General features: G+C 35.7%; 9 protein-coding genes and 3 long non-coding RNA genes across 16 annotated transcripts in view; 5 read left to right on the plus strand and 7 right to left on the minus strand.

The window, feature by feature from the left end:
- Positions 1 to 573: 573 nt before the first annotated feature.
- Positions 574 to 4,036, plus strand: LOC130741188 (putative indole-3-acetic acid-amido synthetase GH3.9). The gene is made up of 5 exons (XM_057594008.1): positions 574 to 770; positions 1,196 to 1,533; positions 1,786 to 1,887; positions 1,985 to 2,808; positions 3,294 to 4,036. The coding sequence occupies exons 1-5, from the start codon at positions 642 to 644 to the stop codon at positions 3,854 to 3,856; spliced, it is 1,956 nt and encodes a 651-aa protein (XP_057449991.1). The 5' UTR covers positions 574 to 641; the 3' UTR covers positions 3,857 to 4,036.
- A 677-nt stretch (positions 4,037 to 4,713) lies between these two features.
- Positions 4,714 to 7,644, plus strand: LOC130737308 (putative indole-3-acetic acid-amido synthetase GH3.9). Its single transcript, XM_057589059.1, has 4 exons — positions 4,714 to 5,022; positions 5,106 to 5,213; positions 5,454 to 6,045; positions 6,712 to 7,644. The coding sequence occupies exons 1-4, from the start codon at positions 4,714 to 4,716 to the stop codon at positions 7,281 to 7,283; spliced, it is 1,581 nt and encodes a 526-aa protein (XP_057445042.1). The 3' UTR covers positions 7,284 to 7,644.
- A 307-nt stretch (positions 7,645 to 7,951) lies between these two features.
- Positions 7,952 to 9,399, minus strand: LOC130741190 (uncharacterized). Its single transcript, XR_009020339.1, has 3 exons — positions 8,707 to 9,399; positions 8,428 to 8,502; positions 7,952 to 8,310 (listed from the first exon to the last, which is right to left on the minus strand). It is a non-coding gene; the product is annotated as an uncharacterized LOC130741190 (long non-coding RNA).
- A 167-nt stretch (positions 9,400 to 9,566) lies between these two features.
- LOC130741189 (phosphoglycerate mutase-like protein AT74H) lies at positions 9,567 to 12,267 on the minus strand. The gene is made up of 5 exons (XM_057594009.1): positions 11,345 to 12,267; positions 10,467 to 10,586; positions 10,154 to 10,367; positions 9,979 to 10,059; positions 9,567 to 9,888 (listed from the first exon to the last, which is right to left on the minus strand). Exons 1-5 carry the CDS (start codon positions 11,817 to 11,819, stop codon positions 9,783 to 9,785), a joined length of 996 nt encoding a protein of 331 aa, XP_057449992.1. The 5' UTR covers positions 11,820 to 12,267; the 3' UTR covers positions 9,567 to 9,782.
- A 10,252-nt stretch (positions 12,268 to 22,519) lies between these two features.
- LOC130741191 (homeobox protein BEL1 homolog) lies at positions 22,520 to 27,108 on the plus strand. Of its 2 annotated transcripts, XM_057594010.1 has the most exons (5): positions 22,520 to 23,076; positions 23,329 to 24,573; positions 24,954 to 25,336; positions 25,826 to 25,886; positions 26,102 to 27,108. In XM_057594010.1, the coding sequence occupies exons 2-5, from the start codon at positions 23,599 to 23,601 to the stop codon at positions 26,726 to 26,728; spliced, it is 2,046 nt and encodes a 681-aa protein (XP_057449993.1). In that variant the 5' UTR covers positions 22,520 to 23,076; positions 23,329 to 23,598; the 3' UTR covers positions 26,729 to 27,108. The 2 variants fall into 2 exon arrangements, with proteins under 2 accessions (XP_057449993.1, XP_057449994.1); XM_057594011.1 differs by lacking the exon at positions 22,520 to 23,076 and having other exon boundaries at positions 23,186 to 24,573.
- A 2,304-nt stretch (positions 27,109 to 29,412) lies between these two features.
- Positions 29,413 to 32,292, minus strand: LOC130741193 (uncharacterized). 2 transcript variants are annotated; one of them, XR_009020340.1, is made up of 5 exons: positions 31,816 to 32,292; positions 31,680 to 31,738; positions 31,286 to 31,442; positions 30,732 to 30,824; positions 29,413 to 29,714 (listed from the first exon to the last, which is right to left on the minus strand). It is a non-coding gene; the product is annotated as an uncharacterized LOC130741193 (long non-coding RNA). The 2 variants fall into 2 exon arrangements; XR_009020341.1 differs by having other exon boundaries at positions 29,439 to 29,714; positions 31,286 to 31,367; positions 31,816 to 32,289.
- A 9,884-nt stretch (positions 32,293 to 42,176) lies between these two features.
- LOC130741194 (uncharacterized) lies at positions 42,177 to 46,178 on the minus strand. The gene is made up of 3 exons (XM_057594012.1): positions 45,074 to 46,178; positions 42,906 to 43,448; positions 42,177 to 42,512 (listed from the first exon to the last, which is right to left on the minus strand). Exons 1-3 carry the CDS (start codon positions 45,932 to 45,934, stop codon positions 42,411 to 42,413), a joined length of 1,506 nt encoding a protein of 501 aa, XP_057449995.1. The 5' UTR covers positions 45,935 to 46,178; the 3' UTR covers positions 42,177 to 42,410.
- A 9,706-nt stretch (positions 46,179 to 55,884) lies between these two features.
- LOC130741195 (uncharacterized) lies at positions 55,885 to 58,978 on the minus strand. Its single transcript, XR_009020342.1, has 3 exons — positions 57,744 to 58,978; positions 57,335 to 57,392; positions 55,885 to 56,693 (listed from the first exon to the last, which is right to left on the minus strand). It is a non-coding gene; the product is annotated as an uncharacterized LOC130741195 (long non-coding RNA).
- Positions 58,979 to 61,673: 2,695 nt separating this feature from the next.
- LOC130741196 (uncharacterized) lies at positions 61,674 to 63,616 on the plus strand. Of its 2 annotated transcripts, none has more exons than XM_057594013.1 (6): positions 61,674 to 62,421; positions 62,505 to 62,619; positions 62,731 to 62,812; positions 62,889 to 62,940; positions 63,057 to 63,111; positions 63,210 to 63,616. In XM_057594013.1, exons 1-6 carry the CDS (start codon positions 62,059 to 62,061, stop codon positions 63,386 to 63,388), a joined length of 846 nt encoding a protein of 281 aa, XP_057449996.1. In that variant the 5' UTR covers positions 61,674 to 62,058; the 3' UTR covers positions 63,389 to 63,616. The 2 variants fall into 2 exon arrangements, with proteins under 2 accessions (XP_057449996.1, XP_057449998.1); XM_057594015.1 differs by having other exon boundaries at positions 62,892 to 62,940.
- LOC130741197 (uncharacterized) lies at positions 63,131 to 64,015 on the minus strand. Its single transcript, XM_057594016.1, has 2 exons — positions 63,733 to 64,015; positions 63,131 to 63,578 (listed from the first exon to the last, which is right to left on the minus strand). Exons 1-2 carry the CDS (start codon positions 63,998 to 64,000, stop codon positions 63,424 to 63,426), a joined length of 423 nt encoding a protein of 140 aa, XP_057449999.1. The 5' UTR covers positions 64,001 to 64,015; the 3' UTR covers positions 63,131 to 63,423.
- A 2,806-nt stretch (positions 64,016 to 66,821) lies between these two features.
- Positions 66,822 to 67,655, plus strand: LOC130741199 (protein SPIRAL1-like 5). Its single transcript, XM_057594019.1, has 2 exons — positions 66,822 to 67,090; positions 67,232 to 67,655. The coding sequence occupies exons 1-2, from the start codon at positions 66,869 to 66,871 to the stop codon at positions 67,304 to 67,306; spliced, it is 297 nt and encodes a 98-aa protein (XP_057450002.1). The 5' UTR covers positions 66,822 to 66,868; the 3' UTR covers positions 67,307 to 67,655.
- Positions 67,656 to 68,138: 483 nt separating this feature from the next.
- The window catches only part of LOC130741198 (mitogen-activated protein kinase homolog MMK2-like), a 2,535-nt gene continuing 1,350 nt past the window's right edge, over positions 68,139 to 69,323 (minus strand). Inside the window, exons 4-6 of one of the 2 annotated variants that reach the window (XM_057594017.1) lie at positions 69,257 to 69,323; positions 68,757 to 68,940; positions 68,139 to 68,651 (exon numbers count right to left, since the gene is read on the minus strand). The exon at positions 69,257 to 69,323 is cut by the window's right edge and continues 266 nt beyond it. In XM_057594017.1, the coding sequence (XP_057450000.1) occupies positions 68,479 to 68,651; positions 68,757 to 68,940; positions 69,257 to 69,323 (424 nt within the window). In that variant the 3' untranslated portion in view covers positions 68,139 to 68,478. Of the gene's footprint in view, positions 68,652 to 68,756; positions 68,941 to 69,256 lie in introns of those variants that run through there. The other variant, XM_057594018.1, reaches the window with a different exon arrangement.

Genomic DNA, 69,323 nt, shown 5'->3' on the forward strand with positions numbered 1-69,323 from the left:
TTGTCCCTCGGGCCAACCCGGTCCCGTCCTACATAGACCTGTCCTAAATTGGACCCGCATAATGTCGGGTTGCTTCGGGTCTAGGGACATGTTAGGGTCTGTGAATTGGCCCGATCAACATTTAGAGCCGGGTTAGGGTTAACCAAAACCCGTCCCAACCCGTCTCTTGTACACCCCTACTAACAATTACGTGACCTAAGACTTTTCCAGCAACACCTAATCACTTACGGTGTCAAACCACAGCATGTTTATCTTCATCTGACACGTATCTCACTCTTATGGTTCGTCAGTTGTTTCCCATACTAGAAAACAAGAAACACTTTCGTGTTGAATAATATTGAGTTAACAATGCATTTCCATCTCAAGAAATAAGTGATAGGATACGTGATGTGATAAAAAATGTAAGATAGAGTTTGGAAAAAATAATGAAAGATTACTATGAAAAATAAAATAAATGTGAATGAATCATTACTCATTTTCTCTTTCATGGAAAAGAACCCAACCCATACTATTTAATTTGCTAAAAATTTCTGTGTCCATCTGGAGTTTTTCTGGGCAAATAAGCAAAGCAAATTAAGAACAAAGAATCCATCACAATTATGAAGAGACACAATGCCTAGCAGCAACATTAATCGGAAATAATGTCTCAAATATGGAAGAGTCTACCACCTTATTTCTACAGGACTAAAGCCAATATCTACAAGGAAACACGAGTTAGAATCGTACGTGCGGGGTCATTGATGCATCTCTCTCTGCTTTTTTCTTGCACGGTAAGATGTTCTGCTTATTTTTGGATACTAGTGGAGTATGAATTGACAAAGTATCTTTTTCTTTGTGAACAAATTGAACAAGTAATTGTAAATTTTACATATTTAGTATTTTTTTTAATCATTAATTCATGACTCTGTGTGATTGTTTTAGTGGTTTTCTATTGGTGCTCGATCAATAAAGTTTGACACACAAAAAAGATGAAATTCATTTCATGCTTTTTAATCATTTCTGTTTTTAAACATAACGTATTGTAATTGTTTACATAATTACATTCATAGATAATAGGCTTGTTTTTCCGATGGAGAAAAAAAATAGATAATGGGCTTAAATATGTTATATATCTATATATATGTGGGTACGAGGCTTTTCAAACCATGGAAAAGTAATTAGTTTGTGAGTTCTGTTACACTTTTGTCTCTTGTAGTTCTCTTTTTCAGTCTTTCTTTTCGTGAGCATCATGGACGGAAAGAAATTGGAGTACAAAGGTGAGGAAGCACTGAATGAGATTGAGAGGTTGACAAAGAATAGTGCTGAAATTCAGGAAAGCCTTTTAAAACAGATATTAAGTCAGAACAAGGAAACTGAGTATTTGAGTAAGTATATGAAGAAGGGAGATCATGTAACTGATGACGTCATAGCAGAGTTTAAGCTTCATGTTCCAGTTATAAGTTATGAAGAGATCTTGCCATATATCCAGAGAATTACAAATGGGGAAGATTTTTCTCTCATTACTGCTCAACCAATAACAGAGATGTTATGCAGGTACAGCTAGCTAGTGTGTGTGTATATATATATATATATATATATATATATATATATATATATTCATTGCTCACTCGCTTGTGTTTGTATTAATTGAGTGTATTTGTTGAGAAGTTTCACATTAAATAGAAATTTATAAACTAAATAAGTGTTTGTAAAAGTTAGAACAACCTTAACTCTAACTAGTTTTTGGGTAGAGTTATACGTAGCTCAAATTCTAACACTCTCAAATCATTTGGTATATATGTACAGTTCAGGAACATCAGGTGGAGAGCCTAAAATGGTGCCATCAACTGCTGAATATCTTGATCGTCGTACCTTCATGTACAATCTTATCACGGCAATCATGAATAAGTTAATATTAATCATGCTCTTAGTTAATTTCATTGATTTAAATAAACATTTCAATCTTACCATGATCATGAATTAACTTGATCATCTTCAACTTCAGATATGTTCCTGGTCTTGACAAGGGCAAGGCAATGTATCTCAACTTTGTAAGGACAGAAATGCCCCCAACTCCTTGTGGCTTACCGGTTAGGACTGCATTGACAAGCTACTACAAGAGCAAGCACTTCCTGTGCCGCGCATGTGAGCCTTGGAATGATTTCACAAGCCCTGACCAAACCATTCTATGTGATGACATAAACCAAAGCATGTATTGCCAGCTTCTAGCTGGTTTGGTTAACCGCCACAATGTCCTAAGGCTTAGTACTGCATATGCCTCTGCATTTCTCAGAGCGATCTCCTTCCTTGAAAATAACTGGATGAGCCTCTGTGAGGACATGCGCAGTGGAAAGCTCAGTTCCTTTGTCACAGACCCTGGTTGTCGCGCCGGCATGTCCACGGTGCTTTCGTCCCCTGTCCCACATCTTGCAGATGAGATCGCTGAAATTTGTAGCCAAAAGTGTTGGAAGGGGATTCTCTGTCAGCTTTGGCCTAAGGCCAAGTACATAGAAACAGTGATCACTGGCTCCATGGCTCAATATGTTCCTACACTGCAGTATTACAGTGATGAGAAATTGCCTTTGGTTTGCACTAGGTATTCTTCTTCTGAGTGTCACTTTGGGATCAACATAAAACCTTTGAGTGACCCTGCTGATGTTGCTTTTACATTGTTGCCTAACATGGGTTACTTTGAGTTCCTTCCTATTGGACATAATGAGACACTAATGATGGACTTTGAGGAGGAGCATGTTCCTAATGACAAGCTCGTAGATTTGGGGAATGTCAAGCTTGGTTGCTTTTATGAGATTGTGGTCACAACCTTTGCTGGTAAATTTTTAATCAGGAAAATGTTAGTTAAACATATGTATAGTGTAACTGCATCTTATACATAGATTTTGCGACCGTTTTATGTTTTAAAATAATCACATCACATCTACATATGTTAATAACAAAACGCTGAAAATATTCATAGGGGTTTGAAATCACCACAAGTTGCACATATGAAAAGTACGATTAGAGGTGATTTCAAACTCAAAATAACACTTAAAAAAGTTGCATTTTGGCCGTTCAATTGGGTATTGTTTATATTGTTGTCCAATCAAAAACTCAACTAGCCACTATTTCAATATTTTATTAATGTGATTACCTTTTTAACTTCTCATTTTTAACTTCTCATTTTCAGTCCACGTGCCATGTTGTAATTTTGAGTAAGGTTTATTCCAGTAACATAACCCATTTATTATTATAGTGATATTCATTTACCAATTTATTTTCTTCCTCTAACTTTACAATATTGTGTTCCCAATGATCAGGGCTATACCGATACCGTGTTGGTGATGTACTTCAAGTGGTTGGGTTTTACAATAAAGCTCCACAATTTAGATTCATTTGTAGGAAAAATGTTGTGATCAGCATTGACCATGACAAAACTAGTGAAGAGGATTTGCATAAGAGTGTCACTGCTGCCAATAAATTGTTAGAGTCTCATGATGCTCTACTAGTGGAATACACTAGTTACTCTGATACTTCTTCATTGCCAGGACACTACGTATTGTACTGGGAAATTCTGTATTACGGTTCAAAAATAGAGTCACTTGATACAAATATTATTAAAGAATGTTGCATTGCGGTTGAAGAGCAACTAAACTATGTATATTGGCATTTGCGCAATGACGGGTCAATAGGACCACTTGAGATACGTGTGGTGGAGGCAGGAACATTTGATGCATTGATGGATTTCTTCATTAGCCAAGGGGCTTCAATTGGTCAATACAAAACACCAAGGTGCATTAAATCTAATAAAGCACTCAACTTGCTCGACTCCAAAGTTACTGCTTCCTTTTTCAGTCCTAGAGATCCCCAAAGAAGGATATAAGAAGGTGTGTTAAGTTAAAAAGGTTGATTAAGGTGTTGTTTGGAAGAATTTACTTGAGTTTATTTTATAACATATACACTTATGCAAGTGTTGTTCCTATTTGTAAGTTGTTTAATTTTGAGCTTATTTTCATAAGTTGATCAAATTGATCTATGAATAAAAGTTTATGATTACCTATAACTTATTTTGAATTTTTAGCTTATTTCAATAAGTTTTCAAATAAGTTTATGAATAAGCGTTTATGCGATAAACATTTAATTAAGTTATTTACTCAAATACACTTATAAGAGTATATATGTCACGTATTAAAACAATAATAATGTGATGCAAGTGGGCCTTCCACTCCAAAAACACGTACAAGGCCCAAGAGGAAACCCAAAAAGCCACTAGGGTCTTTTCTTATTATTACAAAATTGGGCCAACCTTAAGTGGGCTTGTTAGTTGCAATTTCTTTTCCCTAAAGTCTGAAGGCAGACCCATGTTGGGCTCTCACTATCAGATCCAAGTAATTTCTTTATATTGTACTAGTCTTTTAGAATTATCGCTACTCCAAGTATGAATAGTGACCCCCCTTTTGTCACCCAATCTCAGATGATGCAGTTGGACGAGAATATTCCCCCTTTCACTTTAGAGGAGGGTCATGACCAAGCTGAAAGAGCTTCGAGCTCTTCTAACACCCAAGGTGAAGCCCTTCCCCCCTGGAAGGAGCCATAGTAGATCTGCAAGTAGACGAGGACCATTCCCTGGACCTGGCAAAGAGGACCCTCATAGGGAAGGTCCTGACTGATAAACCCATCAACAAGAATTCCCTGAAGACGGTGATCGCTAAAGCTTGGAACGCTCAATCAGAGATCCAGATGACAGATATGGGCATTAATGGCCTTCTCTTCACCTTCCCTGACGAGGATAAAGCAAGGAAAGTCCTCGAGGATGGACCTTGGAGCGTTATGGGTAGCATTCTGAGCTTACAACCATGGGAGCCCCAAAAATCTGTGTTCGAAGTGAAGTTCAATCTGATTCCGTTTTGGGTTCAGATCCATGGGGTACCCCTGGATGTTATGAATGTTAAAAACGTATCAAAAATCGCAAGCCTCATTGGAGAGATCCTACTGGTGGAGAACCCCCTGGTGGAAGGAAAGCTTCTTAGAACCTTTTTCAGGGTTAAAGTATTAGTCAATACCTCTCTCCCTCTCTCAACAGGGTTCTGGGTCCCTAGAAAGCATTTGAACAAGGTGTGGGTCTTTCTCAGATACGAAAAGCTTCAGGGTTTTTGTTACAACTATGGCCTAATCGGACACGAGCAAAGGTTATGCAAGGTGCCAAGAGCTACGACCTCTTTCAACCCGTCTCTCCCCCGGTACACTCAGACTCTGGGAGTCACTTCTGCTAGATCTCTTGCCTCCATAGTGGTGGAGAGGAAGCAGGGCCAGAGGAGCAACCCACCTTCAGAGCCTACATGGCAGGATGATAGAAACAAGCCTGAAAGCTCTCAACCTAGTGCGGAGCTTAGATATTGGAAGAAGAAGCTTGGCCCTAAAGAAACCATGCCTACTCACTTTGAGGCCCCCCAAAAGGAGAAAGCTCCTGAAACTGGTAGAGGGAACAAAGAAAGGTAAGGCTTGGTTCTTTCTTTGCCTATGCACTTCTCAAAGCCATTTCCTTTCTTGAAAATAACTGGCAGAGCTTGTGTGAGGACATACGCAGTGGAAAGCTGAGTTCCTTCATAACAGACACAAGTTGCCGCTCAGGCATGTCTACTGTGCTTTCATCCCCTGGCCCATGTCTTGCAGATGAAATCACTAAAATTTGCAGCCAAAATTCTTGGAAGGGAGTTCTCTGTCATCTTTGGCCAAAGGCCAAGTACATAGAAACAGTGATCACTGGGTCCATGGCTCAATATGTTCCTTCTCTGCAGTTTTACAGTGATGGGAAATTGCCTTTGGCTTGTCTCTGGTATGCTTCCACTGAGTGTTACTTTGGGATCAACATAAAACCTTTAAGTGACCCAGCTGATGTTGCTTTCACAGTGTTGCCAAACATGGGTTACTTTGAGTTCCTTCCTCTTGGAGATAACGGGACACTATTGATGAACTTTGAGGATCAGGAGCATGTACCCAATGACAAGCTCGTGAATTTGGAGAATGTCAAGCATGGTTACTTTTATGAGATTGTGATCACTACCTTTGCTGGTAAGTTTCCAATTAATTCAGGCATGAAAGAATTTAATAGACTTCTTTTGCTATCATCTATGTGTTTGTCTTAGAATTCAAAAGGAACATTTGGGCATCAAAGAATCAGGATCCTCTCATGCAGTGATGGATCAAAAAATTTAAAGTTGTTGGGCCAATATGTACTCACACTTATACAGAAACATGTAATGTTAGAGTATAAAATTTTAGCGAGAGCAATTAATATATGTTACATATGTAATGTTCAGTTTTATAAAACACCTGTGAGAGATTAGTACATAATGTAGTGTTCAATGATTATAAAAAACTCGTGGGGGCAAGTGCTCCAATACAATGTGAATGGCTCCATCTCTTCTCTCTTATGAAAATTCTCATGTTGAAATTTTGTATCGATCTCTTTATTCTCATTTATGCCTTAAATATGTATAGGTGAGACTCTTAAAATGTTTTATGAAAAGAGACATAGATACAAAATTTCAACACCAGAGAACATTAAATAATTTTCACATGAGAGAATCATAATTCTGCACCAAATATTTGATGTATCTTGGAAGCAATTTTATTCTTGCTATCAGTCTATCTATCATGGGCAGCAATTTTAGAATAATGATATTCGTTTATGCAATTTTTCCCTCTCTTTTCACAATACTATGTTCCAATGTGTAGGGCTATACCGATACCGTGTTGGTGATGTACTTCAAGTGGTGGGATTTTACCACAAAACTCCACAATTTCGATTCATTTGTAGGAAAAATGTTGTAATCAGCATTGATTGTGACAAGACCACGGAGGAGGATTTGCACAAGAGCGTCACTGTTGCCAAGAAGTTGTTAGAGCCTTGTGATGCTCTCCTAGTGGAGTACACAAGTTACCCTGATACTTCTTTGATACCAGGACACTACGTTTTGTTTTGGGAAATACTATATTGCGGTTCAAAGATGGAGTCAAGGCCCCCACTTGATACAAATATTCTTCAAGAATGTTGCATTACGGTTGAAGAGCATCTAGACACCATATACAGACGCTTACGCAATAAAGGGGTAATAGGACCACTTGAGATACGTGTAGTGGAGACAGGAACATTTGAAGCATTGATGGACTTGTTCATTAACCAAGGGACTTCAATCAGTCAGTACAAAATACAAAGGTGTATTAAGTCAGATAAAGCACTCAAGCTGCTGAACTCCAAAGTTACTACTTCCTTTTACAGTCCTAGACTTCCCAAAATGGGATTTTAGAAGGTGTGTTAAGTTATTGTTTTCTCTTGGTGGCAAAATCTTGAGTCTATAAACTTTTTGAAAGCTATCAACTTAACAGGTTTTGATTCATTGGTGGTGGTTTTATTGCTGGATTTTGCTTTTATCCTTTACTGTTGTAATCTCGGTGGAGTTTGAATTGTTGTAGTCAAGGTGTTTTATTATTTAGGTGGGATCTGGTTAGAACTCTATCTTATCTGAGAGAGATGTTCTCAGAATCTATCTACAAAATCACTTCATGTTTTAAAAAATAAAATAAAATAATCGTGAAAGTTTTGTTTTTTTTAGCACATCTGAAAGATAAACTACAGCCCTCCAGGGTTGATCCCTAGACCTCACCCTCCCTAACTCATGTCCACCCGCTATTATACAATTTTAAAGGAAACATCTCGCTTAAGCGAGATTTAAGCTCGCTCAAGCTAGTGTCCAATCGAGCATATTGGAAGTGAGATCTTGGCTCAATGTTTGCTCATTCTAAGCCAAAACCCGAGAAGAAGTGTTTAAAGTCTTAAGAACTCGCTCAAGCAAGGTTGAAGTTCGCTCAAGCGAAATTGTGAATTTGAAGTTTCCTACGTGTGAAGAAAGGTCTTGGTTGTAAGCCGGCAGAAACACATATATACTTTCCAGTGTTCAAGCTCTGGATACCATGTTGAAAACCTAGATCTAATACTGAGAGATCTGAAAATTATTGTATTATACGTTATTAGGTAAAAGCTTACTGTTGCAGGTACAAGACTTTCCTTATATATAAAGGAGAGGAGGCTTGCACAACAAGTTGTTACTTCAACAAACTAACACTAACATGGGTCTAATCTAGTGTAGCCAAGAGCACAAGAGTCCTATGTACTCATGCTCTCTAATACACGAAAACCACAACCAGAGCGGTATAGCCATAACGCAGACTTACTTGATGACATGACTAAGATCTTCAGGATTTTTCCTTACATGCAAAGTGCAGCGACCATCTAGAGCTTCCCATCATTAGTGATCATTCATGATGGTATTGAACCTAAAAAAAAGATTCCCAATATCACTGGCTTATAATACAATGAATTCAAAATGTATAATGGCATTGTCTTTTGATTTGCCTCAAATAAAGGGGAGGGAAAGAGGAAGTAGAAAAAACCTGAAGAGGCTCATTTTGATGAGTGGTGCCAAGCATCTCATTCACTAGTACGGTAGTACCATGTTCCACTGCATGCTGTTATTAAGGGGAGAAGAAACCAAAATAAGATATCAACTAATACCTACAAATGATATGGTAAATGGATATTACATGAAGTGATAGCCAAGAGAGTCATGTTTAGGAGGCAACAGCAATGTTGAGTGAGTAGGGACCAGAAAAACAGTGGACATTGATTCAGTCATTTGATCAAACATTAGATAGGCAACAAAAATGGCTTACCATCTCTGAGATCGATCTTCGTCGATGACCCTGCTTCCGGTAATAAAGATCTCTCGCGAATTCCAGTGGGATGGATTTCCAGGCCCTATCCTCTCTTGACAATCGCTCTCCAAGAGGACGACAACACGCCACAATAGTATCAACGAGAGGATGGTGGCAATTCAGACAGGGTAGAGGGTGGCAACGGCTCAGGGAGGGATAATGTGTCTTTAGTTTGGTGTCATGAATGAATGATATTTTTTTGACAAAAGAAAAAGGCCTCTTCTAAAACAAAGTTTATTGCCCGTGAAAAAAGAAATCAAAAGTTTATTGTTTCTATCAATAACTCAAGTGGGGATGTAGCTCAGATGGTAGAGCGCTCGAGGTACGGGGATCGATACCCCGCATCTCCACTTTCTTTTTTGACGAGAAACAGAGAACGCACGCTTTATCTATCCTTTCTGCAAGATTGATAAAATTCAAAACTCCTTGTTTAAGTGTTCATTATCAGATCAGCCTTGATTTCATTTTTGCATTTCATTAAAATGACAATGGGTGCAATGTTCTAATTTTATGCGCCTACCAATTTGATCAATACCCTTTCTTTTCATTTTTCAAATTAGAGTTTAACCAGAAACAGATAATGCTCTATCCTCTCTGGTTTGTTGTTAGATTACTGAGACATGAGTTTGGGGTGAAATGAGGGCTCTGAGTAGTGAGCAAAGTTGGTCGTTCAATTGGCTATGTAATGGAAGGTGTTACCATGGTTGATGATGCTCAAGCATGGAGATAATAAACCAAATCTTGGGGAACGGGCCAAAAAGATTTTCTACCTAACTAGCTTAGTAGCATTTATTAAAAAATCTGCCCAATTAGGAAGCTAACCAAACCATTCCTATGAAATTGTAACCATATAATTGAAGAGTTAAACAGCCAGCAGCTGATAAAGGAACTTTATGCTGTATTAGTACAAAAAAAAAATTGCTATATCTTTTTACACTAGTTATGCTACGAAAGAAAAAGTGTACACTTCACTGTTCTAACTTCTAAGGTAACTGAGAAATATGCTGCTCTGGGAGGTTGCTAAAAATTCCCCATCACCCTTCATTTTGATATATGCTTGCTTCTTCATTGAGATGGGGAAAGAAGGAATTCACCATTGGACAATCGTAATTCAGATCAGCAGGCCTTGCATGTTTATGCCTTGAAACACCAAATGTATATATAGCAATGAGAACTTCAGATCTATGTAGGCAAAAATAGGACGAATAAGAATAGGATCATAATTCTTACCACTCCTGTTCAATCAGCATTTCATCAGTCAACCCAAATCGTCTTAGCTCTTGTTCGTCATGATGCATCAGTAAGCTATACCTGTTTGTTTAACCTTACTACATTTAGTCTTTTAGATTTCCATAACAGATGATGAAAGATAACTTTAGAAGAAAGGGTAAATTATAATTAGTACCTTCCACCATAACCCTTTTCCATGACTAGCATTTCTGCGTTTCTCAAGTTGTGAAGACCTTCAAACTGTTCCACCGTCCACTTGTACCATCTCATGAGAAAAACTCTAAGCGTTAGACCGTGCGAAACGATGACCAAGTTTATGTCCATTTTCTCCTCCCCAGGTGGTTGATACCGTCCAATATTAATATCTGCTCTAAGTGTTTCTCTGAATCCTGAAAATCAGATATCAACTTCTGCATGCTGCATCAATGTTTTCTTATACTCCACTCATCACTTTTAATTCAATATGATTCCCAGATGAAGCTTATTACCTGTGATTCTATCATACACATCAGCTGCGGATTCTCCATCTGGAAACCGGTAAAAGAAACGGCCATAAAGCTGGCGTGCTGCTTTTTCCACTCGCATCTTCTCTCTGTTCTGAAAATTCCCTTTTTGTTCACACATAGCGCAAAAAATTAGTGAACTTGAATTGCTGAAACATTACAAGAAACTAATGTTTGGATACATGATTTGCACATTATGCAATGCACTTTTAGTCAGTTCATTCAATTTGATTTCACTATTTCATCAGAAACTCATAAGCTTCTGCCCATAAGTAAAATCATTCTCACCATAGACCTAAGCACACTATGAGAGACTAAGTACATGTTGGAATTTTCTTTTAGGGCAAATCGATTATGGCTAGAAGTTTATAAGAGTAGTTTCTGAGTGTCAAAATTGATCCTATTGAAATAAATAAAAATTATCCAAACATGTTATAAGACTAACAGTTTTTAATGAGAAGTGATTCTATTCTATTTCACCGTTGAAACAAACATCCCACATTAAGTGCGTGTTTGGATCAACTTTGTCATAATCGAGTTTGAATAAAATTGATTATAGTAAAAATTTGTTAAAACTTAAAAGTGAAGTAATTTCGGTTTATATGAATTTATGAAAAAATGTGTTTTTTATGCATAACATTGTGAAATCAAGTTGAAAAGTCTCATAATTGATTCTGCTTAACACAAAGCTACTCTCTAATTTTTAGCAGAATTGGTTTTGGGACTTAATATCAATTTTCAAAAATCATGACTACAAACATTTGTAACATTTATATTTTCACTCAAAATTGATATTTCTAGAATTGATTCTGAGTACCCAAAGGCATATTACTAGGATAAACTTTGAATGAGTGAGTGAATACCGAAATCTTGTTCTCGAATGCGAGGCTCTTCTCTGAAACCAGCAATTCTTGAGCGATCAAATGGCCGAGCAAGGCTCTTCAATGTCTCAAGGGCCCTTCTGTAAGGGGAAACATAGAAGTAAAGTTGCCAATTGTGGTCCTCAGCATCTTCCTCGATCATCTTCTTGATCCTGTATCCACATTCCTCTGCTTGGGCCTTACCTCTGTCAGTGAGACCAATCTTGGGATCAGGGACCCTCGTGTACACGGTCTCATCCACGTTCCCTTCGCTCTCTCCATGCCTCACCAGGATAATCCTTCGCGGCCTGGGAGGGTTCAGCAGAGGATTCTTCTCTGGGAATCTGGAGGCACCATTGTTGGTTAGTCTGATAGGGTCTGTTTGGTTGTGACAGCATTGGATAAATTTATGGCGTTTTTGTTGAGATACTGGGAGAGATGGGGATAGGGACATGGATGATAACACTAACACTGCCATACAACACTAGCTAACACAGATCTTTTTGTCTTCAAAATTCTTCATAACGTCTTTCCTTTTTATTTAACTGTGATTCTTCTACTTCAACTCCATGAAGATATATGATTTTTGCGGTGGAGATGAATCCGTAGTCCTCTGCTATTATCATGAATGATTGATGATAACAAGTGGCGACTGGTCCTTATTGATTGATTAAGCCCCTCATCCTCATGTAATATCAAATGGCAAGTGCTAGTGGGTCCTACTTGCTATCACTTTTTGGAAGAGAAATATCACACCTGTTTGCTATCAAGTCCAATGAGTTTGGTTGTTCACCCTCGTTGTTCCGGTGCATTGTATCAAGATTTGCTGCGTAGGAATAGCATCTATCTTGATGTTTTGTACTTTTCCAGTTTGGAGCCTTCAGTGTATTTGATCATTAGACCAAAATGCATAGCTTAGCTGCAGAACTGGATGGGATAAGCATGAATGGTCTTTATAATACTTGGAAATAAAAGAGGAAGAGGTTCATTAGAGTGTCACTATCGATGGAGATTCTTTGTATTGGTACACAAACCATTTTATATCAGCCATAATGAGCAGATGAACAGACCAAGTCAAAGTAGTTGGTGCTGGATATTATAGCAGTAACATTGGCCTGGTCTAGCCCGGCCCAAAAATATTTCAATCCAATACGGGCTTTCTTACGATGGGCTGTGCCGGTCCTATGGCCCGCACATTTATTTGTTTTCACTTATTTCATATTTTTATTAAATCTTACCATATTAAAAAATAGTTAAAGGAAATTAGAAAAATAAATACTCGTTACTCCTTCATATTCATTATCTTAATTTCATGTGTAGAAAAATATTTATTTTATTTATTTATCTATGGGCCAATTATTCTATTTTAAATTATCCCTCACTCTAAAGAGTGGATAAAGCCCTATGAGAATTCAAGGTTAGATTATAACTGCATAGTCAGTTTATCTAATTCATTTATGAAAAAATGAAGTAAAGTCTTGTACACCACTGGAGTAAACAAATTTTTTCATGAGGTATGCATGATGCTATTTAGATTAAATCATGTAGTTATCATCATATTTTATTTCCAGTACAAAAAATGGTCGATTGCCTTGAAAAGTCAATTTTGTTGAGTGTATAAAATAACTATTCAATTCGTTTATTTTTTTCATTTATTATGCTGCTATTTCGTCAAATAATCATGAGATGAAGTTACTATCTGTGACATAAGCTAGCAGTTTATTTGGTTTTATCATTTGTTTTGACTTGATTCCTGGCTGTGAGTGCTGGCTCATGTTCCGTCGGAGTGAGGAAATAAACACTCCCTCACAACTTGCACCCAGAATACATAATTACGTATACCTCCGCTAACAAACAACTAATTAAGCAAGGAAAATTCAAACACTGGTCATCATTAATATAGTCATTCTGTGACATTAGTCTAATGAAAGGAAATATATTAATGATAGTATAAGAGTAGAACCCTTGTAATTGTAGTAGACAAGTGAGCAACCATTTCTTCTCAAAAGTCTAACAACGTGTTCACATATGGTTCAAAATTAATTTGAGATTGACTAACGCAGTTATGAATTAAACTCCATATGCTTAAAAATGTGTAAATTAGATTTTGATATATAAATTAACCAGCTTTTCAACCAAACAATGTCAAAAGAAAATGTGTTTTTTCACGTTTTCTTCTGTAAATCATTTAAAATATGACATATATGATGATTATATTAGAAATATAATATAAAATCATTCAAAATAACTAACTCAATAGTTTAATTATAATTTGTTCTTGACATGGTACCCATAAGATCGAGCATCTACCTATGAATTTAAGCATTGTCAAGGTGCATGTGCATTTTGTGCATATGTTTTGGCATTTAAGATATCACAAAAAAAAAAATCTTCACACCTCATTTTTGAGGTGGAGAAAGAGAAAGATAGAAAAAAAAATGAGAGAGAAAGTAAAAATGTGATTTGATTGATAGAGAAAGTAAAGAAAGTATTAGAACACGTGTCTCACGTGTTTCACACTCTAATTTAAGTTAGTTAGATGGTTAGAGTGTTAGTTAGTCAGTTAGTAGTGTTAAACTGATTCTGTTAGAGTAATCTTCTTTACATTAGTGTTTGTATATATACTTTATTCATTGAATGAAATAGATGAGAAATTCATTTCTTCCAATTCATCGATCTGTTATGGTATCAGAAGTATTTCCACAAAGACGGTTAGATCCATCGATCGGTTAGTTACGGTGGTTACCACCGTCGCTTGCCAATCTTCTACGGTGTTAGCTCTTTTCTCGCCGTCGTCACCGCTTCGCCGGCGATTGCTCTGTTTGGCGTTTGCTTCGGCGTTTTGCTTTCTGCTTTTTCTTTGTCTTCAAGCTTCTTCAACCATGGTAGATAATGGTGCGAATCCTTTCTACCTTCATCCCTCTGATAATCCAGGGATCTCACTCGTTTCACAAGTTCTCACTGGCGACAATTACCGCTCATGGAGCAGAGCCATGCGTATGGCTTTGACTGCCAAGAACAAGTTAGGGTTTGTTGATGGTTCAATTCCTGTTCCAGACGAATTGGATCCTCTTTTCCACTCCTGGAAACGCAACAACAGCATTGTTGCTTCTTGGATCGTCAATTCGGTTTCCAAGGAATTGGCATCAAGTGTCATCTATTCTACCTCTGCACCTGCGATATGGAATGATCTGTATGAGCGATTCAAGCAGAACAACGGACCGCGTGTTTTTCAGTTGAAACGCGATCTCCTTGGTCTGCAACAAGGCGATTTATCGGTTTCTCAGTACTTTACCAAGCTGAAATCGCTATGGGAAGAACTTCTTGAGCATCGTCCTGCTCACTCTTGCAACTGTGGTGGTGTTCAACCTTTGCTTGATTATCTTCATGGTGACTATGTTATGGCTTTCCTCATGGGATTAAACGACTCCTACTCTCAAGTTCGTGGCCAGATTCTGCTTATGGATCCTCTTCCTACCATCAATTGTGTTTTCTCTCTGATCCAGCAAGAGGAGAAGCAGCGACAGATTGGTAATTCTTCTTCAATTGATTCTCCTGCTAGTGTGGCTTATGCTGTTCAAGCCAATTCACCTGCATCTGCATCTGCATCTGCATCCGGCAGCCACAAATCCCAATCTGGTGGCGCTGACTCAAAGACCAGATATCACAAGAAGGATCGTCCTACATGCTCTTACTGTGGCATACTAGGTCACACCAAGGACAAGTGTTATCGTATCATTGGCTATCCTCCACATTACAAGAAGAACAAATCTGTTTCTGCTGTTAATAATGTGACCACTGCTTCTGAGGATTCTTCCAGCTCTTCTGTGTCTTTTACAACTGAGCAGTATCAAGTGCTACTGAAGATGTTGCAAACACAAATTTCACAAGCACAAACTCCAGATACTGATGGTAAGGTTCCAGATTTTGTTTTTCCCACAATTTCTCCATCATTAACTCTTCCTGCACAACATACTTGGATCTTCGATTCGGGTGCTTCATCTCATATAACTAGTAGTCTTACTTGTTTTCAAACCTATAAATTCCTGAACAATAAAACTGTGTTGCTCCCTAACAACACTAGGGTTCCAGTTTTAGCCATTGGTGATGTTGTTTTGTCTCCTCTATTGACTCTTAAGAATGTACTTTTCATGTCAATATTATCTCAGTAAGCTGTTTGTTAAGATCAACTGATTTGTCTGTCGTCTTAACTGCTTCTACTTTTGAAATCCAGGATCTCCTACAATCGAAGATGATTGGCAGGGGTGAAATGGAACAAGGTCTTTACCTTTACAAGTCAGACTCTGCTGCTCAGAAGTCTGATTTATCATTGTCAAAAACATTTTCTAGTTTGGTTTCCCTTTCTGCAAATAATGTACAGATTCCTTTGAAATCTGATTTACCTCCTTTGCATTCCTTTACAAATGTATCTTCTGTTTTTTCTGATTCAAAGCATGTAATCAATACAGTTTCTGAATCTAATAAAATGGCTACTCTTTGGCACAATAGAATGGGTCATTTATCTGATAAAGTGCTCAAACTTTTGGGAACTTCTATTTCTTTTACTGTGCCCGAAACGTTTTCTACTTCTTGCTGTGAAATTTGTCCTTTGTCTAAATTGAGAAGGCTTTCTTTTCCTTCTAACAATCATATGTCTTCTTCCATTTTTGATTTAATTCATTGTGATGTCTGGGGACCCTACCATGTTACCACACATGATGGCATGAGGTTTTTCCTCACAATCGTGGATGATTGCAGCCGGTTTACTTGGGTTTATTTCTTACATGCTAAGTCAGAAGCTCCTAAGTGCATTCAGTTTTTCTTTCAATTTGTCAAGACACAATTTGGACTGTCAATCAAGAAAATCAGAACAGATAATGCACCGGAGTTGTCTTTGGCACATTTCCTCCAAGAACAAGGAACACAGCATCAATTTAGCTGTCCATATAGACCACAGCAGAACTCAGTAGTTGAAAGAAAACACCAGCATCTTCTCAATGTGGCAAGGTCATTAATGTTCCAGTCCAAATTACCATTGGTATTTTGGGGGGAATGCATTTCAACAGCAGCATACTTGGTAAATAGAACACCTTCTTTGCTTCTCAGCTCCAAGACACCTTATGAGAAGCTTTATGGTACATTACCAGATTATGATCAAATCAGGACTTTTGGTTGTCTTGTGTATGTGTCCACTCACTTACATGAGAGAACCAAGTTCTCTCCAAGAGCTTACCCTGCAGTTTTCATGGGTTACCCTTCTGGTTATAAGGGTTACAAAGTCTACAGTTTGACCACAAGGAAGTTTACTATTTCTAGAGATGTTAAGTTCCAGGAGGATACATTTCCTTTTGCAGCATTGCCTGGCTCTCCTTCCTATATTTCACTTTTTCCAGAGGTCGTACTGCCCATTCCTGCAGCTGATACTGGAGCAGAACCACCAGTACCTCATGATCCTCCACAGCCAGAACAAGTTTTGCAACCAGAACACGGTCCAATAGTTCCTTCTAGTTCTGCACAACAGTCACAACAGCAGCCTTTGAGGAGATCATCTCGGGTGTCTAGGTTACCTTCTCATTTACAGGATTATGCCTTGACAGTAGCATATCCAATTCAGAATCATGTCACTTATGACAACTTGTCTTCCTCATATCTTGCTTATGTCAATCAAGTCTCGGCCATTTATGAGCCCCAATACTATCATCAAGTTGTCAAATTTCCAGAATGGAGGAAAGCTATGACAGAGGAAATATCTGCTATGGAGTCTAACAATACTTGGACTATTGTGCCACTTCCCTCACACAAGCAAGCTGTTGGTTGCCGATGGATTTATAAGGTTAAATATAACTCTGATGGTTCAGTGGAGAGATACAAGGCCCGATTAGTGGCCAAAGGCTTCACACAACAACCAGGGATAGATTTTATTGACACATTCAGTCCAGTTGCAAAGCTCACAACTGTACGGGTTTTGCTCACTGTTGCTTCCATTAGAGGTTGGAATCTCATTCAGTTGGACATCAACAATGCTTTCTTAAATGGCGATCTCTTTGAAGAAGTCTACATGACACTCCCTCTAGGCTATCCGAAGCAATCTGGAAATATGGCTTGTAAATTGAACAAGTCTCTCTATGGATTGCGGCAGGCCTCAAGACAATGGTTTTGCAAATTCTCTTCTGCTTTGAAGCACTATGGTTTTAAGCAATCTACTAGTGACTACTCACTTTTTAGCAAAGGAACCGGTTCTTCCTTGGTCATCCTTTTGGTTTATGTCGATGATATCATTCTTGCTGAACCAGATTCAAAGATATTGCAAGAAGTTCAAGCACACTTAGCACAGACTTTCAAGTTGAAGGTTCTGGGAGACATGAAATATTTTCTGGGTCTTGAAATAGCAAAATCCAAAAGAGGAATTCTGCTGACACAAAGGAAGTACACTCTTCAACTACTCGAAGATACAGGGAACATGGCATGTAAGCCACAACTTCTGCCCATGGATCCCAATCTCAAATTGAACTCTACAGATGGGGATTCACTCACAGATGTGACTCTCTACAGAAGACTCATTGGCAGGCTCATGTATCTTACCATTTCTCCCCCTGATATCACCTACGCAGTCCACAAACTAAGTCAATATATGTCAAAGCCCAGGACTCCTCATCTACAAGCTGTGTATCATATCATTCATTACTTAAAAGGCAGTCCCGGTCAAGGTCTTCTGTTTTCTTCTTCTTCCAGCCTTCGTCTCACAGCTTTCTCTGATGCAGACTGGGGAGGCTGTTTGGACACAAGACGATCAACAACAGGCTATATGGTGTTCATTGGTGATTCTTTGATTTCTTGGAAATCAAAGAAGCAACCAACAGTTGCTCGTTCTTCTGCTGAGGCAGAATATCGAGCTTTGGCCACTGTGACTTCTGAATTGCTTTGGTTGAGACAACTATTAAATGTGTTTGAAGTTTCAGTTCCTTCAGTGATGCTCTTTTCTGACAATGTCTCAGCCATTGCCTTGGCCACCAATCCGACAGCTCATGAAAGATCAAAGCATGTTGACATCGATGTTCATTTTATCCGCGAGCATGTCACTTCTGGTTTTTTGGTCTTGAATCATGTTCCTTCTTCACAACAGTTAGCGGATTGTCTCACCAAGCCTATCACAGGATCCCGCTTCAAGGAACACATGGTCAAGTTGGGTGTTATAGACATATACCTCCCTACTTGAGGGGGAGTATTAGAACACGTGTCTCACGTGTTTCACACTCTAATTTAAGTTAGTTAGATGGTTAGAGTGTTAGTTAGTCAGTTAGTAGTGTTAAACTGATTCTGTTAGAGTAATCTTCTTTACATTAGTGTTTGTATATATACTTTATTCATTGAATGAAATAGATGAGAAATTCATTTCTTCCAATTCATCGATCTGTTAATAGGTGATTTGATTGATAGAAAAAAGAGAAATAGATAGAAATGAATGTGGAAAAGAAGTGGAGAGATGTGTATATATCATAACTCATCACAAAAATGATTTTAGGTATCCAAGCTGCTAATGGATAAACTAAAATTTCCATATTTAAATTTAATGAAAATTTGGAAAATATGAATTTGACATGTTAAGTTTAATATGAATCCAGATTGAGTTTAACGAAAATTAAAAACATATAAGAAGTATATAAGTTTTTAAAATTTATGCATCTAAAACCTCTTTATTGATGATTACTAATCTGATTAAATCAATCCAGTCCATAAACGATCATATATAGGTGGAGAAAATATAGTATTAGTGATTTAGTGTATATTTTAAGTTGATGCATGTCACCTCCTCATATGGATATATATTTTATATATAAACCAATTTCCAGTCGATGCATGACATAATGAATACGCTTGTTTGTGATTGAATTTTTTTATGATGGGGGGACAAAGAAGAGTATTATCGTTTTTGTTAATGATAAAAGCAACATAGTTTAGTAGGTGGGTGAATTTGCAAAAGTAGTCCCTAGCTAGCTCCTTGGTGCATGTAATCTTCTGAAACCGAGAGACGGTTGATTCTCTTCGATCTCTAGCTATAGCTAATTCAAAAAGCTGCAGGATTTTCGCTTTGGCGCTGCGTCCCACACCTTCCTCTGTTTCATAACAGTTACCCTATCGTAGGAATAGGATGGTCCTAAGTCCTAACCATAAAAATAAGTAAATTAATTAAGGCAAATTTTATATGGAAATATATTATATGAAATTGGACCACTCTATATATAGTTGGTAGCTAGCAAGGTTATATAGGCTGGTGGAGTCGCATGTAGTTACAAGTTTCAAACATGTTCAAAAATGTGGGTGCTGTTAATGAAGTATCAGACCTTGTACAGGCTCTTTACACGCACACAATCCCCTGCCATTTGTGGAGTACCTAATTGACCCTCCTCTCATGCATGCCCATCACTTCGTTTCCTTCTTGGTAATTTCAAAACAACTCTTCATTCATTTGTGTGTGTTGACAATGTTGTGTAACTTTTTTCTCATAGGACAGGATAATACATTACATGTACTGAGTCTGAGAGATACACAGAGAGAGAGAGACAGGAAGGGATTGAGTGGTTAAGGTACTGTCAATTGTAGTTATGAAGCTCTCACTAAAAGTATAACAATATATTATGTGTTTGAATAATACTTGGGTGCAGTGTGAATAAACTCATTTTAATTTATAAAAGAATTTCATTAACTTTTTAATTTTAAAATAAGTGTTCACATCTATTCACATAAAAAATCTCAATTCAAAGTGAAAGTCTGTGGGGACTAATAAAAGCCAACACGTGGATTTTTATTTTTTAATGAAAGACAAGAATACTGTATAAACGTGTGAGATGACAAGAAAAATAAAAAGTAAGAAAAGGTAAAAAAAAGTTAAAAAAAAAAGTTAATTTTGTTCTCTTTTTACAATTACACGTCTAACGTGAGGAAAGAATTATATGAGAATTAAAAGTGGATTATAATTATAAGAGTAAAATACACTCACCCCACTCAAGATTTGTGAGAATAACACTTAGCTCCATTCTTATCCAAAATATGCACTCCACCCCAATAATAATCTCACAATTACACTTAACTCAATTCTTCTCTAAATTCTACACTCCACCCCACCCCCTTTAACATCATCTAAAAGATGCTAACGGAATATTCTTTTAACTCAAAATTAATTAATTTAAATATAAATACATTACATTATCTTCCAAGTTCCAACTAAATAATAAATATACTTTAAAAAAAAAAAGTAGCACGAGATAATCATTGCTCATTCAAGTAAATAAATCATTGTTATTTGGAGGGCAGCACAGATGATTTACAATAAAGCATGTTCTGACCTTCTTGGTGTAATTCCAAATTCATAGAACTAGAACATTTCTTAAACGAGAACAACTTATGTTTTACTTCTTCCGGATCTGAGTTACGTAACTTCCAGCTAAGTTTGAAATCATCCTCTTCAAGGCAACAACATTTTCCATCACAAATTTAGCAAAACTTAACTCAATGTCAGAACCATCAAAACTCAAAAACTTTACCACTAAGTTTACTAAAAAAATTTGTCAATAAGTTTACTAAACTTTCAAAATATAATTGTGTTATGACGATGTGTGACTATCTTAGTTATTAGGTTGTATAGCACTTAAGCACATGACATTTTAAGTTCTAAAATATAAGTTGTTTAAGGTTATACACAGGTATTAAGAACTCATTATTTGATAAATATTTTGACTGAAATACTCCATATTTAAATTTGAGTTATATTAGAGAGAGAAATATTTTGACCATAATAAACATGAAGTTTAATTATTATTTTTTATTTGGAGGTATTTAAAATATTTTATAAATATTTAGAATATTTACAAAATTATAGTACAATTATTATTTGGTTAGAGGATAAAGTAATTTATTTATCATTTATATTTTAATTAATTAATTTGAGTTAAAGGAATATTCCGTTAGCATCTTTTGGATGGGGTTAAAGGGGTGGGGTGGAGTGAAGATTTCAGAGAAGAATTGAGCTAATTGTAATTATAAGATTATTATTGGGGTGAAGTGTATATTTTAGATAAAAATGGAGTTAAGTGTTATTCTCACAAACTTTGAGGGGGTGAGTGTATTTTACTCTAATTATAATTGAAGAAAAAGAAAAAAGCGTGATGCAGTAAACTGGATGGACAATAATATTGCATCGCATTGATTGAGTGCGTAGGTCCAAGAGCAGCATGATCAGAAGAAAAGTACAAAGCTGGGTGAGAAGAGAAGAGAAAAAGGTAAAGTGACGTCATTTTGGTTTGCAAATGGAACGGAGAGGAGGGAAATTTGGCAAGCGGCGGAGAAAGCTACACCCATTGGCATTGGACCACTTGCTTTTTAACAGACAAAATACACATTTATACCTCTCTCTCTTCCCCTCCCCCACTCTCATCATTCGCGCGTGCATGTCTTGATTTTACTAAGTGTTAATCGAATAAAATTACTCGCACATTTAAAAGATAAACAATGGTACAAACACTTTTATAAATAGAATGACTCACTTTTTAGTTTCTAATGGGTGTATATAGGGTGATATCCAACACTTATTTCCGGAAACAGGCAAGGATGCATTAAGATGGCCATGACGTCAAGCGTCCTCACAAAAATTTTGAAGTTAATGAAAAACATATGTATAAAAGTGTTAATCTTCATCCCAAATGTTTTATTTGTGTGCCCTCATTAAATTTTTATATTTTAACATTATATGATTATATATGTATATGTGTATATATTATCCCTACAACTATTTGTCTGAATCAGTCACTGGTTGAGAATTAAGCTGTTAAAAGTAAATATTAATGTACGTTTAGTAAATGGCTAATTATAGTTTGATGAAGGAGAAATCCTAGTCCTCTCCGGTGTGATGCATGTGCAGCAGTGTTTTAATTGGTCCCTAATAAATCATTTAAGTTATTTATGTATTTTTATTGATCCAAGCTTTTGATGGAGAGGAGTTTAGATTTAGAAGAAGGAAATGCGCGTGAAATGGGAGAAGCTAGCATATTTTGGATCGATGATGAATAAATAAAAAAGAAAGAAAGAAAGAAAAGATGCGGTCCCAACCCATGCAATACAATGCAGTGGCATACATAATAGAGAGATAGAGAGGGTGGAGAGAGTACTGCTTCATTACACTACACACCACAATTAATAACAATTAGATGGGTAACCATTGGACCACCTCATCTCAATATCTTCAGGACCTTGTTTTAGCAACATTTACAGGCCAAGCATCATATCTCTCTCTCCTCACTCACAACAGTTCGTTTCCAGATTACAGAGCAGATCTGGTTGCTGCTACTAGAATTTAATCATTTTATTTCGGGGGAGAGAACCAGGCTGGCCCACCAAACAGACTTCATCTGAAAAAAGTCCCCAAAACACTCCTACTTACGATCACTTCCTTCTCGGGATTCGTTAGTTTCCCTACAAAGATCCTCTTCATCGATCTACTACTATTTTCTATTTAATTTACTTTATCAAATCCCCATAACTCGTGAATATTGCTGCTTAGCAATAAACAAATTCATGAGCGTGCCAACATTTTTATATCAAATTTTTTCATAAAATTAAAGTGCTTGCTAGCTAGTAGCAACTCATGTGGCGGCTAGCTTGTAGTACATGTAGCAGGCAAACCAAGATCGATTCACTAGTACTTTCTGTTGCTGATCATGGTCCTTCATGTAGTAGAGAAGGTCTGTTTCTTCAATTTAATATTCCTTTCTGACAATGCTTTTTTTATATTCAATTATTTGCATTCAATTTAAAATAAATATTACTTTTTTAATATAGCCTTGTAGGTATTTTTTTATTGGAAGGTGAGAAATAATTGAGGAAATTTCTCCCTTGAATTTATTTTTTGGTGTGTGCAGGAAGTCTATTTTGGTTGTATTTATATTTATATATCTGTCTCTGCATTGACCCACTTCTCTGCTTGCTCTCTGCAGCTACATAGAGAGTGAAAGAAAGAGAAAGCCATTATATCAATGATGAACATGGCAATTGCATGAAGTAGTCATCATCATAACCCCTATCTGGTCTTCTATTTCTGTTCAAGTATTTCTCATCTTAATTTCTCTTCCTAGGTTGGTTGTCACACTTTTTGTGCTGGCTTATTAAAAGAACTTCAACTCTAAGAAAAGAGAAACAAGAACCTCCCACTTACCACCACCATCGTCGCCGCCACCAACCACCACCGTGAGTATCAGTTTTCATATATGTCTCGACAACTCTGTGAAGAAAAAGCAAGGGACATGGTGTCATCTACTGGATTCTGTTACTCAGATCATGTTCAACCAGGTAACCAAACGATGCAAAACCATCTGGCGAACCAGATCCATGGCTTTGTTTCTGATCCGGAGATGTACAACCTCACCACCGGCATGGAAATGATAGGGTTTCACAAGAATCTTCTTCATCAGCAGCAGCAACAACAGAGTGATCATCAGAACAATAATAGCGCTGTATGGAAAAGTTTCTTCGCCAAACCCGGTACTCCTCCTTCTTCTTCCAAGAACATGAACGAGTCCTGCAGTAATTTCTATGAACACCATGGATACAGTACTAACAACAAAGCACCAGATTTCACATCAGGGGTTTCTGAAACAAGCACTACTAGTGAGAATCTAATCATGGGAGCTCATGATTCATGGCAAGATGAGAATCATCGATTGATGGTGGATGATTCTTCTTTGAGGTCTGTTTTCCCTTACCATGAAGGAAACAACAACAAAAGGCCTAGTCAAGGACTTTCACTCTCTCTCAACTCAACCAACCCTTCCAGAATCGGTTTGCAATCTTTTGAGCTGAGACAGACAAGCCAAAGTACAGCTGGTTTCACTTCCCCAAGTTCTGATTCTTCCAGGGAGGGGTATTTTGCAAAATCAACAATTTCTCAGCAACAACAGATGCTATTGCAAGAAGATCAGTATTTGAGTTCCAAAGCTGCAAATATTTACCATGGACATTTCTTGCTCAAGAACTCAAGGTACTTGGAACCAGCACAAGAGATTCTGAACGAGTTTTGCAGTCTAGACATAAAGCAAAACCATGTGTTAAACCAAAAGTCTCAAAAGAACAAGGAGTGGGAAGAGGACAATGGTGGTGGATCCTCAAAGAAGCCCTCTCTTACCTCTCTAGAGTTTTCTGAACTGCAAAAGAGAAAGACCAAGCTGCTTGCTATGCTTGAAGAGGTATATACATGGTTTTTTTAACATCTTATGTAGTTTGCAAGTAAATAGCTTTATCCAAAATATGGAAAAGGTGTGTGAATAAGTAAATAAAACCATATATAGATAGATGTCTTTAATTCACTCCAAGTGAATTAGTATAGTATCTATTAACTTTTGGTTGGTGTGGTTCATGGGATTGGATTGTGATTAATTCTTGAACTAATTGAGCATCCACTATGGGCCCTTTCATTAATAACCGCTTCTTGACAATTGATGCTTTTGTTTTCTTGGCAAGGTACATCATGCTTTCATTTTGTTTTCCATGGTGGGCTGTAACTTTCAAAGTGAACAGGATCCATGTGTTAATTAATTAACTTTGTTTGTTGTTTGCATTTCCTAAGGTTGATAGAAGATACAGGCACTACCGCAACCAGATGAAGGCGGTGGTTTCCTCATTTGAAGCCGTGGTCGGCAACGGGGCAGCTACGGTGTACTCAGCCTTAGCATTGAAGGCCATGTCAAGGCACTTCAGGTGTTTGAAGGATGGGATATTGAGTCAGTTATTGGTCACGAGGAAAACATTGGGAGAGAAAGATCCTGTTGCACCGGGTACAACAAGAGGTGAAACGCCAAGGCTCAAAGTCATTGACCAAGCACTGAGACAGCAAAGGGCGTTTCAGCAAATGAACATGATGGAAACTCATCCATGGAGACCACAACGGGGCCTTCCAGAACGTTCCGTTTCAGTTCTTCGCGCTTGGCTCTTTGAGCATTTTCTTCACCCGTACGTGAAAATCTCTCTCTTAAAATTACTTCACCCTTTTTATTATTCTTCTGTTATTGCTATCTAGCTAGATATGTATGCATGTATGTGGAAGTCCTAATATAAGTAACCTACAAAGTAGATTTCGTGAAAGAATCAATGTTACTCTCCAAAATAAAGAAAAAGAGAACAACTAACTGCAAGTTGTTGGTGGCGTAATTAGTTGTTTCTATTGTGTGGAATCTCAACCATATTTATGCTTTGCAAAAAATTGAAATGGTACATTTTGGTTGTTTCTTTCCATCACTATTCAGATTCCATATTTACCACTCCTGTTTTGTCATATTATTTTCTCATTCATTAATTACATTTTTAATTAATATTGTGTTTAATTACTTTGCTCCTCTCTCCATTTTAGGAGCTAATTAATACTAATTTGAAGGCTAGATTCTTGATTAGTTTATTGATCATTTTATGTTTTTATTGATCATTTTATGTGAACTCTTGCAGGTACCCAAGCGATGTTGATAAACATATTTTAGCCCGCCAAACTGGTCTCTCCAGAAGTCAGGCACGTCCCTATTTTGATTAATTTCACATAAAATTTTATATTCGTTGAATAAATTAAGCACTCATTAGGTACATAATTTAGTCACACACATTGAATACTATTAAAATTCAAAGCATATCATTTTAGGATCTACTCTTATATTCTAATAACATTATTATATGTTTCAATTTCACGTGAAAATTGAGAACCACGTTTGTATGTTTGAAATTAAGCAGGTTTCAAATTGGTTTATCAATGCAAGGGTGAGGCTTTGGAAGCCAATGGTGGAAGAAATGTACTTGGAGGAGGTGAAGGAGCGAGAAAACAACATGGCTTCCTCGGAGGGTGCTAATACCGACCCTGAAGATGTTCATCACAACCCGCCTCATTCATCGGAGGATCAAAAACCAACGCCGGAACACCTCGTTGGAATTGACTCCGAGTGCGCCTCCTCCATCATCAACAACAATAACCAAGAACACAAAAATGAATTACCAGATAAGCACATGATTCATCAGCAAGAACAATGCTTTGGCTCGGTGGAGCTTGACTTTTCATCTTACACTCCGCACCATTCATCAGGCATGGTTTCTTACAATGATGAGAACGGGAGCCAGCAGAGTAATTTCAACGGTGGTGGTCGCAGTGGTGGTGTGTCTTTGACACTAGGGTTGCAACAACATGGAGGAAGTGGAGTGAGTTTGGCGTTTCCGCCACCAACTCATCAAAGCTCGCTGTTCTACTCAAGGGACCAAATTGAAGATTGTCAACCGGTTCAGTACTCTCTCTTGGATGGTGAAGGACAAAATTTACCATACAGGAATTTGATGGGGGCACAACTACTCCATGATTTGGCAGGATAGAAAGCTAGCTAGGAAAGATCATGATCTTCTTAATTAAGATGGGTAAGTAAATGCATTTTGGAAATCATTTAGAAGTAAATTTAAAATTAAAATCAATTCGTAGGAGAAGTCTCTTCTATGAGTAGTATCTGCTGGCTAGATGCCATAATTGATTATGAAAAATTAGATAATGATCCAAATATGCTACAATTCAGTATGATTGGTTACATTTACCAAGGTAGGTAGGAAATTAAATATATACGAACAATATAATGTTTCCATACATAAAAGCTACACTTGGGTTCTAAAAGGTATAGTTTAAACATGTGTATTCATGTCATGCCTATATTTTGGGATTGGAATTATCAGGTAATTGATTGATGCAAGATTGATATTATGCAGATTTTGCTAATTTGTCTAATAATCTACCATTCATGACATATAGATTATTTTGGTAGGGGCTTACATGACTGAGCTAATTAGAGCCAAGTGACAAATAAAATTCCTTTGTTAATTAGGGTTGAATATATTAATTAATTTGTAGTTTGTTGTGGAAAGAAAAGAATATTGCAAAAGGACAATAATATATATTTGGCTGTACAGTTTTTGTCGGATGCAAAGAAGAACAAAAATTACAATAAATATCAAAGAAAATTAGGTTTGGTTGTGGTCCCTAATTCACCCTCATAAAGACAACATCTCCTGCCGATAAGAATTGGCTGCTTTATGATTTGCTAACTTTTGTTATTGGTTTATCTGTGTGCCCCTTCCTTTTCGCCAAGGCAAGAGATACCTTTTAATAAGGTTAGTATTAGAGGTGCTAGGCCCCATTTAATTACCCATAAAAAATAAAAAATAAGAAAATAACACATCCGAAAACCTATGACTTCATATATGCTCTTGATGGAATGCAACTTGTATGCTAAAAGATGATGAACATAATCGCACCGCGCGATCTCATTCTTCTCTCTCAATTTTTTCAATTCTATCTCGATCTCTTTCTTCCTCTTTTGATCTCTTTTGTGTGCCTATCTCTTCCAATTTTTCTAGGGTTTTGAGATTGTGGAAGTTGATTTAATTTAGTGGTTGTGGCCGATGATTTTGGAGTGTGAAGGAGGACAAGATCTATGATTTGAGAATGCTTTAATTTTTATCTTGTATAATAATTTTGGGTTTATGAAGGAGGGAGGGCTTGAGAGCGAGGGGGCAATTGCCCCACGTAATTCTCATAAATTATTTGCGCAAATAATATACTACTAATGTATTACATTTCTGTTTGCATAAAAAAATCAATGTAAACAATAGCCCCCTCCTGCCCCCACAGTGACTCGCACACACACACATATATATATATAATCTAAAGGCTGTAAATCATTCTCATCTTTCAAACATAAGAGAGGCACAAGAGAGGCTTTCTCATATGTCTTATTTCCTAAATTGACTTATAACTAGTTTACCCGTGCAACGCACGGAGAATATGACTATTGTATTTATTACATCAATTAATCCTTTGATTATTAAAAATATAATAAAGAACAAATGAAATAGAATAGTCTGAAATGATGAGCAAAGTTGACAAAAACTCTTATATTGAAACCTTTGTTGCAAAGATTGAAATTCGTGTACCGTATGATAGCTCAAGTGGTAGGAGCTGTTGGCATATGGGTTGGGTAGGGTTCGGGGATCGATTCCTAACGGGTGCAATTTATCTTTCCGATGTATCAAAAAAATAGATTGAAATTCGTACAATTCAATAACTAATAAAAAGATTGCTTAACCAAATCTCAAATTATGCAAAACATATCAGGGGATGGTTTAATGATGGCTAAAAAACAATAGCTGATTTAATCTACAGTGAAAAAAGAGAAAAGATTATTTATGAACGTGATTATATGAGTTCATTTTCACACAGTAAAATAAACTAAGTATGATCTAGATCAACAGAAAATGGTTTCACGTTCTTCATGAACATGAAGTCATTAGCACAAAGCACATATATAAGAAACTAACAAAGATAACCATTTAATAGAATAACTCCACAACACAAATGAAATACCACAGACCACGTGAAATCTTACATAATTTTTATGTATATTTACTCCTAAAATCATTAGAAAAACTATGAACAATTTACTTAAATCATATATGAAATGTTATTTTCTTATTATCTTTGATATTAAAGCATTTCCATGCTACAATGTTCTTTCTCGTAGGAGGTTTTTGCCTTGTAATTTGAACAAAATAAAAGAAAAATAGACTATATTGTTATGTAGAACATTTTTAATATGAAGTTACATTGTAAAACAGTGACATCTTATTAAAATTTATTTTTCTGTTAATTTCACATGAATTTTCATGTAAAATGTTCCTCTTGCGGGAACTCTTAACCCTATAGTTTAACTTAAAAAAAAACACTATATGTGTATTAATATTTTCTAATCTCCGCACAATACATTTTAATCATCAAATTATCATGTCTTTATATTAATTTTCTTTTAAAATTTCAAAAAGTTATGAAAAAAAGTAATGAATATTGATCTTTTATTTACAACTCATAGGAATTAGATTTTCGACCTATGAGTTCAAACAATCACTTTTTATCTGTGCGTTGCACGAAGAACTTTCTCTTTTGCTTAAGACATGTTAAATACCATACTTTAGCAATAATTTCAAATACTAAAGGAAATACTTAATGAGAGATAGATAATAACTTTCTCTTGTGCTTAAGACATGTTCAATACCAAACTTTAGCAATAATTTCAAATACTAAAGGAAATACTTAATGAGAGATATATAATGCAACATAATGCGTCCCTCTAATTTGATTTCCCTTTATTTATAGTTCATCTCATCCTAGTACTAAGTAACTACTATAATAACATCTAACTAACCTAACAGTCCCTGATTAATTTCCGCTTCTCTTATAGAACCCTTGCTTGTGCTACTAACATGCTCTCTAACATACTTCTCAATCCTCAGTTCCCATTTGCTACTATCTGCCAATTTCCTGGAATCACATAAAAAACACATTTTGATGATTTAGTTCAATTGGCTATCATAATTTGTCCGCAACAAAAGGGAAATTATTATGAAGGGAAAAAAATTGAAACTCAACTCAGATAGCGGATCAAAAAAGAGATCCTTGAATGGGTTCCTCTAGTATAAAAAATTGGTAAGCAAGTCTGTCAAAGTAGCACTCATCTATTACTCTAATTCAGAACATGAGCTTAAGCACAATTTTGGAAAAGTATAAAGCAAGGGCTAAATTTATATCAATAAAAAATGTACAGAGATATATTCATCTTTATCAAAGTTTCATGCATAAAACCAAACATAATTATTATGTCTATAAATTGAAGGTGAAACTTGCTTTTCTTCCCCTTCACTATTAAACTTGTTTTGGCTAGTCTCTGTTCAAATTTCAGTATTGAGTGGAAAACTCCAAGGAATGCTATGGTAACTATCAAATAGGAAAATCAGCTTGACTTATGAACATTGCAGTTGACATGCTTACTTAACTGGCATGAGTTTAGAGAAAACACCTCACCAAATGCATTACATTCTTACTTTTCTAGCAACAAAGCTCTAAAGAAAGGATGTCCATAACAGACTGTATGTCAAACACTACCCAGAAAAATTAAATGATGCTCGAACTCAAAATTGGTATATCAAATACTCGATGCTCAAACTCAGTCACTGCTTCAACTGGTAAAAATTATATATCACACTTTAAAAACAATAAGGGGCAGCAACACTGCAAAGAAGTAAAGCTATCTTTATCCAAGAGACTTACACAAAACCATGGAAAAAGAAATTTCAGGGCAGGTCACATGTCAGAGAAGGGCATAACTATTCTTATAAGCTGATATATTAGTTAATGTGATGATTCAGGTGGTATATTGCATTCTTCAAATACTTGCTCAAACAAAGGGGAGGATAGATCAGATCCATCAAACCAAAGTTGAATAAAAACATGAGTGATAAATGAACTTGAACTATATGGATATAGGTGATTGGTACTCACTTCAAGAACTCGTGAAGGGAGACCACCAAACAAAAAAAAAAAGCGATTTGATATATGTGCTTGAGTGGTAGACAATCTCCAACATCAGTAAAACTGAAATACCGAACAAAAAGAGTTAGAATATCTTTAAGACTTGCAATGACAAAGGACACAACAAAATTTTCTCAATTAAAACTTATTCATGATAGTCTTCATCAAGGAAGCATGAATTGTGTGTCTTTGAAAAACTTATTTCTTATTTCATTTTTTTCAAATTTCATTAATAAAATTCAAAAGATCAAACTGAATAAATAATTTTCATTATCCTTCCTATTTTCTTTAATAAATTCTAATGGTAGCAACCTCCCTTATCTGCACAGGTACAGGTACTTCCTAAAAACTTTGGCAACTCACTTCATTAAGTTTACCAAGAAAAAACATTAGGCCTTTGAAGGATAATGCAAATTGGAAGTGATGCTTTAAAAGTAAAATACATTGGACAACAGATAAGCAAAAAAAAAATTCTAAAACATACAGACAAATAGAAACATATAAGAAATAAGTCTATTGAGTACCTGGCTTCAATTATTTCAAGTCGTTTTCTTTGGTACTTGTTTCCAAGAACCTAAGTAATGTTCCCAAAGAGAAAGAAGCAAACTGCAATGTATGTTGATATTCATAGAGCAGAATCAAAAGACCAATAAGTGTAATATACTGCAACGAAATAAAATTCTGCAAAAGCCGGAAGATGAACATGAGATTTCGCCACAAATCAAAATCCAGGCAATAAAATCTAATATTTAGAAAACTGAAAACCAAACATCAATCAAGCCATGAATATCTGACGAAGATCGCAATTTGGAGTAGGGAAGAATCCAAGGAACGATGTCGGGTTCAGAAACATGACGCAAGAGACACAAATCTGTGTGAACCGGAAAGGATACGGTGGTGAGAGATTTAAACAAAAACCTTCTTTGATTGACCATTGTTGTAATTGCATCTCATGCTTTTCTTTCATATGGATATTCCTACAAAAGATTGATATATTCAGACAAATTTAAAATGCAAAAATTAAAAAACAAACATTTTGAGTGTAGAGGATTACCTTAAGAGGGCTTCCTGTAATCATCTGACAAAATTTGCTGAACCTACAATCATTCAAGAAACAAATATTTGTAACAAAGAAACAAATAGAAGCCAGCGGAAGCCAGCTGGAATCCACTGAGCCGTCGTAATCTCTCCGACCTTTGTCTTCCCCTACTTGCATCCATTATCTCATGCGGAACCTTCCCTTCATCACGGTCACTCAAATCGATAACGGGCACCTTCAATTTCATCCCACGAACCGGAATCCCAAAATCATAAATGATATCTTTTAATTAGTTGAACAACAAAATCAATTCTGGAAGAACAAAAACCCTAAAAGCTAGGAGCGGAGGAGGAGGTTGGAGGAATCAAGGGTTTAGGGTGAAGGAGAAAAGGGGCGGTTGAGGATGGGTGAGAAGAATGAGAGAGTTGATTCAGACTTAAATAAATAATAAGATAAATTAAGATAAAATCAAGAAATAAACAACCTAAATCATAATCAAATCTAAATTTTAAAAAGGTAATAAATAAAGATTGATAAAAACTACAAAAATCTATCAAATCACAATAAAAACTCATAAAATCCTGAATTAATTAAAAATTCGAAAATTTAATAAAAATACTATAAAAATTAATTAATACTCTAAAAATAAATAATAATATAAATTAAGATAAAATCATGAAATAAACAACATAAATCCTAATTCATGAAATAAACAACCTAAATCCTAATCAAATAAAAAATTTAAAAAGGCACTAAATAAATATTGATAAAAACATAAATAAAAAATAAATTAAGATAAAATCAAGAAATAAAAAACCTAAATCCTAATCAAATCTAAAATTTAAAAATGTATTTTTTTTTATTAAGGAGAAATAAGGTAAGGAAAAATCAGGGCACATGTGGCAAGTGGGGTCAAGGAGAAAGAGCTTACATGTAAAATATTATGTGAGAATTAATCTGGGAGCGACACGTCACTAACTTGGCCTGTGAGAGCAACACGTCATGCTAGAAGTTTTTCTTTTCTAATATATATAGATAGATTTGTACATTGGCATGCACACAAGATGCTAATCTCAACAATAATGAAGAACATAACATTAGCCCAATATAACTGATATAATTAGACACAAAGCAAAAAAATAAAAGAAAAAGAGAAAATGAATGATAGAAACCGCATCTGCCCTCCACCATTAAAATCTCAAGAAAATAATTATCCTGATAGAAAAAATTATTGAATATCAATACTTCTACCCAATCGATCATATCTCACTATTTTTTATTTTAAATATTTTTAAATTACAATTTAATTATGAGTTATGACATAACAAAATAAACTTTTGATAGTAATATATTTTATATATTTTATTTATATATGTTACAAATATATGATACTCTATACGTACGTATATATATGAGTAGGAGGCAAGACACAAATGTACGTAGTTGACTTCCGTAAAGTTAACATAATAACACGTAGACATACACGTTACTCGGTGAAACAGATTAGTACATATAATTAGGGAAAGGATGTACGTACGTACGTAGCTTACAAGGTAGCTAAGAGCATCTCCAATGCATGGTTGGTTGCTAGTTGGGTTGCTTAAATACTATTTCGGTGGGTCCAGACTGCCACATAGGATTTAAGCAACTCATAAGCAACCCATGCAGAATTCGCTCCAGTGACAGTTGCTTATTTTACTTTTAATTGGGCTCCACTATACCTCATATATTTATATTTTATATTTCTACCTAAGCATGATTTAAATTTAAATATTAATGAAAAAAATCAGATAGAATCAATAATAAAAATGATTGGTGATTGATCTTGTAAAAAAAACTTATATATGGGCAAAGTTAAAAAAACTTATATATGGGCAATATGGCCAAACGGCCCAAAATGTGTCAAAACGACACAACCCCAATTTCTTTTCCCCACCCTATCCTCTCTTTTTTATTCATTCTCCCAAATCAATTTCCTATCCCTAGCAGAACTCACCGACCATCCAAGCATCTCTTTCTCTCTTCAACCTCACACCCTCGTCTCTTTTCACCACCATTCACGTCCCTAGTTTGTCTCACGTCCCTCATCTCTCTCTGAGATTCAAATCAACGCTTCCAGCAACAGATCAAAGCTTCCCACACCCATATCGGAGGTTCAATCTCGAGATTGTGGGTTTAAAGAACAGATCGGAGACATGCAATAGGTCATCGCCGTTGCCGGAGTCGATGTTACACCATCGCCGTCAATGCTCATATCCACATCTCCGTCCTTGCTGTTCCCCCTTCTCTATTGTAATAAATTTCTAATTTTTTTGGTTTTTTTTTCCTGTTTGGGGCTTTCAACAATTTGTATTTTAATTTTATTAATTTTGTGCTCATCTCCCTTCTCGTCCGTAGTAAATTCTGATTTTTTTGATTTTTTTTGACTTCTGTTTGTGAATTTTCCGGATTTTCTCTATTTCTTACTTCTGCATCTTCACTGATATTTCTTTCCCTCTTGTTTTAACTGCAATTCATTCTGTTGCTGAATGAGTGAGAAAATAATTTTTTAAATCAGGCTGCAAGCTAAGGAGCGTTGCTTATTTAAGCAACGTTGCTTAGCTTTGAGCTATAAGCAACGCCACCTCAGCAAGCTCCAATGGAGCAGAAAAATAAGAAACGTTCCTTAACTTAAGCAACCCTGCTAAGCAACTCTCGTTGGAGTTGCTCCAATGATTGCTTAAGTTAAGGAACGTTTCTTATTTTTCTGCTCCATTGGAGCTTGCTGAGGTGGCGTTGCTTATAGCTCAAAGCTAAGCAACGTTGCTTAAATAAGCAACGCTCGTTAACTTGCTGTTGGGTTAAAAAATCATTTTCTCTCTTTCAACCGGCAACAGAATTATCGTTAAAAGAAGAGGGAAGCGAAGATGAGTGAAGAGGCAGAAGCAACAAACATTAAAAACCCAGAAAAGTCTCAAACAGAGGTAAAAATTTTGGAATTTATTACAGAATAGAAAGTCTCAAACAGAACAAAAAATTACAAAAATTTGTTGAAAGTTCCAAATAGAACAAAAATTAAAAAATTACAGAAATTCTGAAAGAGGAGGGACCTTCGATCCTTCGATCTACCCGTTTGCATGTCCACTGAGCAAGAGGAGGGACCTTCGATCTACCTGCAGCCCGCTTGCATGTTCGCTGAGCGAGAGGAGGGACATTCGATCCTTCAATCTACCCGTTTTCAGAGAAGAGGAAGAGGAGGGAGGCTTCGATCTGGCGGCTTGGGTGAAGGAAAACATCGAGGGAGGCTTCGATCCGTTTTCAGAGGGGAGGGAGAGGCTTCGAACTGAGGAAGAGGAGGGAGGCTTCGAACTGAGGGAGAGACTTCGGTTGGAATGAAAGGAAGAAGGAGATGAACACAAATTGTCGTTTTCTCTCTCGGTTGCAGAAACACCCGTTTCAATGTTCCTTGTTTTGAAAGTAGTTTCTACGGTTCTAGACACTTCTCTAATTTAGGTTTTACTTTCTGATTCTATTAACACAAAAGCAAGGTGGGCCAAGTATTATAATATTAAACTAAACCAATGCTGATTATGACCCAAAAAAAAATGTTGATTTAAGTTGTGGGCTAGTTCCGTTAAAAAAAATGGTGGGATAGTTTTTAAATATTTGGGCCTTAAAAAGAAAAAAAATAATATTTAATTAATAAATTAGTTAATAAGAAGATTAATTAATTAATTACATTAAATTAATATTTAAATTTTAATGTGTAATTAAAAACTATAAATATATAGAGTATAGTGGGACTCAACTAAAAGTAAAATAAACAACCGTGATTGGAGCGAATTTTACCTGGGTTGCTTATGAGTTACTTAAATTCTATGTGGCAGTCTGGGTCCACCAAAATAGTGTTTAACAACCCAACTAGCAACTCTCCATTGGAGATGCTCTAACTAGCTAGAAAATGAAGTACAAGTAGTGATTGCAGACCAGTGCAATAAAACAAGATTAGAATTTTCATAGCTGGCAATGATATGAGTATGGCCATTGCCCATTGGTATTGACCTCAACTCAGTTATTGGGGGACCAAAGAAGAACAAGAAGAATTATTATTGTATATGTGATTATTTGTGTAAATACTGCTGCCTGTCAGTGCTATAAGTTGCAGCTATTTTCTGTGACTATCTATAACGAATTATGAGCACGGCCCTAAAGAATATTTTTATTCAAAAAAAAAAAAACAGTTTAGCTATTGGATCGTCTCCTTCTTATGTGTGTTGGGATATTATTAATGGTTTGGAGTTTTGTTTTGTTTTTTTCATTTTTATTATTCAGATCTCCTTCTTATGTGTTGGGATATTTTCATTTTTCTTCTTCTTTCTATTTCATTAAAAATAGTACTTTCTTATTTATCCTTTCTTTCTTGTTTACCAACACGATATATGATAAGACATATAGGGCCCTGCCTTCTTCCACCTTCCTAATTAACTACCTTGTCTCTCCAAATAATCTTCCCATAGAACAATATCCGCATATTGAGTGTGATCTTTTAATTCCTTGTCCTATTTATTTGTGTGTCTGTTCTCTGTACATAGATATCTAAAGGCTTTATTTTTCCAGCTAAGTATCATGTCTGGTACTCAACATCTGGTACAAAAGTTAAATTTCAAAAAATCTAATAACCATGGATGTGTTTTGGGAGAGAACAACAGGCAAGTACTTTATTAATTGAAATTCATGTGATTTTTTCTAAATGAATCCCGCTTCAAAAATATTAATGGAACCTACATAAATTTCAACCAACAAAATGATATGGCGTTAAAAATAAAAAGTTTGAGTGAATGTTGCTAACACTCCCCTATAGATGGTAGAAAAGAAAGAAGTCAAAGAACGCTAAGACCAAGCAAGTTATAGGTGAACAACGCGATGAAGATAGGAAGGCCAAATGGTCACTGCATTAAGGGTTACGTCGGGGCAGAGAAAGGAAGGGAGAGGGGGTTCTTGCCGATTTCTCAATAGCAATAAAGGAGGTGGTTACAAGAGTCTTTGACTCATTGACTGGGGTTTGATGAGGTTTGGGTAGGATATGGTTGTAAGGAGGCTTTAATTTGTACGACGGTGCTCGCTAGATTGATGCTTAACAAGAGTACTCCATGGTTTGGGTTTGGGATTAGGAATTGAGGAGCCTAGGACGGTGAAGTTGTTGTGTCGAGGATTGTCAGAGGTGGAGGATGGGCCTGAAGATGTGGACAAAGGTGGTGGAGGAGTGACCTTGTAAAATGATATGTTTGAAATTTACAAAACTTATGAATATATGTGAAAATCCTAAACTTCCATATAAACTGTTTGTTGGTTAGAAATCACCAAAAGAGTGAATGTGTTAAAAAATTCAAACTTTTATTATCTACCCATGGAAGAAAAAAAATAGAATGGTACTATACTATGTACTATGTTCTTTATAATATGTTGTAACTTGTCCTTTAAATTTTTTCTGTCTTGAATCTTTTGAAAGTAGGGGTAAAAAGATTGATAGATGTTTGAGACTATTTTTTTACTCTGTTTTTTGGTCAAATTTTCATTTTTTTCTTATTTCCAACAGAGTAATTTGTTTTGTAAGCCCACATTTTCAATGGGCCAAAAAATCCCATTTTTAAATGGCAACTTCCAACCTGCAAATTGGCTGCTATTCTTGACCAAAAAAAAACGGGATATGGATCCTCTGCTGGTACTCTCTCTCTCGCAGCTCTGCAGCAAACATTCTCAACCACACGATGCATTTAACAGTTGCAAATAGATTAAATGTTCTTATTATTAATTACTGCAGCGGAAAAAATAAGAGTTTAATGCATATGCACTGACAGTGTAAAATAGTTTTACACAGTCATCCAATCAAAGCATGCCACATAGGAGAGATAATTACATTTGACTTTAATTTTAATTAAAAGAATAAGATATTTTCTGATTTGGCGGAATTCAATTGGATGTCTGTGTAAAACTATTTTACAATGTCAGTGCATATTCATTAAACTCAAAAAATAAAACTAAATGTTTGTGCAATGCGCTTTTTATTTTCCTTAATATTGTGTTCTCATAATAATACGTAGTAATAAATTATTTCTCATATTTTTATTTGTATTATCTATTTTTCATTAAAATTGGTATATATACATATATATATATATATTGTGTTAAATTATTTTCAGTGGGTAGGAGAACCACTATAAACAACAAAACTCTCGCTATTAAGTTGTACTCACAGAGACTTAAATCTCAAACTCTCGCTACAAAATACATGACGCAGAGTCTCAAACCTGAGATCTATGTTTAAGCTAGACCAATCTCATGCCGATTAATATAAAGTTGCATTTTTATATTTTTAACGTTTTTTAAAGTTACATTTTAAACGTTACCTACAGATATAATATAATAATTAAAAGCATAAGAGTAACTTGAATTTTAATCTTCCTATGCACCCTAAAAAGAATAACTTGATTTTTTTTTATAAATTAAATTTCAAAATTATATATTTAAATAGTTAAAATCAAACTTTTTTTGGTTACAAGGTAAAATCAAACTTAATTCAAATTAAATTTCTTTTTTTTAAATGATCTTTATTTATTCAAACTTGTCTTTATTCATGAACTTGCTTCTGACTTTCGAGAGCTTGAGGATCTTCTCCATCGGGATTGGAACATCCAGCTGGAGCACATCCCTAGGAGTGCTAATGAAGTTGCTGACTATCTTGCTGGAATAGGGATTGTGCAGCAATCTGATTACACGCGACTGGAGGACCCTCCCCCACCGCTTTATATATCCCTTCTTAGCTAGGGATGTGCTAGCTTTGGAGCTTTACTTTGTTGTCCTTTAATTTTCCGATGTACCAAAAAAAACTTGTCTTTATTCTTATTTTGGTACATCGGAAAGATAAATTGCACCCGTTAGGAATCGATCCCTGGACCTCCCCCTACCCAACCCATATGTCCTCCACATAAATAAAATTAATTTAACTTTTAATACTGAATTTTTGAAGGAAATTTTCTTTATGCAAAGTAATCTTATTTTTTTTAGTGAGATCCAGGGTATTCACCGCTTAAAACAATGCCTAATTCTCTTGTCGTAGGTGTTCGCATTAACCGATAAACAACTAGTTATAATATACTGCCCAATACTATGAGGAGGATCGAACTCTGACCTTATAGTTAGGAGACATTTTTTTTTTATGCTTAACAACAAAGGAAAAGAAAAACAGAAAAGAAAAACCAACCCTACTGCCTAATCACCACAGTCCCCATGGAATCAGCCAGAAGAAGACTCTCCATCCCTGGCAGGGGATGGTGCACCATATAGAAGCTCTGATCTTGCATAGCACCCGCCTTGGCCAAGAAATCTGCGCAAGAATTCCCCTTACGTAAAATATGCTCCACTCGCACCTCCCAGTCACGCCTCAACATGGCACAAATGTTATTCACCAAAACAGCAAAAACATGAAACTGAGAGGGGGGATCACGCACTAATGAAATAGCTAGCATGGAATCTGAGAAACAAACAACATGTCTGATTCCCAAATCCCAAGCAACGCGTAACCCATGGAAAATCGCCAGAAGCTCCATATGGAGAACCGATTCCTGCCTACCATAACCCAGGAACCCCACGATCCAATCTCCGCTAGAGTTCCGGAGGCAACCACCATATCCCGAACGCACCGGAGAACCAAGCGAGCTCCCATCAAAATTAATCGCGATGGCAGACCCAACTGGCTTGATCCACGACACCAACCTCGGCTCAGACGTTCTCTGCAACGGAGGCCACGCAGGCAAAAACAGCTCCTTTTGATCAAGAATCGATCGCAAGACTTGCTCCTCAGGAATAAATGTATGGTCGAAGTATGCTCTGTTTCGAGCAGTCCATATTGCCCAGATAGCAGCAAGCGAGACTGCCTCTGCCTCCTTCACGACCCGCTTAAACCACTGATTAGGCTCCGGTAAAGCAAAGGAAGGATGCGACGCCGCGAGACCCAAACGAAGCCAAACCCTCCGAGCGAACCAGCAATCACGCATACAGTGCAAAATTGTCTCTGGGTAGAGGTTACACCGAGAGAGCACATAGGAGAAGCTGCCATATTACGCTGAAACCTGAGGAGATTAACTGGAAGCGCTTTCTGGCATCCAAGCCAAACCAGGAACAAAATCTTAAAGGGGCCTTTGAGACGCCAAATCCAATTCGAATCAGTAGATGCGCCAACGACCGCTGGAGGCAACCGTTCATGAATTAACCACTGATATCCAGACTTAGCAGAATAGAGCCCTGAAGAGTCAAATGACCAGGTACAACAATGTGGAACTCGCTCATTAAGCAAGCACCCGCGCGCCAAGATCGAATCAATGATGTCACTCGGAAGAGTAGTATACAGCTGAGCCAAGTCCCAGGAACCACCCTTCACCATATCACACACAGTAAGCTGCACATCATGAATATCCACCGTTGGAACTATGGCGCCCAATTTAAAATTCCTAAGCCACTCATCAAACCAGAATGAGGAACTACCATTCCCCAGCTTAAAAGAAAACCCACCTTGCATTACCTCCTTAGTCTTCAAAATAGCCTGCCAAACAATTGAGCCACGTCTGACAGGGGCCGAAAGAAAATTCCCATGCACACCATACTTCTCTTTCACCAAAGAGACCCAAGGCTTATCCTCACCCTTGATGACTTGCCACACGTTTTTTCCAAGAAGAGCAAGATTATGGTCCCTAGCCTTCCGCAGACCCAAACCACCAAACCTTCTAGGCTTTGCAACGGTATCCCAATTAACTAAATGAATACCATGATTACCCGTCCCTTTCCAAACAAACCTCCAAATCGCAGCATCAATATCAGTACAAATACCCGAAGGAATCCACGCATGCTGCATACAATAGGTAGACATTGAAGAGAGCACAGATTGGGCAAGGGTAACCCTTCCCGCTCTATTTAAAAGACTATGCTTCCATGATGCAACTCGAGAGGTAACCCTCTCAACCATAAATTGGAAGTCTCTATTAGTGGCCCTTTGATTGAAGATAGGAAAACCCAAGTATTTTCCAATATTAGGAGCAAAGCTCACTCCCGTGAAACCAGACAACCTGTTCTTCATGGCTGGAGATAAGTTTCGCTGCCCCATAGCCTTAGACTTCCCCTCATTTACACGAAGTCCTGAAGCATTACAAAAGGAAGCCAAAATATCTCTGGCTAGAGTAACTTGTTCCACATTTGCCCGAGTGAACAACAAAAGATCATCAGCAAAAAGAAGGTGAGAGAGCTTCATGGGCGACCCATGCACCGTCACAGGCTTCCATTTACCATCTTGGACAGCCGTAGAAATAAGGGAACTAAGTCGCTCCATACACAACACAAATAGGTATGGAGAGAGGGGATCACCTTGTCGAAGCCCACGCTTCGGATTAAACCCTTGAAGCTTGTCTCCATTCCAAAACACCGATAAAGAGACGGAGGTCATACAAAACATGATTAGCCGAATACATTTTTCTAGGAGCCCAAATTCCGTCAAAGTACTCTGCAAAAATCGCCAATCAAGTCTGTCATAGGCTTTCTCAAGGTCTAACTTAAAGATGACATATCCTTCCCGCCGATTAGTCTTCATCATGGAGTGCACTACCTCCTGGAGCACAATAGCATTATCTGTGGTACTCCTCCCAGGAATAAAACTGCTCTGGAAAGGACTCACAAGATCATTCATGAAGGGGCGGATCCGATTGACCATGATCTTCGAAATAAGCTTATGGAGGACATTGCATAAGCTGATTGGCCGCAATTCCTTAAAGGATTTTGGATTATCAACTTTATGAATTAAAACAATAAGGGTCTCAGCGATATAAGGATCAAAGTGCCCAAGCTCAAAAGTGTCATGGATAAAGGAGAAGACAGAATCCCCCACCACGTCCCAATACCTCTTATAAAAGCAAGCCTGAAAGCCATCAGGTCCCGGAGCTCTGAAGGAACCCATATGCTGAATTGCTGAAAAAACCTCCTCCTTCAAAATTGGCTTCACCAAGTCTGCTATGCCAGCCTCTGGAAAGGTAGCTAACTGAGGAGTAGAAATACAATTTGGGTTCACACTGTCACAAGTAGCAAACAGGTTAGTGTAAAAAGAAAGTGCTTCCTCCTTAATGTGAACCAAAAAAAGTGGGATAAGAAATTTTCTGAGTCTTATTTGTTTACGTACGTGTATGTAATAACAACTCAGTTAAAATTAGGAATAGCAACTCGATAAGATCAGTAATTTCTAGTTTCTGTTCTGACGAGAATGAGTGGTAGCTAGGTTCTCTGCTAAGCACCCATCTGATTTATTCTTATTCTAGTGCATGCACTGAATTTTAAAGATTATCTCCCGCAAGGAAAAGTAAACTACAAAATGAAAATTCACTTTATTTCATTATATTAAACTACAAATTTTACATTTGTAATCTAAAATAATTACAAGAATAAAAAATTACAAACACCTTTTCACACCCCAACCCACATGAGTGAGCCAGGAAAAATGACAAAATCTCACTTTGAGACCCAATAAATGAAGAAATTAAATAAGCTCACAGAAAATAGACAAGAACTTAATATTAGTCAGCCACATTCCACAGCTAAGCTTCGCTTACCTCACCATCTCTACATATACCCACATCTATCACCATGGTTCCTTTCTTGTTTGGCTTCATTACTCTGCAACAGTTTCTCCTTGGAGCCTGCCAAATATATCAACAAAACACCCAAAACAAACCACATTAACTATTATGATATGTGAAAAAAAAGAGTAACCATTTCTCATTCATACAATGCTTATTATATGCAGAGTTTTGGGTAACTAACTTTTGCTCTAAAACAAGTAACTTATAACTATGTCAAATTAGTTCAAATCAGTTTTAATGTCAAACATTAATTTCTCAACAAATGATACCACAATCAGGTTTTGCTTTTGCAAATTAAGATTTGAAGCATAAAAACACTCAAAACAGGCTAGAATTTAGCACTGGCATTAGTTAGACTTGCTAATGATATGTCATCACTAATTAATGACATTTGCATATGTGGTAGGCTCACATTATATAGTAAGGAAAATTGATGTGAAAAGCACTTACTCTATCCCATAGATGTGGGTCTGGCTTCTTATATACAACAACTTTGTCAAGAGCAGAAGGATCAGCCATCTTCCACCGACATTCCGGATGAGGGACGCGATGCCTTTCATATTCACTCACTGTCTGCTGCATTGTAGAATTGAGTTTTGCCTTTGACATGTAAAACACAAAAGGCTTCTGACATGGGTTTCGGGTAACCGGGCGTGTGTTGAATGCGTATGCAGTGTAATCTGCTCTTCTATACCAATTCAGGAATGTTCTTGAAGGCATTTCTATCTCCCGGGGCGAAAATATGCCTCGAAATATCTGAACAGCATAACCCCATGAAACTGAAACTGTCCAGCTATTTTTTTTGTCATAGCAGATGGATTGCTGAATGAGCCCTGCAGAGTCGAGCCTCATTGGTATGGTAAGCCGTTGAAGTGCTTCTACTCTAGTGACATTGGGGAAGATCGGCTCAACCACATCAAGATGGTGAAGTGAAACCAATGGAGTCACAGGATGAGATGTAAGAAGGCCCAACAGGTTCCCATACACATCATACTGTTTCAATAAACCAAGGGCTGTCAGTGGAATTGCTTGCAGAATAGCATGGAGGGATACATCCAATCTCATTGATTGATCAAGCAATATAAAATACCATTACTATCATGATTTACTCACAATTTAAGATAAAATATCATGGTTCTCCTTTAGAAGACAATGCATGTTTGGAAAACCTTTTACAATTGATCCTAAAGTCAGAACCAATTCTGGGAATAAACTTATGTGAGTAGTGGTTTCAGAATTGATTCTAGAAAAGCAAAACCAATCCAAACACGCTAACAATCCAGAACGACCAAGCACAGTTACAAAAGATAAAATGCCTAATTAGGGGAAAAGACAACAAAAATACTCATCATTGCTTGTCCTGCCAGCTCAATTTGGACATGGCAACTACTTAAAACCTGAATTGTTTAATGCCAAAATGCCCAAATACCTAAAATTCCACTCCAAAGTGGAGATGTTGCAATCTGAATGTTGACATAAGTCAAATTTTAGAAACTATGTCAATTGTCAATTTAAAAAGAAGACACTTATGGCTGTCCACCACCCACTCTCCCTAAAAAGATGTATTTTGTTTGTAAAGACTAAAGAGATTTGCAGTTAGAAACAAAAGGATCATTTATCATTATCTAACCAATCCACTTCAGTAACAAGTAACAACAAATTTACTAACCAGTTTTAATAGGTTGGTAATTAAAGCACAATGCATACATCATACATGCATATAAGACAATCTAAACATGCTTTCAAGTTCTTTATAATTTCTAAACTTATATTTGTTCTTCCAGTCTCTTAATTTGTACACTCTGTTTGGTCTCTGTTGTAATTGCAGTGTAGCCAGGGCATGGTAGAACGTGGGACCAGCCATAAATCTAGGGTCATGCAATGCCTTTAAACTTGATGGCCAATATAATAGCTTTATCTATTTATTGGTGTGTGGGGTAAGAATGCACCAAACAGGTCAAAAAATAAAATACAAATTACATTAACAAAATTGATTCTCTCAATTCATTTTAATATAATACCACAAGCACCCTAAACAATGAAATTTTCCATATTTTATTTTTCAGTTGCATATATAGTAGTACTTGAACTTAATTTACTACAATTGACTATTATATATTTATCTTAATTAAATTAAGTGCTGACCTTTATGATAGTTAAAAGCATTAAATTAAACAGCTTCAGGAATTAAGATGGTCATTAAGTATGAAAAGATTACTAAACAGAAACAGAGTTGAATCAATGCACAGCAGAAGTCACCGACACCTTTCATGGCTTCAATCATTTTAGGTAGACAAAAACAAAACACAGGAAAGGTGGTAGTTACAAGTTACCAACCACAGTAATATGGAAAGTTCTAGGCCTAGCTAGCTTTCACCACTGAATCTGTCACAACCCAAAACTGGGCAATCCTTCTTCTTCCACTCACTCAGAACAAAAAACATAACATTGTCCCACTCCCCCATTAGCTGAATCAAGATAATAGAAGCTCATACCAATTACACATAACACAATTCATCATATATATATATCACACAGTAAATAGCACATAAGACACAGAAATAATAGAGTGATGATAATTAAATTGAAAATTGATAAAGAGATAGAGAGTAACAAACCTGGTGAAAACCGATTTCCTTGGTGAGTGGAACACCGAGTTCAGCCATACAAGCTTGCATTCTATCATCAGAACCATAGAGACCCGGGTACCTATGAATGCAACGGTCCTGCATTTTCAGCAGAGCTTTCGCCAAAGGGTAGCTGATAGCAAACCCTCCTCCGCCGTAGGCCATTCCATACGAGAAGAAAATGTTCTGCAAATGACTCTCCGATAAGCTCCCAATGTAATAGAATTGATTATGGTCGTACTTGTTGAGAATCCGGAGCAGATTCTCGGCGACGAAAACGGTGTCGTCGTCGCCCATGACAAACCACCGCACATCCTTCATCCCTAAACGCAGCGTTTCAGACACGATTCTCGAGATTCGAATCGCCGAGCGGTGACCTTGCTTGTTCGTGTACGGGAAGTTGGATGTGTCGGTGGAGATTCTCACCAGCGGCAAACCTTCCGCCGGATCTGTTTTCACTACGTCGTCCAGCCACACCACTCCTCTCATCTCTTTTGCCTTGTACCAGAGCTTAATGTAGTTCTTCCTCTGCTCCCAGAGCTTCGCCGACGCGGCGATTCCGAACACCACGTGGCGGAGCTCCGTTTTCCGATGGTGGCGGAGGTTTGAGGAAGCATTATTGGCAGTGGCATTGTGAAGAAGGGTGGAAGTGGAAGAGACACGGTGGACGGAGAGTGGCGCGTGGGTGCACGCGCTTGAAGTGGAAAGGAGGTTGTAAGTGTAGAGGAAGTACAGGAGAGAAACGAAGAGGATAAGCCATAGCATTAGCTTGGGTGAGTGTGAAGAACGTGACTGTGTTGTGGTAGTGTTGCTGTTTCTCTGTTCCCAAATTAATTTCTCTGTTTCTTTCATTTTCTAAATTTTTTTTGTTGTTGTTGTTTTATTTTCCAATCTAGCTAACTGAATGAGTTTCTGTTGTAACAAACAAATGCAGTTAGTTACAGAGAAATTTGAAATTGAGAAGAATGAATGAAGAATGAGAGAGTGAAATCGATGAGAACGAGGAGAAGAAGGAAGAGAGGTGAGGGTAAAGTTGAGAGAGCATGCAGAGGTGACAGGTTGCAGCTAGCTAGCACACTATAGTATCCTCAAATTTCAATATTTATAAAAATGTGTTGAGTTTATGAATAGTTTAATTAATATTAATGTTGATTATATATGGAGATTCAGATTAAGTTGAGTTAAGTGAATGATTTTGATGGATAAACAAGTATGAGGAAGGTACTACAAGTAACCAGAGTAAGAGAAACGTACAATGTTTTGGTTTTGGCGGGGTTCTATCAGAGGATATAAATGGAAAATGATGATTAATTGGTTATCTTTGTTTTTATCTTTTTAAGTAGATTAAGTGGTTAACAAATACTTTGCAACGCTCACTAAGTCGCATTCAACCTGACAAACAGCTCTTTCTCATCCGCAAACCTAGCTTAACTTAAGGTAATTAGCGTTTGGATTTTACTTTCTTTTAGCTTGTCCTTAATGACTATGTATAATAATCACAACAAAATTACAATACAAGTCCTTCCTTTTTTTTTTGAAGAATAATACAAATTTGAAATTCCTTTTTTGAAGAAAAAAACAGTGCATGAATATATCGACAAATTTCATAATTATGTGTGATATACTAAATCTACATAATTCATATATTTTTTTAGGTGTGGTATTTGTAATTGTTACTAATAACTAATGACGAAGAGTATGATTAGGTACCCACATTTGAAGTTAGTGCTAACTCTGACGTTAGTATTCACTCACTTTGACATAAGATGAATATGTTTTTATATTTAACAAACTTTGATTTGCACTTCCATTACATTTTAAATTGAAAACTAAATTTTCCAGGGTAATGTTGCTTTTCTGAATAAAACAGCACTTTCTTAACCCGCGAACAAAGTCAATTCCTTTTAAGGGAAAATAACAAAACAACGAACTCAATTTTTATTATACTTATGGAGCAAAATTGACAGCGAATGCACAAAACGGTGTTGCCAATTTTTCTATGCTAGAATTCTCACTCAACGAGATGGTTACATCTTGTTATTGCTAAACAACAGATTTTTTAATTTAGTCAACAGCAGAATGGATTGTTTTTCTTACAATGTTTTAATTTTTTACGTACTATTGCGTCATATTTTTAGTTGAATATTTTTAGTCGCTCATATTTTATCCGGATTTAGTTTTAATCAATCATCTCAAGAAATATTATATTTTGGTCATTCATTTTTATTTTAAGTGGTCTCACTTTAGTCTTTAATTTTAATGAAAATAGTGAATAAAAAAAATACGGTATCAAATATTAAAAAAAAGGTATACATAAGTTTTCTTAGGATTATTACTATTTTCAATTCAACTCGTTCCTGAATCCACCTCATTCATGGCGGGGATGAGAGTGAGGGAGAGGCGAAGAGCTAAACTCGTTTGGTTGTCATGCCTAATTCCCATTTGTATTCTCAGGAATTATTTATAACCCTCACATAGTCGATGTAAGTTTTAGTCGATTGATCAATTTATAGGATAAATATGATAATTCAACTAAATGAATTTCATTAACTAGATTATGTTTGATTAATTGATGTACTTTATTTTGAACCAAAATCAGGTTGTAGAAGATGGAGGAAAGAAAGACCATCGGATTTTAACGCATGCCCAGTTAGGCCATGCATGGAGCAAATATCTACTCAGGAAATTTCTTAGATATTTTGAGTCACTCCCTTGATCACATGCTTTTACAAGCGAGTAGGGGATATAAATCTTTTCTATTTTCCCAATTTATTCTTTGTCGGTTTCACCAAGAGATTATGTCATCTAGACATTAACCTAGCGAGAGGAATGACGTTGTGATGTGGTCGGGAAATCACAATGATTCCTTCTTGACGGGGTCTGCATATGACATGTTGGCATCGCATACTAGTGGGTTAGGGAAACCACAGGGACAAAACAAGAAGGTTGGATGACCTTTATGGAATTTGATCAGAATTGACTCCTCCACTGAAGGTTTCTTACGATGTTTTCAATTAAACATACCGTATAGGGAGATGATGTGTAGATGATAGAATAGAGTAGAGCCGTAGAGGGCAGTTGATAATGCACACACACACAACATTTATCCTGGTTCGACCCAAAATTAGAGAGTTATGTTCAATCCTTGACGACCACCAATGTTTTCACTATCAAGTATTAAAAACTTCTCCTTATAAGTATTTCAGGTACAACCAAATATTCTCTTCATGCCTCTTTGGGCAGGGGCGGAGACAGGGGGTGAATGACAGAGGCCATAATATTTTAAAAAATAACATTATACTTTTGGGATGAGAAATAATTTGAACTAAACTAAAATATTTAAAGTAGTAATTATTTTAATATCATGTAGGTATTGATGTGTAAATAAATATAAAAAGAATTATATTAGATACCCTTTTATGTCGTTTTACAATTTCAGTTTGTTCAACAGTTAGTTTTAACCAAACACTTTTTTCAATTAGATAGCTTTTCAACTACTAGCTAGCATGTAAGCTTTCAAAGTTAGTTTTTCAACTTTTAGTTAGCTTTTTTGCTTGAAATGTCAAACATAGCCTAAAGATACAAATTGACATTCATTATTAGGGGGTTGTCTAAATAACCCATGGTAAAATTTGGGTTAAATCACCCATTGCTCAAGTGTACCAATCATGTTATAACATGTGTGCTTACATTATCCACCTCATTTAATCAAACTTTTTTATTTAACATTTTCATACTATTTAATTTATTAAATAATTTAATTGCAGAATAAACCTATAATATTAGATAATAGCCTAGAACCCCTTTAAAAAAATACCCAGGAAATCCCTAATCCCCAATATTTTCTTCCACGCTTATCTCCAAAACGCTCTTCTCCTAGTACAGGAAAAAAATATACCGAGTTTTAAGCCATGGGCGAAACAACCCCTTGTCATACATATCCAAAGCACTTTATCTGATTTTCTTCCACTCATACCCTCATTTAATATTGTATTTCCCAAGTATTACATCTTATTTCCACCAATCACAATTCTCACCAATTAGTTTACCACTAAATTGTATTCTCTCTCTTTCCTATAACTCATATTAAATAAGGGTTTTTCAGTCAAATTATAACATTAATTAATGAACTCTTAAACTTTGAGTTAAAACCTTAAACTACAATCGTTTTGGAACGGAGGGTGTAGTTGATAGTTGATAACTGAAAAATTATGATTAAAAAATAATGTTTGGGAAAACTAGCTTCAGTTTCATCTCCATAGCATAGAGTGTAGCGTTCAGCATCCATATTTTCTCCTACATAACTAGAGAGGTACCCAACAAATCTCGGGTTTTTTTCACCCATAGTACTGTTGGAGTGGAGGTGAATCGTTGCCGTCCCTATGGTAAGAACGAAACCTCCATCCCTTCACGTACGTCTCTGTTTCCCTTAGCTCTAGATCCTTGCGCGTTTCATCTTCAAGATCGATATCCAATTTGTCACATTAGAAAGATTTTTCTTTTTCAAAATGAGGTTGACAATGTCACTATTTATATGATTTGCCTCTAGCTGACCCAAAACTAAATATGAACATGGGCCTCATTGTTTAGAGTATGGGCTTGAGTTAGAGATGAGGTAACACGGCTCAATTAATGCATATACACCCTTACATAACAGCCAGGTGACTGGTTTGGACAAGAAAAAAAGTTGTCCAGTGAGCTTGCAACAAATTACAGAAGTATAGACTAATCTCTCATTTTGTTAAATAGAAAGTGAGAATGGAGAATTTACTGTTCTTTGATAAAAGCATTACAAAAAGAAACAAATAAGTCCAGGCTAAGGTCACAAAAGGGAGTACCCATCGCATCAGCAAGCAATAAAGAGCTCATTCCCATAAACATGAGGTCATCGAGACCAAAGGCTCTCCTTGGTGCGCATCATACTTGGCTACAATCACCGCAAAAAGATAGAACCACCGCTAATAAGAAAAAACTAGAAAACGCATATAAGAGCAACCGTGACTGTCGAACCGTTGAAGCCTTCCAAGGAATTCCTGCACGCATGCTTAAAACCATGCCTTTTGTAACTTTTATCAAAACCATGGTTTTGAAATCCTCAACTCATAACGGCAAACCACCCTGCTATCCAAATAAAGTAGAAAATGAAAAATCAATCAAAAACTGTTGGTGTAAACATTTCATCAATCACGACCATTTTACCAATATTAAGAGAAGTATAGACATCAACGCACAAATTGAATAAGCTTGTGTAACAAGATAGTATAAGAATTAAATAAAATAAGGTATTTAATTAAAAAAAAAATCTGATTACAGACAATAGGAATTTTTATATACTCCCTAGAAAATGTCCAACCACGCGCTGCAACTGTTACCCCCGATCAAATGTTCCCACTATATTATAGTTCCCATAGCATATTCGAATAGGTCAATAAGATGTTAGAAAGTTTCCCCACATTATTACCAGCACATTCGATGGTGCAAAATAAGAGGGAAGCATTTTAGCATCATATACCTATTCCAATAGCAATGAGAACTATAACATGGTGGAAACTAAACTTTCCACCAAAATTGTAGTTGATGATGTTAAATCCACTCCACGCAGGTAGTTTGTTTTTATTTTTCCTATCAAAGACAAAATTGCTATCTGCTCTCTGGGCTTCCCTTTTTTCCTTTGTACTAATATATAGGGGAAGAGCTTGAAACTGTTTCCGACGTTAAACTCTCATCACCACAAGACTCGGTAAATTTTGTTAAGAGATATATGGAAGACACGTTTACAATTGCTTCAAGACTTGGTCCAAAATTTTGATTTAATCCCGCTGGAAAGCTTTACGTTAATTAAACATAAGGAGTTTTGTTCTCCAATTCTTTTGCTAGAAACTTGGTGCAAAAGAATTGGTATATTATGAAGAAAATTTATACCTGGTCAAGAGCAACGTAAACTGTGGATTTTTTGTTTGAAATGGTAAATTGTGGAATTTATTCAATAATTAGGATTTTTTTTGGTTAATAAGAAAAGAGAGAAAATAAATAAGTATTTAATTAAAATAAAATACAAAAGAACTAATTAAGGTTGCATTTTATATTTTCCCTTTCAAAAAAAAAAGATTTTATATTTTTGTTTGCTTTGTGGTTTTTTCAAACCCGTTTCATAAAAAAAATAACCCCAAACTGGGCTTTCTGGGCCGTACTTATCTTTTTCTTTTTTTCCTCCAACAGAAAACTATTATTTTTTGTTTTGAATAGAGGGAGAACATGCACCATTTTTAGGTGGTGTAATTTTACACCACCTACTTTGACTTGGTATAGCAGGTCAACACATTATATTTTTTAAGAAAAAACATTATTAAAAAATTGTCATATATTACATATTTTAAAAAAAAGATGTGTTGACCTGTTATAGTAGGTTAAAAAAAGTGGTCCACATTAGGGGTCACCTTAAATAGATAGAGATAAAAGTAATAAAATAAAATATAAAAGATAAAAGTAATAAAATAAAATAATTCTAACCTAATATCTAAATTTCAAAGTTTTTTTGAACGTGGACTTCAAAGTTCAAACTGAAGAAAAGGGTTAAAAGAGAAGAGAAGGGCTCGGGTAGCCGGCAACAGGGAAATAAAACAGAAGACATGGAAACAATAATTTATAGTTTTATAAAATAAAATAATAGTACTAAGTGCTTCAAAAAAAAAGTAATAATAATTTTAATTAATATTATAATTTTTTTTAGAAAATAATAAAAAAAGGCTTAATTGCCACTTTGGTCCCCGACGTTTACCAATGCCACGATTTTGGTCCCTCACCTAATTTAATTACATGAATGGTCCCCGACGTTGTAGGTCGTGTGCAACGTTAGTCCTACCGTTTATTTCTTAATGGAGGAGACTTACGTGGACGTCTAGTTGGAGAAAAAAATGAGGTATGAGAAGAGAGGGAAGCACGTGAGTATCACGTGAACTCACGTGAACCTTATATGAACTCATTATACCCAAATCTGAAACCCTAGGGATCTAAATCGTGTTACCTTCTTCGTTCTAGGGAGGTCAGGGGTTTGGGTATAATGGGTTCAGATAAGGGTCACGTGATACTCACGTGCTTCCCTCTCTCCTCATACCTCATTTCTCTCTCCAATTGGACGTCCACGTAAGCCTCCTCCATTAAGAAATAAACGGTAGGACTAACGTTGCACACTGCCTACAACGTTGGGGACCATCCATGTAATTAAATTAGGTGGGGGACCAAAATCGTGATATTGGTAAACATCGGGGACCAAAGTTGCAATTAAGCCTAAAAAAAAAGTAAATATGTAAATATTATCTCACTTTCTATTTGGTTCTCTATTCTCTTTCTCTCTAACAATCACTTTATTTTTCTTCTATATTCTTTCTTCTCATTTCCACCCATATAGCAATGAGCTGACCCCACATTTTATTTTTAAATATTATAAATTGTTATTATCGCCTTAAAAAATGATTGTTAACAATGGATGTTTGTGTTAAGTGACACATGCTTGATTTCTTTTAGTGTCTCATATATGAATTTAATGAATGAAAAAAATTTCTAATGGGAGAGAGTTAGCACGCCAGGACTGGAAGCGATACAATTAACCTTGATCCCACTGTTAATAATTAAAGCATAAGTTTGGATCCATAACAAACAATATTAATGAATAGTGAAAATATAAAATGTAACCTTAAACATCTCCAATTCAAGGTTCTTAGTTCTTATTTTGAGTTAAAAACTAAAAACGGAGTTCTTAACCATTGGAGAGGATGACGTGGAGTTCGTAGTCCTTAAAAATAAGAACTAGGTTCTTATTCTTATATAAGGAGTTTTACTTTTTGAGTTCTTAGCATTAAAAATTATTTTTTCTCTCTCATCCAATTATTTTATTATTTTGTGAAAATAAAAAGTATAAATAGTGTGGTTGCCTGGTTGGTGAGACTCATGGCAGAAGTTGGCCTAAATCTTTGGAGGAGCCAAAAAAAAAAGTACTGAATATGGAATATCACACCAAAGTGTTGGAGGCTGGATTTAAACATGGAACCAAATGAGTGAGAGAGCTAAATCTGGGTGAGACCAAATAAATAGTGCTAAGAATTAAAAACTAAGAACTCATAGTTGGAGCAAAATTACTTGAGAGTTGCTTAAGCACATGTGGCAGTACGAGCACACATACCACTCTTACGCACTCCTTTAATGAGTGTGAGTACAAAATGATATTTGAATAATGACAGGATATGATAAGGAAAAATGTATCAGATTTATATTTGAATAAAAAATACATTTAAAATTGATCATTCTATTAATTTCTTTACATTTTCATGAATGAGTCTATATTTTAAAATAAATAAAATTAATTTAAATTTTATTAATTAGCCTATTTTATTGTTTTGAAGATGCCCTATATTTTAAATAAAATTATGCAGTTAACCGATTGGTTTTCACTTAATTGTGACACGTGATAATTAACAATAAAAGTTAACTAAATTAAGAATATTATTATTTCAAAAGTACTTTATATTTGAATTATAAATTATTATATAAGTAGATAAGTAGTTTTAAATAATAGGAGATGAAAATAAAAAATTAATCTATTACTATTAAAAAATCAATATTTGTAATCAATGTTTTTCACTTAGTTGTGACATGTGATAAACAATAAAAATTAACTTAATTAAAAATATTATTATTTCAAAAATAATTTATATTTAAATTATTATATAAGTAGATAAATAATTTTTAAATAATAGGAGATGAAAATATTAAATTAGTCTATTATTATTAATAAATCAATATTTGTAAGGGAGTAGTCTATTTTACTATTTATGAATAATAATTTATTTAATTTTTATTTTAGTTAAATTAATATTTTTATATTTACTAATTAATATTATTATAAATTATAAATTATATAATATTAAAATAAATTAATTTGGAGTTAGGATACTGAAAGAAAATATATAACTGGTATCCTATCCTGCTCTATCCTAGCTCCCCCCTCAGGATAATTTTTACACATGATTGACAGGATAGGATAGGAGACAGGATAGTGTTATCATATCCTGCTGGCGCAACAAAAACAGATAACAACAGGATATAATTATTATCCTGTCTTATCCTATCCTGGTCACCCCGGGCCCTTAAGTGTTTAACCCTTACTATTAGTATTATCATTCCATGCATTAATGATCCTCGTACAATTAAACTTAGATGCCACTATCAAAAATTGACAGTTATATCCAAAACTGGATATTGCTGACCGAGGAGAGGAGGGAACAGACAAACTAGATGAAGTTGATACAATATACAAACAACAACATCGATCTTTGTTCTTCATATATTCAACCAATACTAATTTTTTCTAGGAGAATGCAATTGAAAGCCAGATGATGAAGAGGCTCTGGAAATTGCAGACAGGATGGAATGAAAAGCATTGACCGCTATCTTGGATTTTATCTGCCCTCGTTTTGGAAGAGGCTTTTTGCCTTTGATCCTACAGTTCCTGTTGACAACAACACTAGCAGGTTGAACATGACCGAATATTCTGCTGTTCATTCTCTTATATATGCAAGCTGAAACAATCTGATACCTTCTGAATGTATATGTAATCTGAAAATGGTGAAAGAGAAGGTAAAGGACCGGAAGTTTATATAGAACTCTGAATGAGCTTATCAGAAATGTGTATTGGAAGGAGGGTGAAGCAGTTCTATCTTAGGGGTGGAGGTTAGGAAACATGCCAGCTAATTTTTATGACTCTAGAAGATTCCTTTCGGCTCAACATGTGACAAGAAGTTGAACTTCGAATCTATAGGTTCTATAATTCTATTGATTTTGAGTGACCTGAAAATTGATGATAGGTGTACATAGCTCCAGAGATACAATCTTGTTGTTTTCTTTTAAGGGATATAATTACTAATATTTCATTTGCTAATTGGGTGGGAATCAGGGAGCAATGTGTGTTTTTTTGCCTTTGTCCTCTTTTTCAGTGTGAATTACAAACAGGACAACCATCAGCGTGCATAATCTTCTGACAAATACACAAACAGAAAAAAAAATGTGTTTGTGTTTCCAAATGATGTTACTTCCAGACAGTTTCGCTTTGATATAAATTAAATTATCCTTTCTGTCATGCTTGTCTAGGTGATGTTTTGCTTGTCCTAATTGTATATTTATGAGGAAGATTCAGGGCTGCCTCCTGTTTGGCTACACATGTGTAGGATTGCAGAATCTGCAACCCCTTTCCCTCACAGAAAGGGAACTCTTTACAAAATTCAGTATGTGACTGGGTGGATTGATGGGGATAATAAGAAGAGCATGGCAAAGCACATGAAGTTTTACTCCTACACTGCTCCGTATGCTTTAAAATAGGGATGAACCAGAAGAATGTGGCAAGCTTTTCAGAGGCTTGCTATTTGAGTTATAAGTATTTCAAGGGTAACTTCAACACTCAACAGGTTGATAAAGGTGAAAGCCTCTTTTGCCAATTGGTAAGAAATGGTAGGAGGAAGAGAAGATCAAAGAGGTTGACTGGCTAGATTGCTATATCAGTTATCAATATCACAAGTATGGTTAAATCTGTATACTTGTTGGCTTAATTAGCTGAAGAAGAAAATATCCATTTCACTTCCGTATTAGCTATTTTATAGCATGTTTGGATTAGATTTTTTCATAAGAATCGATAATGAAATCTAAAAGCTATTCACAGTTTTAAAACTTTAAACATGTGAAATAAAATGAAAACAAGGTTTTGCATTTAAAATCTTGACATTACAAATATCTTACTCAACCTTTCTAATTTCCAAAATAACTTCAGTTGGACTAAAATAGTTAGAGATATGCAAAGCTTTTTTTTTTTTTTTTTGAAAATGAAATGTATATTATTGAGAATGATGCCTGAGCCAAAATTGTGACCCAAGACTAGAGGAAGTACAAGATGTCCAAGAAAGACCATTACAATAGCAAAGGTGCAATAGGAAATGCACAAACCCACCACCAACCCACAGAATGGCTTCTAACAGAATCCCAAGAGGTAGCCTCATTAAAACCTTGCTAGGAAAAACCCAATAGGATAAAAACCTATCAAGGAAAAAGAGTACCACCGACTTGGGAAAACCAAACTGCAACTAAAGAAATTAATCAAGACAGTAGTAAATATTCCTTTGCAAATCCGTAGTCCGTAGCAGACTTGAATAGTCATCAGTAAAATAGCTCCAAAACCAAACAGGAAAAATAGCATAAACCACACAGCAACGAGAATAAAGTTAAGCGAAAAAAAGATATCAGCAACAGCAAACAACGACGACAGCAACAGCAAAACAGATATCAGCAACAGCAAACAACGACGACAGCAACAGCAACAACAACACAGATATCAGTAACAACAAACACCACAACGACAACAACAACAGCGACAGCAACAGCAACAGCAACGACAACAACAACATCAACATCAGCGACAGTCCACAGTATCAGCTCCAGCATACAGCAGCCAAAAACAGCAAGCTCCAACAACAATTAGCGGATATCGAAATCTCAGCAAGGCACCAACATACATTGATATTTATTTATTTTTTTAAATATGCAACAGCACCTAAAAGCTTCCCACGGCCTGCATAAAAGTGAACAACACCAAACAAGATGCAAAATATGTCAGCATTTATCCTTGGCCCTCAAAAGACCAAAGTTGTTCCTCACGGAAACATCCCTCCTTAGCCAGTTCATCCGCCTCCGCATTTCCTTCCCTTAAAATATGACTCACCTCAGTACAGGCTACCAAAGGAAATAAATAATCTATCATATTCAGCTCATTTGTTAGGTTCCAAGATCTACTCTTTTCCCCACACACCCAACCCACAGCCAGAACTGAGTCACTCTCAAAAAAAAAAAACTAAACTAGAAGGATTGCCTCAGTTAATAAGTTATCTACATATGAGATTTTACAAAAAAAAATAGACCTTACAAGCTTTCTATAAAGATAAATATCATTAAATTTCCAGTCCTATAACTTAAGATACAACCTTTTCAAGTTAACTGTCTTATATCAGAATTCAGAATCTGATACTTCTGGTTTTTTATGAAGTACACTCAAACTATAAGTCCAAAATCGATGAAACTTAACAGTAATATACTATTATGTATCACCTTTCAAACCCAATTGGTTTCACTAAAATATATATTGTAAACACAGTAATATAACATTGAATTATAAATTACAATGCCTAAGCTAATACAGGAATCATCTCTACTCACATCAGCTTCATCCTTGGTGCTTGCTGTGGTACCTTAATCCAGATCAAGGCGTGGTACCCTAAAATTATATAGAGCAATAGAAAACATACAATTCAAACTTAGAGGAAGAGGATGGAGAAAGATTTAGAGGTTTAATATGGGTGGAGCATGAAGGAAGAAGATCCGGACATTAAAGGAATTTAGATGACCTCTCAAAATTGCAAGTTGAACTAAAAACCTTAATTTTTATATTGTGTACTATATAACATAAACAAGTTTAAAAAGTGTATGTTATTATTCATTAAATCGATTATTAACCTTTTTAAAATTGCAATAGTAAATCCTTTCACCTTTTTTCAACAAAATTATAACTTAAAATATCACATAGGGTACCACACCCAGCAAAAATTCTGGGTAGCACAGAATTTACCTTTTTAATACAATCTTCTGGACACTGCTGCATCCCCTTCACAACCTGCACCTTCTTTCACTGGGAAGTCTTGTTTCCCTTGCACCGAGGGCATCTATCTCTCTCAATAATGACCACACCTGAATATAAGCCAGGGTTAATTACATCTACTAAGCAACTACACTACATTACAAAGTCTAACAATAACATTGAAGGAAATGATTTACTATTTTTTCTGCTTGTTATTTACTGTTTCCTAAGGTACAAACAACACAAGGCTTGATGAGAAGTTTTTGGTATATGGAAGAATGAAGAAAGAAACAGATCCCACTCACCAGAGGTAGTATGCAGTTTCTTCAAGTTATCAAAAGAAGGAGAAATCATGATCATGATCATTAGGTACGCAACAAAACAATTAAATTCTCAAGACAGCAGATTCATTGTTCTCTTGTTTCTTAGGTGTTGAAGTCGCCAATTTACTTGTTTCAATAACAAAAATAAAATCACAAATTTTCTTATATATGTGCAAATTCATCCAATCCGCCATCAAGTGACAAGAAATAAGAACAGAAAATCTAACATAAGTCAATATCAACAGTGGTGTCAAAGACATTGCACAATATCTAGGCATGTACTCTACATCCCTGCAATTTGAAGAAAAGAAGCATTAGATTTATGAACCACTTGAATAATTAAAATTAAAATCAGAAACATGGAAAAGCCTAACAGAGGTTGGTTTTAAATGGCATTAGACTGTCTAATACTATTATTGAATATTTTTCGATTAAAAACCACATGAATTTGGTGTAGCAACTGTGATCAATGACAAGTTGATTTTAAATGGCCAAATAATCAAGCCTAAGGGCTAGTGCTAGCAAAACGATAAGAAAATGTCTGAGCAAATACCGGAAAACCAACAACTACATCAAAAGTGCAAATCTGGTACCACCAAAAGAAAATAAGATAAATGAAAAGAAACAGAAACGTGATGCATCAAAATTTCCCATAAAAAATATCCATTAACTTTATTGGTTCGGAGGAAGGAGAGAATATGTTGAAGAGGAAGGTGTCTCATAAGCTGCTAATCAAATTGTTCATCCTACATAATCCTCGATTCGCGATAATTAATATCTTGACAAACAAGAATTGCCAAGATATTCACTATTGCGAATCCGGGAATATGCAACATGCACATGACTTCCGAAACTAACAATAAGGTAGTTTGTTTTGTTTTTCTAATCAAAAAGGAAATTATTATCTGCTCTCTCAGTTTCTCTACTTTGTACGTACTACGTGATATATATAGGGCAAAACCTTGAAACCGTTTCCAAAGTTAAACTTTCATCACCTTAAAACTCGGTCAAGATTTTTAAGAGAAATATTAAAATAATACTATAAAAAAAGTTTTAGAAGACACGTTTGCAAAGACTTGGTAAAAAATTTGTGCCAACTGCAAAAGAATAGGAATCTAAATTTTAAAGAAAATAACTAACTAATTATACTTGGTCAAGAGTAACGTAAATTGTGGATTCCTTTTTTACGGTAAATTGTGGAGTTTTTTTTTTGGAAAGAAATTGTGGAGTTTATTCAATAGGCAATTAAGATTTATAGAAAGAGAGAAAAATGTTAAAACATTGTTTGAGTTTAAAATAAATAAGCATTTAATTAAAATAAAATACAGCACATCTAAGTTAGATTCTGTTTTGTTTACTTTTTTTGGTCAAATGTTTTGTTTGCTTTGTACTTTTTTTTTGTCAATGTTTGATTTGTACTTAAAAAAATTGTTTTGTTTGTTTTGTCGTTTTTCTCTCATCCAAACTGGGCTTTCTGGCCCAAGCATGGTTACATGAAACTGGGATTTCTGGCCCAAACACTGTCTCTTCTTTAAATAGAATTTTGCATAGTTCATGATAAAAGAAATATTTAATTTCATTTTATACCCATTAATTTATATTGCATCTACTTGTTCCGTTAATTATTTAACTAGTTAAGTCCTCATTCTTACTTTAAAAAAATAAGTCCTCATTCTTTTAAAAGTAAGAAAAATCAATCTATCAATTGATTTTCACATACAAAAAATGTTTCAGTCTTTATTTTTAATTCAAATATTTTGGGTGTTTATGCTGATGGATTGAGAATATAATGTAAATTTAGTAGAGTAAAATTATTTGGGTTTTAATTGCAAAACTTTTAAAAATTAAGTGAAACAAGATTTACAATGATATAATCAAATAAATTTGTAAATATTTCACTTTTGAAAAAATTATAATTTGAGATTTTTAAGTTGAGTAAAAGTATATTAGAACTTAATTGTAGCAATTAAGAAAATAAATTCGTTAAAGAATTTTATCTACTTCAATCCAAATACTAAAAAGAGACTATTGTTGTATATTATTCTATCTTTATCTTATCTTCATCTAATCTTTTTTATCCGTATCTAATGTTTTTAATTTTTTTGAAAAGTAATATAATATACTCCATTTTTGTAACCAAAAAAATATATATAAAAATGTGACAAAAGATTAAGATAATAATAAAAGATTAAAATAATAATAAAAATGTGAAATCTCAAGAAATGGATGAATGCATACGGTAATTATCCAAAATATGACAATCCTATGGTAATTTTTTGATAATCAAAGCGTATTCACTCCAAAAATAAGTACGTGTACAAAACTCATCCTCAAAATTGACAAAGCATATATTCAAAACTGGATAACTGAAAACTAGCGCTATATATAAATCAAAATACAAGTTACAGAGGATGGAACATGATAAACTAGATGAAGTTGATACAATATACAAACAACAACATTGATCCTTGTTCTTTGTTCAACCCTGCTACAAGGGAGTACTAGTTTTGTCTTGGAGAATGCAATTGCAAGTCAGATGATGAAGAGGCTCTGGAAATTGCAGACACGATGGAATGAAAAGCATTGGCAGCTATTTTAGACTTTATCTGGCCTCTTTTTGGAAGAGGCTTTTTGTCTTTGAACCTGCGGTGGTTCTTCCTGTTGACAACAACATCAGCGGGTTGAACATGACCAAATATTCTGTTGTTCATTCTCTTGTTCTTATATATGCAAAGCTGAAACAATCTGGTACCTTCTGAATGTATATGTTGTCTGAAATTGGTGGAAGAGAAGGTAAAGGACCAGGAGTTTATATAGAACTCTGAATAAGCTTATCAGAAATTTATATTGGAAGGAGGGTGAAGAATGCAGTTTTGTCTCACTGTTGGAGGTTAGGGAACATGCCAGCTACTCAACAAGATTCGTTTCAGCTCAACACATGACAAGTAGTTGAGTATAGGTTTGATTGATTTTGAATGACCAGAAAATTGATGATAGGTGTACATAGTTCCAGAGAAATAATATTGTTGTTCAGCGTCTGCAAGTGCCAATGATGAACACGTGCAGGTAAATTAATGGGATCTTGAAGCTGTCTTAATCGTGTCTGGTATATGAAAGGATTTAGTCAATTGTTTTATAATTATTAATATTTCATTTGCTAATTGGGTAGGAATCAGGGAGCAGCGTGTATTTTTTAGTTGAATTATCATCTTTTTCAGTGTAAATTTCAAGGCTAGCTGGCAATATATTAACAAATATCAGTGTTTGTATCGCAGATATGAAGCACGCCCACCATCACCGTGCATAATCTTCTGACAAACAAATGCACATACAGCAAGCAATAATATTTGCGTTTCCAAATGATCTTGCTTCCTCGCAGTTTCAGTTTGATAAGTTAAATTAACTTTTCTGTCATGCTTGTCTAGGTGGTGTTTTGATTGTCCTGATTGTATATTTATGTGGAAGATTCAGGACTACCTTCCACACGAAGAAATAGTCAGATATCATTTTACAGAAGTGGACCTTTTTACATTGTTAAAAATGTATCAATGAGTTAAGGATTACCCCCCATCATTTTACCTTCTAACCATGCAAGATGTACAGCCAGAAACTTTTGCAGGGGTTTACGCCAGCCACAATTTTCTTGCACCAGCAAAATCAGCCTAATAGTTAATTTAGCAATAGTAATTTCTTGTGATTAATTTTCTTGTGAAATAATGAGTGATAAGGAAGTGTGGTGGGGCACTACCCCTCCCAATAACCCAAAAAAATAAATATAAGGTGGTGAGGTATTATTCTTAGATTTCATGTTAAGGCAGACACAGTAAAGCAAATGGAGAAACTAAACAAACTAGGCACTGATTCTTTGGCTCAATCTAGAGAAAGCTCTTTGTTCTTTCCCTCCAGTAAGTCACATAAGAAAACAATATATTAGTCAGTTGCCTATACTTTTCTATGTTCATTTTTGTCAAGAAAACATACTAATGGATGTTCTAGTTAAATTCCCAATTAGAGCTTCTTCATTTCATTGCCCGGTAATAAACTCTGATATCACAAAGAAGCTTGCCCTTAGGTTCTCTTCCACTCCCAGCAAAAGAATATGCAACTTGCAAAGCATTGGTTTCAACAGGAATGTCCTAAAAAAACCTTGGGATAGGAAAAGAATTTCAGCCATAGCACCAAACAGAGACCCCAAATCTGAGCAAAATTCATTCTCTCCAGCAGAGATTGTAGATCACTTCTACACATGCATCAATGACAAGGAGCTACGAAAATTGGATGAATGCATATCTCAAGATGCTTGCTTTGATGACTACACGTTCATCAAACCATTCCAAGGAAAGAAGGTTTGCATCTAAATTCTAAACCACACTTAAACTCGAATAAGCCATGGTTAACTACATGACAAAGTCTAAAAATAACATTGCAGGAAGTAATGCATTTCTTGCAGCAGCTTACTGATAGCATGGGCCAAAATGTGAAATTCAGAACAAGAAAAATATTGGAGGGAGATGATTTAACTGTTGCAGCAAACTGGCACTTGGGTCATATTCCTATCCTAGATTTACTATTTTTTTTCTGCTTGTTATTTACTGCTTCCTAAGCCTAAGGTACAAATAATACAAGGCTTGATGAATATATTTGTGGTATATTAGAATGGAAAAAGGAACAGATCCCTTTAACCAGAGGCTGCAGTTTCTTCAAGCTATCAAAAGAAGGAGAAATCATGATCATTAGGTACGTAGCAAAACGATCAAATTCTCAAGAGTCATCTATAGTGTAATACATATACTCACTATAAAATTATATTCAGTAGAGCTGAAGTACTAATCGAATCACCCGTCAAACCTGGAAGCATAGTTTTGGTAACTCCAAAAACACAATCTAACTCTTCTAAGTATTCTGATTCTTATGATAATCTACTTTCTACATCCTAAATATGACAATCCTATGGTAATTTTGTTTCCTCTTGAGAAATCAGACAGTGTTGAAGACCGTGACTTCACTATTTGATGCCTTTCCAAATGCAGCTGAATGTGAGTCAATTTTCCTACATAACTAAATTTCTCATTTCATTTCATTCATATCGCAACACATCGACTAATACATACATATTTATGCTCTGTTGATGCAGGGTTCCTAAGAAAGCCTCATGCAATACTAACATGGATACTAAAAATTTACAGCATATTTATAGAGCCTATGGTTAAACCACTACTAGATGGGTACATAAAACTATGGGGTTTCACGGTTCGATTGCTTATCGATGCATTCAAGCTTTTGGCATTTATTTCTAAGATCCTATTCAAGTAGAGAGTATGTATGATCTCACATCACATTAGCTGGCATCAACCATCATCATCAGAACCGCTGTTCCACCATGTCTCCAACAATGAAAGGGCAAGCAATGGTCCTATAACCGGTGGAAGCGGTGGCGGCCGGCTAAAGGAAACTATTGGATCATTGTTGTCTTGTTTCTTAGGTTTTGAAGTCACCAATATACCTGTTTCAATTTCAATAATAACAAATTTGATTTCATAAGTTAATCTCTTATATTTGCAAAAAAATCATCTAATCAATCATCAAGTAAGAACTGAAAACCCTAGAAATGAAAAGTGAAAATCTAACATCTATCAATAGAGGAATTTGAATAATACCCTGTGATCCTTTCATCGGGTACGTATGCTTGAATCTGTGTTTTGCAATTGCGACAAGTTGTCTACTCATGAAGACGAAGGTGGAATTGCGAGGAACACGAAGGTGGAATCGGAAGGAAGAATCTGGAAGATGGAATTCGCAGTCTGAGTCGGTGTCAGTCTGAAGGGGAAGCGCGGAAATGGGAAATTGAGAGTTCCCGAAGTTTCGCAAACTGTTGGATTTATAAAGACACGTGTACGACAGATGGCGAAACCCTAGATGCTTCATAACTAGAACTAGAAGGATATTCTTTTTTTTTTTTTTTTAATGTTTTGATGAATTGGGTTGGGTTGCTATCGAATTTGGACTACTAACGGAGTAAGAAAGCATTTGGATTAGTTTGAATGTGGTTCGGGCTGAAAATATTTATCATCAGCTTTGAAGTTTGAAAGATGGGTTGCTCTTGTAAATACCAAGACTTTGTTTGGGGTTCCCAAAGAAGAAAAGGGAGGCCTTTGAGGGGAAGGGAAGATGAGTGCTTCTCCTGTTTTGAAGCTCAAAATTTCACTAAAACCCTTAATTTGAGATAATTCCATAAAATAATTAGAGTAGAGGGCCTTAAATGAGTTCTTGAGGATTTTCAATTCTTCAAATCAAAAAACTTTCAAACATAGAAGACTTCTCACACGTCTTTATTTTCCCTCCTCTCCCCATTGAGGGCGTGCTCCATCATTTAGGGAGACTTCTCATTTTCTTTGGTAGATTTTCCTTGACAATAGGTCTCTACCACATCAGGTCATTTTACTACTTAAATAAGTGGATTTTCTTCTTCTTTTAGTGTGGTTTTTTATTTATCTCTTATTCATTCCTCCACTATCATGCAACCACCTCCATTGGAATCACCACTTGTGTCGCTACCTACCATCTACACCAGAACCTCTGGCCACAGACACCACCCACCGGAACACCACTCTTGACCGATCACTTCACCTCCGCCCCCATCCACCTATACCACCACCTCCGACCTCCTCCCCCAGTTACTACCACTCACTTTGGGGCTATCTCCTTTAAAGTTTAGAGTGCAATGACACGATCTAAGGTTTGTTTCCATGAAGCAGACTAGCATAGCTACGCATGTAACACTAGCTTATCTGAAATATGACACAACCTCCAACCTCCTCCTACGGCTACCACCACTCACCTTTGGGATATCTTCACTAAAACTTCGAATCCAATGACACGATTAAAGGTTTGGTCTGCCTCATAGTACTTAATACACTTATAGCGAGTAATACATTAGTCTCAGTGTCTTACGACCAGTGACGGATCCAGAAACTTATTGTTGTGGGGCCAATATACACATATAAATTTGAAAATAAAAAAGTACATATTACTATTTAAAATTTGAAAATACAACACTATATGAAGGCATTACATCATTATATGAAGGTATTTTCTACACGGGGGGCATTTTCTACATGTGGACAACATAATACTTATTATCTTGAAACTCTCCTATATCATTAGTATTTTTTTTCAAAATTACGTGGGGGCATTTGCCTCCATGAGTACTAACCTGCATCCGTCCCTGCTTACGACTATCAATTGTGAGATATATTAATTAACACTAGAAAGACGAAAAAAAAGGGTTCAATATTTGCATCATGCACCATAATATCTGAGACAACATTGACAAGTGACAACATATCATAGAGGAACTATTCCTGTGACCCACAGGATCCCTGCCAACCGTACTACATGGTAGCTCCTTTCTTCTCACCATTTCGCATCTCTAGTGGACTCAAATTCAACTGTAACATCGGCGGGCCAACCGCAATTCTATTATTTCACTTAATTAATACAATTATTTAGCCTCAACCACACGATCTTGTCTCTACTAATTATGTTTAAAACCACAAATAATACAGTGCGCTGGTTTCCTTGAACTCTTGTTGACGAATCTTCACTTTGGTACTACAACTTTCCTATTCCTTTCATTTGCATGATCATAATGATCAACTTTTCCTGGACAAATCGCAGTGCATGAAATCTGCGATAAGACACAACAACTACATTGATGATTATTGATTAGTTGATTTTATAAAAATAGTAAATAATTATTCAAGTGGCATGCAGCGATTACAAGTAATTTTTTTTTAAATTTAATTTGATAGTTTTATGAAAGAATTCACTAAAAAAAGCCACTTTTCTTAATTCTCATACACATAAATAATAATTGATATTCATCTATATCGGCTTGGATTTAAATTCATTTTCAGAAAGACATGTTGGTGTCATTTTTTAACAGAGAAAAACACAAATTACTTTAGCAAGTTTCACCATTTTCTCACACAAAAATCCAGTAATCATTATTCATTAATAAGCTATTCATATATGTGTTAATATTCAAATTTTGAATATGAGTAAGTAAACGAAAATGCTTGTTATGGAGAAAAGAGAATAATATGATGGCTATTTTGGAGCTAAACCTCGAGAAGAATCAAGAATGACACTCAAAATCACAAGATTTGGGGGAAAATTCTCTAATAGATTTCAAGTTGAATTTTCAATGAAATCTTAACATATTAGGTTTATGAGTCATATCTTTTATAAAGTCTTCATGATCCCCCCATATTTAATAAATGTGTACACTTCAACTCACACTTGAACTCCCGACATTCTCCCCTCAAGTGTGAGTCATTCGTTTATCATTGCGTTAGCGGAATACGCCGCCATGAAGACTTTCAGTAAAAGGAGTTGTCATCATGGCTTCAGCAACTATCAGCTCTTACACCACTTGTTGGGGAGATAGTGGGAGCCCATGGGGCAACACCGAATACCCTAAGAGATTTAGACACCACATCTTTACCAAAAACTTTAACGCATTAAGTTTATGAGTTATATCTCTCATAAAGTCTTCACCTCTCACTTATTTTAAAGTAATGTGGGACTCCAAACTCACTTGAATTCTCAATTTGGTCCACTAAGTTGGATGGTATCGTGGTGACTAGGCAATACCTCTCATGCATTCAAGATATTTGAGGCCTATCGTAAAGCCAGCCATTATATATACAGGTAGATATACTTACCTAAGGTTATATATATAGCAGTCAGATATCCATCAGTTGCATAGATCTTGAAGATAATTAATTAAGCATGAGTAGAGGTGATAATTCTGGTGGTGGACAGAGCTCTTTGGGTTACCTTTTCAGGTCAGAAGAGCAGCCAAGTCAGCCTCAGCCAACAAAGACAGCTCCATTACCACCCTATGGCATTGACATCGACAACAACTCCCCTGATGCTGGGGCTCCTCCTAACACCAAAGTTGCTGTCTCAAACAACCGATCTCAAGGCCCGAATTTGGGAAACTTTGTCACTGTAAGCTTCTATATTTGATGTTTAATAATGAATGAGATATTTATATTCATTAATTGCCAATGTCCTTCAAACTTATTGATCATATATCTTAATTAACTTTGTTAATACAGTTTTCTTAATGTGTTAAATATGATGATTCAGGATCGTCCATCAACTAAAGTCAAGTCGGTTCCTGGGGGACATTCATCGCTTGGATACTTGTTTGGAGATAAGTGATGTTTCTTTCTCCGACGTATAGGTGGTTAAGAAAAGGAAAATCAACACCTAGTATTGCAGCGTAAATATGTATATATATCATATATGTATGGGGTTTGAATGATCACTTATGATTTGATTTTAAGGATTAAAAAGACAGCCAAAAAAAATTCAAATAAGGGATTAAGTTATCCCACTGTCTTGAGAAGAAATGGGAAGAAATCAGTGTGTGCTTTCTCTTGTAATTTGATCAGGTTGAATTGAATGTTTAGAGTGTTATTTAAGTTGTACTTCAAACAAATGTAATCGTGTGATTATTATTTTATTTGTACTTCAAACAAATATAAGTTACGCTTTCATTTCAGGTTTCTATTGGTTGGTCATCTAACATAACGTATTTTTAAAATCAGTTGGCACGCAATTTTGTAGTTAAGCATGCTTTACACTAAATTATTAAGAGATAGCCAGAGAATCATTAATCAAGCTATATTTAGGATAAACAATGATTTTGACTTTCCCATATAGTGTTATTAAACTTGGCTTATCATATCATCAAACAACTTCAAGCAAATTGAGATCTCTAACAGCTTTCAAAGGATCCTGATCCTTTATCATGAATCTCTCATAATCTATTTCCGAATCTCCAAACTTTTTACACCCTCCGGTCACTATAATAAGCAAAAGTTAGCTTTGTAAGTTCATTCAATAAATGATGTATGCGACCATTTTAATGACCACATACATCATTTATTGAATGAATCTAAAATACTAACTTTTGCTCATAATAGTGACCGGATGGTGTATATTGTAAATATTATGACTTAACTAGTATGCAAACAAACACTTCAAAAAATATTAAACAACTTAGTGCTTTTAGATTTTAATGTAATAGATGTTTCTTCCCTTCAATAGAAAAAAAAAAGATGTTTCTTTATTTACAGTCAACAAGTTCAGCCAAGAAACAAGCCCACATCGTATGTAAGAGCCGGATATCATAATGCAGATGTAACAACAGAAAAGAGCTTTCAAAGATTATGACAGACCCGCAGTCCTTGAGTATTCCCCTTGAGCAAACTTCAACATAATACAACTTTTATAACTTGTGAAGATAATGATGGACAGGAAATGACACTGTACTTAAGGAGTTAAGGTGAAAGAAGTTTATCTTGCTACACTTGTACAAGGAAGAATTACTAAGAGGGTGGATCTGGGTTGTACTTCACTGATTCTCTCCAGATGAGCTCCTTGATGTGCTCTTCAGTGCATGATGGCTGCTCAAAATCAAAACTAAATGGCATGGGACCAACTGGTTCATCATTGATGTCATGAAGGGATGAAAGATATGGGTGACATAGTGCCTCATCAACTGCAAATGAATGAAAATACTACTTAGATATGAAAAGAAGAAAGAATTTATATTCAATAAGCAAGTTATAAAATTGGTTCTCAGAACATGATTCTTCTAGTATACCTGTAATACGTTTGTTGGGATCAAAGACAAGCATCTTTTCTAGTAGATCCACAGCCTCAGGCGACATCTTAGGGAATCTTGCTGAGAAATTTTGCTTTCTGCATTGTGGAAGCTGTCTAACATATCTTCGGGAATTTTCACTTCGGAGAAATCCAATGCTGGCATCATCAGGGGAACCTATTAACTTTTAAGCAAAAGGAAAACAGAATGCAAGTGTAGTGTTACAACTCGTAGTAATCAATTTAAGGGGACTGTAAGATCAGCTTATATGGATTCCATGCATTTTAACAATGACAGAATTCAAGATGGATGTATACTATAATGGACTAGAGTATGCCTTTTATCTTTCCCTGGTGCAAATTACTGTCTTAACTCTTAAGCAGGATTAGAACTTAACACAACAAAAAAACAATAAACTAATGCAGTAAATAGGTAATGCAATAGATTATCTAGAATACTTCAACAACCCCTAACTTCAAATGAAAGAACCAAAGCCATACCTCTATTATAAGCCTTAGTTGATGAACATAATCTTTCCCGGGAAACAAGGGTTCTCTGGTCATAATT

Source organism: Lotus japonicus, chromosome 2, assembly GCF_012489685.1.
Source record: "Lotus japonicus ecotype B-129 chromosome 2, LjGifu_v1.2".
Classification (NCBI taxonomy): domain Eukaryota; kingdom Viridiplantae; phylum Streptophyta; class Magnoliopsida; order Fabales; family Fabaceae; genus Lotus; species Lotus japonicus.

Bases quoted from the DNA above. Each gene is read 5' to 3' on its own strand.
- LOC130741188 (XM_057594008.1), top strand. From the start codon at position 642: ATGTCTCAAATATGGAAGAGTCTACCACCTTATTTCTACAGGACTAAA. The intron at 771-1,195 runs GTAAGATGTTCT...TGTCTCTTGTAG, and splicing joins CTCTGCTTTTTTCTTGCACG to TTCTCTTTTTCAGTCTTTCT. The intron at 1,888-1,984 runs GTTAATATTAAT...CTTCAACTTCAG, and splicing joins ATCACGGCAATCATGAATAA to ATATGTTCCTGGTCTTGACA.
- LOC130737308 (XM_057589059.1), top strand. From the start codon at position 4,714: ATGACAGATATGGGCATTAATGGCCTTCTCTTCACCTTCCCTGACGAG. The intron at 5,023-5,105 runs GTATTAGTCAAT...GGTCTTTCTCAG, and splicing joins GAACCTTTTTCAGGGTTAAA to ATACGAAAAGCTTCAGGGTT. The intron at 6,046-6,711 runs GTAAGTTTCCAA...TCCAATGTGTAG, and splicing joins TGTGATCACTACCTTTGCTG to GGCTATACCGATACCGTGTT.
- LOC130741189 (XM_057594009.1), bottom strand. From the start codon at position 11,819: ATGGCAGTGTTAGTGTTATCATCCATGTCCCTATCCCCATCTCTCCCA. The intron at 10,587-11,344 runs GTATTCACTCAC...GTGAACAAAAAG, and splicing joins CATTCGAGAACAAGATTTCG to GGAATTTTCAGAACAGAGAG. The intron at 9,889-9,978 runs GTAAGAATTATG...TGGTGTTTCAAG, and splicing joins ATGCTGATTGAACAGGAGTG to GCATAAACATGCAAGGCCTG.
- LOC130741191 (XM_057594010.1), top strand. From the start codon at position 23,599: ATGTCTCGACAACTCTGTGAAGAAAAAGCAAGGGACATGGTGTCATCT. The intron at 24,574-24,953 runs GTATATACATGG...GCATTTCCTAAG, and splicing joins TGCTTGCTATGCTTGAAGAG to GTTGATAGAAGATACAGGCA. The intron at 25,887-26,101 runs GCACGTCCCTAT...GAAATTAAGCAG, and splicing joins CTGGTCTCTCCAGAAGTCAG to GTTTCAAATTGGTTTATCAA.
- LOC130741194 (XM_057594012.1), bottom strand. From the start codon at position 45,934: ATGAAAGAAACAGAGAAATTAATTTGGGAACAGAGAAACAGCAACACT. The intron at 43,449-45,073 runs GTTTGTTACTCT...TTATTGAAACAG, and splicing joins AGGAAATCGGTTTTCACCAG to TATGATGTGTATGGGAACCT. The intron at 42,513-42,905 runs GTAAGTGCTTTT...TATATTTGGCAG, and splicing joins ACCCACATCTATGGGATAGA to GCTCCAAGGAGAAACTGTTG.
- LOC130741196 (XM_057594013.1), top strand. From the start codon at position 62,059: ATGGATGTTCTAGTTAAATTCCCAATTAGAGCTTCTTCATTTCATTGC. The intron at 62,620-62,730 runs GTCATATTCCTA...GTGGTATATTAG, and splicing joins TGCAGCAAACTGGCACTTGG to AATGGAAAAAGGAACAGATC. The intron at 63,112-63,209 runs GTGAGTCAATTT...CTGTTGATGCAG, and splicing joins CTTTCCAAATGCAGCTGAAT to GGTTCCTAAGAAAGCCTCAT.
- LOC130741197 (XM_057594016.1), bottom strand. From the start codon at position 64,000: ATGAAGCATCTAGGGTTTCGCCATCTGTCGTACACGTGTCTTTATAAA. The intron at 63,579-63,732 runs GTATTATTCAAA...AAATTGAAACAG, and splicing joins CCCGATGAAAGGATCACAGG to GTATATTGGTGACTTCAAAA.
- LOC130741199 (XM_057594019.1), top strand. From the start codon at position 66,869: ATGAGTAGAGGTGATAATTCTGGTGGTGGACAGAGCTCTTTGGGTTAC. The intron at 67,091-67,231 runs GTAAGCTTCTAT...ATGATGATTCAG, and splicing joins ATTTGGGAAACTTTGTCACT to GATCGTCCATCAACTAAAGT.